Source organism: Cibotium barometz, chromosome 33 (assembly GCF_041138505.1).
Source record: "Cibotium barometz isolate CiBa-2024 chromosome 33, ASM4113850v1, whole genome shotgun sequence".
NCBI lineage: Eukaryota > Viridiplantae > Streptophyta > Polypodiopsida > Cyatheales > Cibotiaceae > Cibotium > Cibotium barometz.
Genome location: NC_141078.1, coordinates 11,435,795 through 11,507,883, shown reverse-complemented (window position 1 = coordinate 11,507,883; position 72,089 = coordinate 11,435,795). Strand labels below are relative to the sequence as shown.

Here is a 72,089-nt window from a genome sequence, read left to right as displayed (position 1 = left end):
TTGGAATTTTAAATTAAGGTTCCTATGGACCAATAAGATTCATCCAAATGTAGGGAGGAGATAAATAGAAAAATAAAAGAAAAATCCTCCAAAAATGAGTAAATACTCACATAAGATGAAGAGTTGACTAAGGACAAGGTTAATAGTTAAAAAAGAGAGATATTTAGGTGAAATGATGCATTTTTGACACCTCAGTATGGGGGAATTCCCCTCATGAAGGAGGTGCCTATTTCACATGCTTGAATGAGTTTTAAACTCCCAAATAATGGGATATTTTTATCTCTCCTCTCTCCTGTTTCAACTAGATCCAAAAAGTGAGCAAAACTGACCCAAAAATGGTCAAAAATTGACCAAATTGATCTGGAAAATTCTAGAATCAATTGGCTTGGTTAGAAGCTCACTTTTTCCTATAAATAGAAGCCTTCCCCTTTGTTGAAACCCAATAGTGTTTTGCACTGTTACCCTGCCTCTCCCAAGTGTGCCAAAAAACTATGAATTTACTCATAATTCATTAGTTTTTTGACCTTCCCTCTTCAAAAAGATTGGTGGCCACTCTTGTTTCAAACAAGAGTAGAACCCTCAAACCATCAAGCCAAAGGAAAGCTCTCAAATTCATTAGTAAGTTGGAGATTCTTCTCTTTTCCATTTATTTTATGGTTTTTTTAATGGTTTTTATGGTTTTTTATGATTTTTGCCTTCTCTAAATTAAAAATAATGTTATGCCTCATTACAAAAAGGCATTCCCCTCTCTTATCTAGTAAATCCAACCATTCTTTATCCTAGATGAATGATTAATGAATAAAATCAAGTTTTTCATAATGTTCCTCGTAAATAAGTAGAAAAATGTTACTTTAGAATGATTTAAAGACTCTTGGTGCATTTCTAATTAATTTTAGAGACTTAAAAATTAAAAAATGGTCAGCCATACAAAGGAGGTTATGGCAAATTTTTTCAAAAATTTGGAAATAAGTATTATCTTTTATTATTGCAAAAGAGTAATCCTTATGATTTCTATATTCTAAAAGTGTCATTTTCTTGCATAGAAGATGTATTTTGATTATTTGTATAAAAGAAATTTATTTTTATTTTAAAAGTGTTACTTTTATCATATTGATTTTTATGCATAAAATAATGCATAAAAGATTATTTTAAAAGAGTTACTTTCATCATATTGATTTTCATGCATAAAAGTATGCATAAATAATATTTTTTTTATTTTAAAAGTGTTACTTTTATCATATTGATTTTTATGCATAAAAGATTATTTTAAAAGAGTTACTTTCATCATATTGATTTTCATGCATAAAAGTATGCATAAAGCATATTTTATTATTATAAAAGTGTTACTTTTATCATATTGATTTTTATGCATAAAATAATGCATAAAAGATTATTTTAAAAGAGTTACTTTCATCATATTGATTTTCATGCATAAAAGTATGCACAAAAGAATATTTTCTTATTATAAAAGTGATACTTTTATCATTATTGATTTCTATGCATAAAGGTATGCATAAAAGAATATTTTTTTTAATATCAAAAGTGTGATTTTCATCATAAATGATTTTTATGCATAAACATATGCATAAAAGATTTTTTTTAATATCAAAAGTGTGATTTTCATCATAAATGATTTTTATGCATAAACATATGCATGAAGGATAATTTTTTATATATTAAAAGTGTGATTTTCATCATAAATGATTTTTATGCATAAATGGGTGCATAAAAGATATTTCTTTATATTAAAAGTGTGATTAAATGATTTTATGCATAAACATATGCATAAAAGAAATTCTTTTATGTTAAAAGAGTGATTTTCATCATAAATGATTTTTATGATGACAAAAGTGTGACTTTCATCAGAATTGGATTTCATGCATATTTAGATGCATATAGAATCTTTATAATTAAATAAGGGTTCTCCTTAATCCTCTGTTAATTTTTGTAAAAACTAGAAAAATGAATAAGCAGATAATATGGAGAGGAAATTCTACCGTTTCATATTCACTAAGATGGGAATGAGAAAATTCAATTAAACTATCGAAGTCAGAGATCGAGATAAATAATTATTTTATCTCATAAGAAATTCATGTTTTAGAAATCTGTAAACAAATATTCGTCGAACGGAATTCAGAAAAAGAGAAATTGAAATAGTATCTTTCGAGAAAGATAGTTTAGGAAGAACCTTTCCAGACCCAAACTCTCATTCAGACTATTGACCAAGACCTAATTCCTTCATCAATGACGATGTGCTCAGTTCAAGAAAAATGCACTCTAAACACCCTCCCAATCTGAAACTAAGTGAAGACTTTTGATTTTGATCTGAGGATCAAGTTAACAGAATTCGAGGAATTGTGTTTAGAATTCAGACCTGGATCTAGAAGTATTGAGATACGGATTTAAGATTATTCATGGTTTTCAAACAAAACCAAAACTGAAAACTTGCATAGAAACCCTGTTTTCTTAAAGAACTCTCTTACACCAGAATGCTGGAGGGAGCATTTGGCATATATGTTTATCTAAGGGAAGTTCGGTTGCAACAGCTGGCAGGGAGTGTTCGAGGGACAGCTCACGTGGCAAAGCCTGCCCCGAGGTCTTGACCAGCCTCAGTACGTTTAAAATGGTGCGCTTCCGGTACGATGGGTGAGGGTCGACGAAGCGGTCCCTGAGTGAAGTGCCTGGACACCTACTAAGGAGGATCTTGGAGGGTTTTGACCAGGCGATGCACGGGCTCGCGGTGCCGAGGACACCCATGCGTATGTCGAGAAAGATATTGTATGACACACCAATGTTATTGTAATCTATCACTGGATCTCGTTGTAGACTCGCTGGTCTCAACGGAGAGTCCAAAGTGATACTGTTTTGTGAGAAACAAAGACTCAATGGAAATTTTGAAGTATGACTTGTGTAACCAGTAAATTGTTGTCATGGATTGTTTTTTTTATATCAAAGTTTTTAAGAGGAGTGTGTGTGTATCTTTTTTCTAAAGCTAAAGTTAAGAAAGGCATTTCAATTATGGGTGGGTGAGTACTTGTTTGGATCTACCGATTCCAGTGGTAAGGTGGTGGCTAATCCATGGGCCGAATGGGGTTAGGCTGGAATCAGTGGAGTTTTAATAATCAAATTGAAAAATCTTAGGATTACACTAGGATTCGAGTAGCTAGCTAATTCCCTGATAAATTGCTCAATTGAGTGGATCGGCTATGCCTGACCTTGATCAAGAAAAAAGCGTTGAAATTATTCAGATGATCAAATTATATCAGTGATAGCTTCCTTCTATCTGGTTTATTCAGGTGAAGGATAGTTTAGAATTGATCTCGTTAGAAAAATTCGTTAAGAAAATTCAAAAAGGTGGAATTGTCCCCGCTTTCCGAGCATGGTAAATTTTCCCAGTTTTGGTTTTCGGAGTGACCACCCAGCCTAGTCTCCCGTACATTCTCGTGGGCGAGGCCCTGAGTGAGAAACCCTGCCCCGCACATGAGGGGACTACTTCTGCTGTCAGCTACCGGGAGTCCGGGGCGTGGAGGGAGCATAGGGATCTCACAATTGGTATCAGAGCAAAAATTGCCTAAATTTTTAATAGAAATCTAGGAAAGGAATGTTTTTCACTTGTTAATACTATGTGAATGAACTTCAAAAATTGAAAACTTATAAATTGAATTGGAAATTTATAGATGGACACCCCGAACCTATCTGGAATTCCTGGACTCTCTCAGAGTCAGGATATGATAGTTTTTACATTTGATCACCTCATCAACTCTGCTACGACCCGAATGAGCAGAGTGAGACTCACTCGCCATTTTGAGAGTCTTTACTTTCCTGATCCTCTTGAGCGACGTCGGTATATGTGGTTTTGTGGAGGACGGTGTATTAACATTAGTACCAGTCAGCGTCAGAGGCTCAGGCAAAATATTTCCTTGGCCATGATTCTGATAAGACTAGGGCTTGTTCAGCACGTTCTACTCTGTGATCATTCACCCAGGAACTTCAGAACTTCATGCCAATTTTTTAGACTTCTTAGCCGCTCTATCCCGAGAAATAGAATTAGAGCATCTCTTTGTGTAATGAATCGTGTGTACCATGGTATGTCTTCACAGTTTCGCTTCTTTATGCGATTATGACTGAGGCGGTGATTCTGGAGCCGACTTGCTCTATGTACATATTGCAACTTTTATATAAATATAGAAATGTTTTCTGGAAAAAAAATTCCTTGTTGTATAAGTGATTGTTTACGGACGATCTGATAAAGAAAAATCTGTTATCGGACATATGTCATAGATCTCCAATAAGATCATTGTCTTGTTTAAGAAATTATTTTCCGAACCTCTTAAGTCATAGGATCTCGTGGATGATATCAAAATAAAAATTTAATAATATATAAATTTTTGGCAGAATCATGAGACGAGGAAACCGTGGGGGCCGTCAGCCAGATCCTCTCTCTAAAGATGACGAACTTGATCCTGATGTTCGCAAGGCTCTTCATAGGACTCAGCCAGGACCCTTCAAAGGGGAAGGGGAGAACCTGGGCGAGGCTGTGGAGAAATGGGTGGAAGGCATGGAAGAGTATTTTGACGTCACAGGCTACAATGAGCGGAGCAAAATGGCTCTTGTCCAGCTGAAAATAGTGGAAACAACCAGGGTAGCATGGAGGAACCACTGTGACACCAACCGTCTCGACAGAAATACTCAGTCTTGGAATGACCTAAAAACCTATTTGAGAAAGAGATTTTGTCCCCCTGGATTCTTCTACTCAAATATTCACCATCTCTTGATGAAGAACAACTCATGGCCAGGTTTATTCGGGGAATGAACGAACCCTTGGACACACTGGTCAAAAATGCCAAGCCAGTGTCCATGGCTGAAGCAGTAAGAATGGCAAAGGATTTTGCCAAAGCCTTTGTAGTAAAGGTCCCGCGAAGTCCCACCTCTTTCAAGAAATCAGAGGGATGAGCTCAGAAGTGAAAACCGATGCTTTGGTGGATGCCAAGGTTTCAGTCAACTGAAAGACTGCCCGCGACTCCTGCCATGTCAAGGAGACAGGGAAGTCAAGGACCCCGAATTCAGAGAACAACCCCTTTATACCAGTCTAATCAGGGTCCATCTCGCCCAAGCCAGGGAAACCCCAGAAGAACTCCAGCTCAGCCATCTCCCTTTGTGTCCAGAGTAACCTCAGAACTCCTTCCCAGAACTGGGACAACCAAAGAGAACGAGTTCCACCTCAGACTACAGCAGCCAGACAGTCACAATTTCAGATGTAGTAGAAGAGAAAAGAGGGCAGATCTATGCTGCAATTGAAAACCAAGGGCCTAACCATCTATTCTCAATCATCCAAACTCCAGCAGTGTATCAGGGTAAGCCTTTTAAACTTTTGATTGATTCAGGCAGTTCTCATTCATTCATTTCCCCTGGATGCTTGCGTAAGCTAGTCTTAGAATAGAAATTAGGGAAACCTATGAAAGTTGAATTGGCCAGTGGGAAGATTCTTTTCACTCACCATGAGACAGATCTTATCCAGTTTAATCTAGATGGTAATGTGACTGACTGTCAGTTCAAAGTCTTACCTTTGGGAGTTTTTGACGGGATCCTTGGAATGGATTGGCTCCACAAAAATTAAGCTGGCATACACTGTCACAATGGAACCATTTCCTTCCACATGACCTTCACGGGAACAAAGTTCAAGGAACTGGAGTTTTCGGATCCCCAGACCTTCAGTTTTAGTAAAAGCTTCTAGGTTGCTGAAAGGACTTAGGAAGAAGCAGCAAATTTATGTTGTCAAAATGAACCCAGTAGACTTAAAGCTTAAAGCTAAAGAACCAGAATGGTTAAGTGAATTTGATGATCTATTCCCAGCAGAACTAACTGAAATGCCTCCAATTCGAGAAGTACATCATGTGATTGAATTGACCCCCGGAGCTCAGCCAGTAGCCCTACACACGTACAAAATGCCAGTTCCTGAAGCCATCAAACTCAAGAAACAGCTTAGACAGCTGTTAGAACAAGGGTTTGTAAGACCCAGTGTTTCACCTTGGGGTGCGCCAGTTCTCTTTCAGAAAAAGACAGATGGAACGCTTAGACTCTATGTACACTACAGAGGTCTGAATCAGCTGACAGTGAAGAATAAGTATCCTATCCCAAGAATTGATGAGCTTTTGGAGAGGCTAAATGGAGCCCAGATATTCACAAAGATAGATCTCAAATCCGGGTATTACCAGATCAGGATCAACGATCAAGATATACCGAAAACAGCCATCAATACTCGCTATGGGCATTATGAATTTACTATCATGCCGTTCAGATAAACTAATGCCCCAGCTACATTCAATTACCTAAATGCAGGACATCCTCAAAGAATACTTGGATGATTTTGTTCTAGTTTTCTTTGATGACATTCTGATTTACTCAAAGAATGCAGCTGACCATGAGACTCATGTCCGAAAAGTCCTTGAGATTCTAAGGAAGCACCAACTCTTTGCAAAAAAGAGCAAATGCACTTTCTCTGCCGATCATGTTGAATACTTGGGCTTTCTGGTATCCAAAGATGGAATTTCTCTCCAGATTCCGCAAAAGTCCAAACAGTCATAGATTGGCCTAAACCAAAGACAGTGAAAGAAGTCAGAGGATTCTTGGGATTGACTTGTTGGTATAGGATTTTTATACCAAAGTATGCTCTCATAGCTTCCCCCCTGACTAACCTTCTCAAAAAGAATACCCCATTTCAATGGTCTGCCAGGTGCCAGAGTGCTTTTGATAAGCTAAAGACCGCCTTGGTAACCAGTCCTGTTCTGAAGCTGCTAGATTTCTCTCTACCCTTTGAGGTAGTAATTGATGCAAGTGGTTTTGCCGTGGGAGGTGCACTCATGCAGGAATGTCATGCAGTGGCCTATGAATCCTGAAAAGCTCAGAACGCATGAGAGGAATTATGCTGTCCACCATGACCTGGAATTGCTTTCAGTAGTCTATGCCTTAAAGTTGTGGAGACATTTCCTACTGCAAAAAGATTCACTTTGATGACAGATCATCAGAGCTTAAAGTGGATCTTTACTCAGAAGGACCTCAACATGCGTCAAAGAAGGTGGATGCAGACCTTCTTGCAAGAATTTGATTTTGAAATCAAGTACCGCCCAGGCAAAGAGAATGTGGTAGCAGATGCCCTCAACAGAAAAGCCTCCTTGCTTGCAATTACGGTGATATCAAATCCTTTGATTATTGAAGCAAGAGAGAAAATCATGCAGGATAGATTCTTTGGCCCTATTGCTACCCTACTTATGCAGGAAAGCAAAACTCCTCAGGAGTTGAATAGAGTTCAAGGGTACAGCCTCGATGATGTCATTATGTATTATAATCGCAGGCTATGCATCCCCAATGATAAGGGAACCAAGGATCAAATTCTAAATGAATCCCATGACAGCCTTATAGCAGGACATCCAGGTTTCATCAAAACCTACATGTCTGTAAAGAAAAGCTTCTTTTGGCCTGGTCTGAAAAAGGATGTAATGAATCATGTACGTCAATGTCTGACATGCCAGAAAGTCAAAGCTGAAAGAGTAAAAATGCCTGGGAAGTTACATCCATTGGTGGACATCCCCTAGATGAAGTGGGAATGTATCAGTATGGACTTTATTACTGAGTTACCTGCAATCAGGCTAAAACTCCATTTTCGTGGTAGTTGACAGATTAACCAAAGTTGTCCATCTAATCCCAGTAAAAGAAACCTACACTGCAGTGGATGTGGCCAGAGTGTTCCTCAAAGAAATCTTCAGATTACATGGCCTACCCAGGAGAATAGTAAGTGATCGAGTTCCCAAGTTTACTTCAAGGTTCTGGACTGCATTTTTCGAAGCAGCGGGAACTTTCTTGGATCTCAGCACAGCTTATCACCTTGAGACCGATGGTCAAACTGAAAGGGTAAACCACGTAATCGAAGATATACTTCGGTCATGCTGTGGAGCAGGGAACCCAAGAAGTGGCTAAGCTATCTGCACCTAGTCGAGTTTGCCTACAATGCTTCTTATCACCGAAGTATCGGGATGAGCCCTTTTAAAGCTCTGTATGGACAAGAATGCTTAACTCCATTAACTTGGTCTGACCCATTGATTAGGGTCGAGATGTCCAAACAGATGCTTGACGACATGGAGCAGCAGATGCAAGCAATTCGTAAAGATATTAAAGCTGCCCAGGATCGATAGAAGCAATATGCAGATAAGAAGAGGACAGACAGAGAATTCAAAGAAGCAGATATGGTCTTCATTAGAGTACGGCCCAAAAGAAGTTCTCTATCTCTTGGGAAGTACAAGAAGTTATCCCCCAAATATTGTGGGCCATATTTGATTACAAAGAAAGTAGGTGACTTAGCCTACGAGTTTCTTCTGCCTCCTCATCTCAAAGTTCATAATGTATTTCATCCTAAAGAAATATGTGCCAAGCCCAAATCATGTACTTGATGATGATGAAATCCTTACTTCTTCAACCCAAGGGCAGATGGAACTCCAACCTGAAGAAATTCTTGATGTTCGAGAGAAGATTCTCAAGAATAAAATTCTCATTGGTAAAATGGAAGTTCTATCCTTTTGAAGATGCCACCTAGGAGAATGAAGCCGCGGGATTACCCCTAGTTTGTGAGATGAGGACATCTCGCGTTTTTCAAGTGGGAGAGAATGTAAGATTCCTCCCCAGCTCTCAAGATGTCCAGCATCTTCCCCTGTAATCAAATCCCTCTTCAGAAATATAAAAGATCTTGTTTCTGCGAGTTTTGGCCTAGAGAGAGAAAATCTTCTAGAGAGTGGTAATTCAGTTTTTAAATATTTTTGGATAGAAAAATATCTCATCTTATTAAAATAAGTTCCCCTGAAATAGAAGTTCAAAAAGATTTTCAGAATGTGCATTAGAAATTAAGTATCAAGAGGCATTATCCTGGGGGTGAAGATTTTTTTTGAAATTTTAAATTAAGGTTCCTATGGACCAATAAGATTCATCCAAATGTAGGGACGAGATAAATAGAAGAATAAAAGAAAAATCCCCCAAAAAATGAGTAAATACTCACATAAGATGAAGAGTTGACTAAGGACAAGGTTAATAGTTAAAAAAGATAGATATTTAGGTGAAATGATGCATTTTTGACACCTCAGTATGGGGGAATTCCCCTCATGAAGGAGGTGCCTATTTCACATTCTTGAATGAGTTTTAAACTCTCAAATAATATAATATTTTTATCTCTCCTCTCTCTTGTTTCAACTAGATCCAAAAAGTGAGCAAAACTGACCCAAAAATAGTCAAAAATTGACCAAACTGATCTGGAAAATTCTAGAATCAGTTGGCTTGGTTAGAAGCTCACTCTTTCCTATAAATAAAAGCCTTCCCCTTTGTTGAAACCCAATAGTGTTTTGCACTGTTACCCTGCCTCTCCCAAGTGCCAGAAAACTGTGAATTTACTCATAATTCATTAGTTTTTTGACCTTCCCTCTTCCAAAAGATTGGTGGCCACTCTTATTTCAAACAAGAGTAGAACCCTCAAACCATCAAGCCAAAGGAAAGCTCTCAAATTCATTAGTAAGTTGGAGATTCTTCTCTTTTCCATTCATTTTATGGTTTTTTTAATGGTTTTTATGGTTTTTTATGATTTTTGTCTTCTCTAAATTAAAAATAATGTTATGCCTCATTACAAAAATTCATTCCCCTCTCTAACCATTCTTTATCCTAGATGAATGATTAATGAATAAAATCAAGTTTTTCATAATGTTTCTCTTAAATAAGTTGAAAAATATTACTTTAGAATGATTTAAATACTCTTGGTGTATTTCTAATTAATTTTAGAGACTTAAAAATTGAAAAATGGTCACCCATACAAAGGAGGTTATGGCCAAATTTTTCAAAAATTTGGAAATAAGTATTATCTTTTATTATTCCAAAAGAGTAATCCTTATGATTTCTATATTCTAAAAGTGTCATTTTCTTGCATAGAAGATGTATTTTGATTATTTGTATAAAAGAAATTTATTTTTATTTTAAAAGTGTTACTTTTATCATATTTATTTTTATGCATAAAATAATGCATAAAAGATTATTTTAAAAGAGTTACTTTCATCATATTGATTTTCATGCATAAAGAATATTTTTTTATTTTAAAAGTGTTACTTTTATCATATTGATTTTTATGCATAAAAGATTATTTTAAAAGAGTTACTTTCATCATATTGATTTTCATGCATAAAAGTATGCATAAAGCATATTTTTTTATTATAAAAGTGTTACTTTTATCATATTGATTTTTATGCATAAAATAATGCATAAAAGATTATTTTAAAAGAGTTACTTTCATCATATTGATTTTCATGCATAAAAGTATGCATAAAAGAATATTTTTGTATAATAAAAGTGATACTTTTATCATTATTGATTTCTATGCATAAAGGTATACATAAAAGAATATATTTTTTTTATATCAAAAGTGTGATTTTCATCATAAATGATTTTTATGCATAAACATATGCACAAAAGATTTTTTTATATCAAAAGTGTGATTTTCATCATAAATGATTTTTATGCATAAACATATGCATGAAAGATAAATTTTTATATATTAAAAGTGTGATTTTTATCATAAATGGTTTTTATGCATAAATGGGTGCATAAAAGATATTTCTTTATATTAAAAGTGTGATTTATATCATAAATGATTTTATACATAAACATATGCATAAAAGAACTTCTTTTATGTTAAAAGAGTGATTTTCATCATAAATGATTTTTATGATGACAAAAGTGTGACTTTCATCAGAATTGGATTTCATGCATATTTAAATGCATATAGAATCTTTATAATTAAATAAGGGTTCTCCTTAATCCTCTGTTAATTTTCGTAAAAACTGAAAAAATGAATAAGCAGATAATATGTGAGGAAATTTTACCGTTTCATATTCACTAAGATGGGACAGAAAATTCAATTAAACTATCGAAGTCGAAGATCGAGATAAATGATTATTTTATTTCTCATAAGAAATTCATGTTTTAAAAATCTGTAAACAAATATTCGTCGAACGAAATTTAGAAAAAGAGAAATTGAAATAGTACCTTTCGAGAAAGATAGTTTAGGAAGAACCTTTCCAGACCCAAACTCTGATTCAGACTATTGACCAAGACCTAATTTCTTCATCAATGACGATGTGCTCAGTTCAGGAAAAATGCACTCAAAACACCCTCCCAATCTGAAGCTAAGTTAAGACTTTTGATTTTGATCTGAGGATCAAGTTAACAGAATTTGAGGAATTGTGTTTGGAATTCAGACCTGGATCTAGAAGTATTGAGATACGAATTTAAGATTATTCATGGTTTTCAAACAAAACCAAAACTGAAAACTTGCATAGAAACCCTGTTTTCTTAAAGGACTCGTTTATCTAAGGGAAGTTCGGCTTACAATAGTTGGCGGGGAGTGTTCGAGGGATAGCTCACCCGGCAAATCCTACCGAGGTCTTGACCAGCCTCGGTATGGTTAAAATGGTGCGCTTCCCATACGATGGGCGAGGGCCGACGAAGCGGTCCCTGAGTGAAGTGCCAGGACACCTAAGGAGGATCCTGGAGGGTTCTGACCAGGCGATGCACGGGCTTGCGGTGCCGAGGACACCCATGCGTATGTCGAGGAAGATATTGTATGACAGACCAATGTTATTGTAATCTATCACTGGATCTCGTTGTTGACTCGCTGGTCTCAATGGAGAGTCCAGAGTGATACTATTTTGTGAGAAACAAAGACTCAATGGAAATTTTGAAGTATGACTTGTGTAACCAGTAAATTGTCATGGATTGTTTTTTTTATATCAAAGAGGAGTGTGTGCGTATCTGTTTTCTAAAGCTAAAGTTAGGAAAGGCATTTCAATTATGGGTGGATGAGTACTTGTTTGGATCTACCGATTCCAGTGGTAGGGTGGTGGCTAACCCATGGGCCGGATGGGATTAGGCTGGAATCAGTGGAGTTTTAATAATCAAATTGAAAAATCTTAGGATTACGCTAGGATTCGAGTAGCTAGTTACTTCCCTGATAAATTGCTCATTTGAGTGGATCAACGGCGGGTGTGCCTGATCTTGATAAGGAAAAAAGCGTTGAAATTATTGAGATGATCAAATTATATCAGTGATAGCTTCCTTCTATCTAGTTTATTCGGGTGAAGGATAGTTTAGAATTGATCTCATTAGAAAAATTCGTTAGAAAATTCAAAAAGGTGGAATCGTCCCCGCTTTCCGGGCATGGGAAATTTTCCCGGTTTTGGTTTTCGGAGTGACCACCAGCCTAGTCTCGTGCCCGGACATTCGTGGGCGAGGCCCCGAGTGAGAAACCCTGCCCCGCGCATGAGGGGACTGCTTCCGCTCTGTCACCTATCGAGAGTCCGCCGGTGCACGGAGGAGGCAGAGGGATCTCACAGTGGTAAAGAAATCAGAGTGCAAATAGCATAGAGTGCTATTATTGTGCAAACCAGGGCACATGGCAAAGGACTGCTATAAAAATTAGAATGACATTAAAATTGGAAAGTTGTAGCAAGGCAACTATGCATCGTCTAGTAAAAAGGGAGGTGATGACAAAAGTGAGTAGTTGTTTATGACTCAACACATGCTTAGCTCCATAACAAGAGATGTGTTAGGATCTCAAGATACATGGTATGTGTATTTTGGCGCCTCTAACCATATAACCAGTCATGGTGAGTGGTTTAGAGACATGAAGAAAATGGAAAAACCAGGCAATGTAGAAACAGGTGATGATACTGCGCATCCCATTGTGCATGTTGGTAAAGTGCCATTGTATATGTAGGATGGCAAAATGAAGTACTTGGCAGATATACTTCATGTCCCAAATATTACAAAGAACCTGATTTCTGTTGGATAGATGGTTGAGCAGGGCTTGCAAGTGAGGTTTAATCCTCAAGGATGTTTTGTGCAAGACTTCAGAAATTGGTGTCGCTTGGTTGCAAAGGGTAACAGAAATGGTAGGATTTTTACTTTGGATGTGAACATGCATGAAGTAAAGGTAACCATGTTTGCGCTTGGAACATGTGTTATTGTGCAGATATTGACATATGGCATAAGCACATTGGTCATGTGAATGTACAACGATCAAAGTCTTTTTGCAGGCCCAAAATACTGTTGTAGGTTTGCCAAATTTTAAGGTTGATGGTATGCACAAAGTACGTGAAGCATGCTAGCTTGGTAAGAAGACCAAACATGATTTCCCACATGAAAAGCATGTCAGTGCAAGGCCATTATATGTCATACATTCAAATATATGGGGACTGGACCAAGACTGCAACAATTGAAGGTTGCAGATATTATGTTACATTCATTGATGACCACACTAGGAAAGCGTGGGTTTACTTCATGAAGGAGAAAAGTGAGGTGTTTGCTCACTTTGAGAGATTTAAAGCCTTGTTAGAGAAGGAAAAGGGCATGCAAATAAAATTCCTTAGATCAAATGGTGAGGGATAATATTTCTCTAATGACTTTAGTGATACAGTCCATCATTATGCTTACATGGTTAAAGAAATATACGAATTGGAGCCCACTTTTTTTGAGCAGGCACTTGGAAATAAGAAATGGGAAGAAGCCATGAATGAGGAGATGGCAGCATTGGATACAAATGCAACATGGGAGTTAGTGCCTTTGCCTAAGTAAAAGAAGGTAATTAGATGTAAGTGGGTGTATAAAGTTAAGCATAAGGCTTGGACATGTTATCCAAGTATGGTATGAAAGACTGTAAGCCTATTTCAGTGCCATTGGAGTAGAACGCAAAGCTTTCTGCACATACATGTGAGATTTTGGAAGACCCCACTACATATAGGCATAGCTTGATGTACATGACCATCACTAGACCAGACTTGAGCTATGCTATTAGACTTCTGAGTTAGTTTATGCAGACCCCTAGGAAGCCACACTTGGATGCATCTAGGTGGATTCTTAGGTACATAAAGTCCGTAGTTGATTATGGAATTTTCTATGAGGCTGGTATATAGAGATACAGCTACATGGGTACACAGATGTTGACTGGGTTGGTAGTGTTGTAGATAGGAGATCTACCAGTGGTTTTATGTTCTCATTTGGGAGTGCTGCTATGAGTTGGAGTAGTAAGAAGCAACCGACAATTGCCTTGTTGAGCACAGAGGCAGAGTGCAGGGGTGCTGTTTTGGTAGCTTGTGAGGTACCTTGGTTTCATAAGCTACCTGGTGGATATGGATGAGCTCGTGGATAGGGCAGCTATCATTTATTGTGATAACATGAGTAGCATACAGTTGGCCAGTAACCCAATATATGGATATGGATGAGCTTGTGGGATAGGGCAGTTGTCATTTATTGTGATAACATGAGTAGCATACAGTTGGCCAGTAACCCAGTATAGCATGCTAGAACAAAGCACATTGAGGTGCACTATGACTTTGTGAGGGAGAAGGTTATAGCAAGTGATGTGTGTAGATCTGGTATATGTGAGCGCATAGGATCAGGTGGCTAACATCTTCATGAAGGAATTGGGCAAAGAGAAGCTCCACATGTTTAGTAGCTTACTTGGAGTGCAATGTGTGGAGTTGAGCTCGAGGGGGAGTGGTAAGATATCGAGCTCAACTAGTGCTACGACGGACATTGAGTGATAGCTTCCACACTTATGTCACTGGCATGGTTGGTGAGATTATGGTTGATATGATGCCAGTGGATGACAGGTTGTGTGACAACCACTTTGGAGTACCAGAGTTATGGCATAGTTATAGCACCAACTCATATAGTTGGGTTCACACTATAGCCCCACTTTGTATGTTGTAAGATATTAATTTTCCTTTATGTATGTACTCTTATCTTTTAGTTATATGCTTGTAGATAAGAGAAGAAGATATAAAAAAATTCAATCATCCATATGTCTTATGTCTTGCACTCTTTTGTGTGTGTGCATACATGTGTGTGTGTGTGTGTGTGTATGTGTGTGTGTGTGTGTTTGCTTGCAAGGAACTCAAGCTCTCTTTCTCCCCCACATTCTCTTTAGGTGTGGCTATTGAAAGGGTGCATGAGAATACATCAAGAAGAACTATACCTGATGTGGATAGCATCAAATTAGTTAAGGTTGTCGATTAAAGAGACTACAATGCTAGACAACATCCCATTACAACGCTATGTAGCCATTGAGACCATACAGGTTGATGGAGAACATAACACTAATGAGTTTCCACCCAATGGTGGTTAATGATGCCCCAACATTTAAAAAAAGGATATAACTTTCATAAATATAATTCCAAAAGAGATAGCACCGCCAACTTGCAGTACAAAAGGTTTACACTATTGAATATTTTCAGCTTGCAAACTGTGACATGGTACTAAGAATATGCCAAGAGTTTTGGGGTTTCCACTAGTGATTGTTGTCAGAGTAAATGTTGTCATCTTGCAGATTGTGACATGGTACTGAGCATATGCCAAGAGTTTTGGGGTTAGTCTCAAAAAACCCATAAAAACTATGTATATAATGTGCTCTCCGTATCTTGGCTTCAAGACTCAAAAATTCACAAGATTAAATATTAATTTAATCTCAATGGGATGATTGTATGTTGTCGAGCATGGTATAAAGTGCATGGAATCCCAAAGACATCCTTCTACTGTGCTAAAGAGAAAAGTTTGAGGTTGGTGAACATGTGCATGGAAATAAAGGAATAATGAGAAGAAGCCTAGAGAATACTCGTGTGGCTAGAGGACTAGTTGAAGACTTTGTGGACATGAACTTAGAGCGAATGGCTAACAAGAGTAGAACTATGCTGGATGGTTCAAGAGAGACTCAGTTAAAGATACTAGAAACATATAAGCAAGTGGACATATTAGATGAGACTTTATTAATTGGGATATGACAAAAACCTATCCAAGTCTTCTTTTGGGAAAATTCAGAATAAAGAGTTCCCACACGTGGCCTTGATAAAGACAAGTGAGTTCTCCAAGTGCAGCCCGCGCGGTTCACTCAAGGCTAGAATGGGTGCTAAGACAAGTCTACAAGATAGAGCAAGGATCGGAGGAAAGGAACATTTACGTGCATCAACAACAAAGTTGTGGAAGCTTGTACTGTATACAGATGGTGTGCATTTTCAAAATCACAACAAATATTTGTGCATCATCACAACCAAACAAATATTTGTGCATCATCCATGAACAAGATGGATAAAAACAAGATAGCCATTCCTAGACTATGGATGGTACTAAAGGATACAGATTCGGCATGGCAGCTATAGATGGAACTGATTGGTATGATCACCCACCATGGGCATGGGGAGGGTCATTATGGGCCGTCAATCTCACAGTGGCTCCATTTCCTTTTGTTTACATAACTTTGAAAAGGATGGATAAGCACCCTCTTGGTGATCTAGCAACAAATGGGCTTCCAAGAAGCAATGTTTCACCTCTTGGTGCTTTGAACTCACAAGAGAAGTTTTAGACTACCACATATCAACGATGGTAAATTGCCTATTATTAAATAAGTGTCAAGTGATAATGTGTTGAAATATACAAGTGAATAGGGTGTGTGCGGGGAACAACCCTTAGCAAGAGGCTGTAAAAGAGAATCTGTAAATGAAAGAGAAGCTCTGAAAAGATGAGAAGTATCTACTGGGAGAGAATAAAGGGTAGCATGAGAAGATTTAGCATTTGTGGAGATATTCTGGGAGAGGTGGAGAGAATCAAGCAAAAGAGGTGGAGTGAATCAAGGAGAGATTAATGGGATTAGATGTTTGGATGGAAACTCTATAAATTGAGGCATTGGCCTAATGAGAATTTGCTGGTTTTTTATTATCCATGCCTACATTAAGCTATCAGTTAATTTCTCACTAATCTCATCTTAATCATTGTCTAATCTCTTTATTAATGGTGTTGATTCTAGCATTTGATCCACCATAGCTCATCACATTACTGTAAATTTAACATGGTATCAGAGCCTAGCTTAGAATCCATCAAATTTATGAGCCCATTATCTTGTTAATCACCTAGTTAATTAGGATTAGGAAAAAATCAAAATTTTAGCTCTTTTTCAATTAACCTCTATACCCCCAGCTGGTAGAGGAGCCCTCTCTCCCTTCACACATTACATTGGCCAAAACCCTTTTAGCCAAACATAGCTGCACTCCTTGTGCTTCAGCCCATCAAGACGAATCGCAAAACCACCAAGAGAAGCTGCAGATTTTTGCATTTTTTCAAGCGCCATTTTTCTCAAGCAAATTGAGATCCCCTCTCCACCAGATATAATTGGTCTAATTCCTCTTGGCCCCAAGGGTTTTTAAAAGTGCTCTATAAGCTCGTTGAAGACAGTTTTTGATTTCATCAAGTCTACGGTGAGATCCAAGCTCTACATCAAATCTGCAGGTGACTTTGGTAAAACTGAGATTAAGCATTCAATGTTTGGTCAAATCTTGTGTTTCTTGGCTTAATCCTCTACTAGACTAATAGCTATTGATGTATTTGAAAGGAGTTGATCTCATTTGAGCTCTAAGGCCCCAGATCTGGACTCCCTGCATACTCTATTTTTTGCACATAAAATAGAAGATTTTTTTGCTAATCAATGTGATTAATCAGTACTAATCACTATATTTTGGTACAATTGAGGGTTCAAATTAACCATTGGGTATCTGATACAAATCCCTATAACTTCAGATTGCAATTTGGAGATGGTTTGATACTCCAACCATTCAGTACAGATTTGTTACCCTTGGCTTTATGTAATTTCTGGTGAATTTATGTAATTTCTGGTGAATTTATGCTGATAAATCTCTTGTAATTATCACTTAAACACCAGATTGAGTTGTAAAAGGGTAGACTTCCCTTGAATCTTAAAATTAGATCAAGAGGTAAGACCCCCTTCACATCATCATGAGAACGGCACAAGAGATAGCCAAATTTAATGGGGAGCAGTTTTATACATGGCAACCAAAAACCATGTAATTGCTCACGAGGAAAAATCTGTGGGGGCTAGTTGAGGGGGAAGAGATGAATGCTGGTGGGTGGGGAAAATGAGTGGAAGAGCAGGAATGAGAAAGCATTAGGAATCATCGCACCCAGTTTAAATGATGAAATCATTCATCACATCATAGGGATACAATGGGCAAAAGATGCATGGGATGAACTCAATAAATTATTTGGCACTCAAGCAAAAAATTCAAAGATAAATCTGTTAATGAAATTCTACAAACTGGATATGAAGGAAAGTGAACCTTTAACCACACACTTGAACAAATACAAAAGCATTAAGCAACAACTGGCAGCCACCATTGGCAAAAAGGTAGAAGATGATGAGGCACTAGCAGTGCTTCTGAAGAGTGTGGACAAAGGTGAATATGAAAACATTGTAGCAACCTTAAAGAATGTACCTAAATTAAAGCTGCACGAGATAGAAGGAGCTCTCCTAGAGCAAGAGACCAAGGTAAAAGAGAAGAAATGGCTGGACTCAATAGCTAGAGAGGAAAAAGCATTCTTCACCCCTGAAGAGGATTCTCACAAGGACGAGGACGAGGAAGAAGAAGAGTAGGAGGAAGGACCTTCACTCGCCACAACTGTGGGAAGCCAGGACACATGGCAAGAGACTGCTATAGCAAACCCAGTGGAGAAGGAATGACATCGATAAACTTTATGGAGGCCCCTAAGGAAGTGGAGTCAGATCATCTTTTCTGAGAGAGAGAGAGAGAAACCCCACAACCCAATGTAACCTGCCCCAACAGAGTAAAACCACCTCTAAGCCACCGATGATGTAGGCCATGTGGTAGAGGAGGTATGTGTGAGAACTTTAGTCAAGGTCATGGGGGCACTTGTAGTAGCCTTGGACACATAGAGAGAGAGAGAGAGTGTCAAGGACTATGAGTTTAGGGACTTGAGGCACTGGTCTCGCGGACTACCAAGTAAGAGGGAAACTTGGTATAGGGTCCAGGTGTGCTAGGATTATTCACTTGAGGGGAGGTGTTGAAATATACAAGTGAATAGGGTGTGAGCGGGAACAAGCCCTTAGCAAGAGGCTGTAAAAGAGAATCTGTAAATGAGAGAGAAGATGTGAAATGGTGAGAAGTATCTACTGGGAGAGAATAAAGGGTAATGATGAGAAGATTTAGGATGTGTGGAGATATTCTGGGAAGAGGTGGAGAGAATCAAGCAAAAGAGGTGGAGTGAATCAAGGAGAGACCAGTGGGATTAGATGCTTGGATGTAAACTCTATAAATTGAGGCATTGGCCTAATGAGAAGTTGCTGGTTTTTGATTATCCATGCCTACATTAAGCTATCAGTTAATTGCTCACTAATCTTGTCTTAATCATCCTCTAATCTCTAAAGGTTAATGATGTTGATTCTAGCATTTGATCCACCATAGGTCATCACATTACTGTAAATTTAACATAATGCACATCACCTTTTGAAGCAGTTCATACACGTTGTTTTACTTCCAATGTAGGGCCCATAGTATCAAGAGAACTGACCACACCAATTTCCATTCTAGTGGACCAACCATCTGCAAATCAGGGTTCCAATGGGGCTTCCCATTTTGTATGTTTCTAGAGAACTTGCTTTTGTAGCTAGATAACTATGCAGGTGAAAAACAAAATCCATACTTGTTTGAATATATATTTTCAAGGTTATCCAATTGGGATTTTTAATGGTTGGGCAGACACGAGGACATAGATGCAATGTTTAGTAGGTTTTATAAGAAATTAAGAGTTGGCCAGAACTTCACTTTACCACATTTGATGGATACGTTAAGGACTAGTTCAACTTCCTCTCGAGTTACCTTCTTACTTATAGAAGTCCCCGACTTTAAGAGATATTGTGATCGCTACCTTTGTGATGGGGAAGAAGCACTTATAGGCCATTCAAAACCGCTTGAATTTTAGTTCCTCATGAAGGGGGACACACTGGTGATGCAATATAAAGTGCTGCTACCACGGGGGAATCCACCTCTATTGCCAATGGTAGAGTATGTAAAGGGGCATGAAGATGTGATATCAGAAATAAAATCTTACATAAAATTTTGGTAGAATCTTAGAAATGGTTTATGTGTGCCAAGATATTATAGGCCTATGATAGATTATTAGAATAATGTAATCCAAGAGCTTGACAAACCAACAGATAAGAGGCTAGATTGTACACAAATGTGTGGCCAAAATCTTCCCAATAGCTCGATGATGTGGATGCTCAAATGGATACTGAAATAGATGCTGAAAGATTCTTAGGATACGAAGAGCACAATCATCATTATTGTGGCCCTCAACGGGAAAAACCAAGGAAATAATTCAATCCAATGCACGATGTTTATAAGCAAGGGGAATTTATATTGTTGCATCTAAATAATCAAGACATCTATCCCATTTGGCTTGCTATGGCTGAATCAAAGAGATTGACATGGAGACAAGACGTCACCACAAACTACAAGAAGCGTTTGATACAGTATTGGGGACCTTGTGTAAGGAAGAATGGTATGATAGATGCAGAGGCCTACACTGATTCTTGGAAGGGGTTTTTGATGGAGAACAAGAAGGATCCATGAGTGTGGGAAATGACTAATGCAATTTTTTGTACATAAGACCCAAAAAACCATGGCCATATACTTGAATCAAGATACCAGCTAGGGAAGCCAAAAAAGAACAAGAAGGCTTCTGTCTCACTAGCATGCACAATCCAAATGGGGATGAACTTGGTGGTTCTCCCATTGAGCAGTAGTAGAATCGTGACTCAATTTTGTGGTGTTGTAGTTATGCTTTTTGTATCGTTTTCTGCACTTACGAACCATTGTTTGCGTCTATGATGTTCTTTTGTCTTGACAGTGTTGATATTTGGTTATTTTACATTTTTTGGATGTTAAATCTAATTGATGCAGATCTATGCAAGAGATAAACACCACATCTAATTGATGTAGGTCTATGCAAGAGATAAACACCACTTTCTTGTTATGGTGTTTTTCAATGCCATCTTCCTACATGATCTATCAATAAACTTACAAATATGGATCTCTATACCTATGTATGTTTTCCACATTAAGTGGGAAATTCCCAAATTATACAAAATCTATAGTGTTTGTTTTGCAAGCATACAAAAAGACCTAGACAAATACCCGAGTTTTTGAACAAAATTCATTATAAGCTCCTTGGTTGACTTTGGACTCTCCATTTGCAATAAGTTCTCTACTTTTACAGGATGTTGTGGGCCTATACCATTCTCACTCACGTCATGACCCAAGAGTACAACTTGAGCTCTTGCGAGCTTGCATTTAGCTGGATTGACTTGGGCTCCATCTTCATTAAGTCATTTAAACACTAAGTCAAGCCTCTCCATATGTATCCACTTGCCACTGTAAACACATCAATCATCCATAAAAATTCTAACAAAGGATCCAAGGTAAGGAGTAAGGACGTTGTCCACCCAGCTTTGAAAACTAGTGTATGCATTGAGAAGGCCAAAAGGCATAATCCTATAACAAAATGCCCCAAAGGATTGATAAAAATGGTCTTCTTTTGATATTTTGGGGCTATCCTAATCTAAAAATATCCACTAAACCCATCACAGATTGTATATCTCTCATGCCCTTCCACTTGGTCTAATATCTCATCCTGGAAAGGAAGGGGATAGTGATGCCTCTTCATAGCTACATTGAGGGGTTTGTAATCAATAGAAACCCTCCACTTTTTACCCTTTTTAGGCATAATAACTATAGGGGAAACCCATTCTATATCATCAATAGGGTACATGAAACTAGCTTGCAACTTAGTGACTTCTACCTCTAAAACCTGTTCATTAGGAATTTTTTGGACCCAAAGAGGGCCTCTTGGATTAACTTTTGATTATGAATGGACCAATAAGAGGAGGGTTGGGTGCACATTTTTGACTTCTTTGACCCTAGGGGGCCTAGGCTTTGGTTTGCTAATGGGGCCTAATTACTACTCTTGTTCCCCTACCTCCTGGGCCCAAACTTTTGATTATGAATGGACCAATAAGAGGAGGGTTGGGTGCACATTTTTGACTTCTTTGACCCTAGGGGGCCTAGGCTTTGGTTTGCTAATGGGGCCTAATTACTACTCTTGTCCCCCTACCTCCTGGGCCCAAACTTAGTGGTCCCCCCACCTAGAATCGCGTAGATTAAAAACCCTAAAAATTTAAATTTTTTTAATTTTTTTCCAAAAGTGTGTTTTCTCTCTCAAACTTCCCCCCAACATACTCTAGGTTTGGAAAGCTCATTTTGAACCTCTTTCTTCCTCTTCTAAGCTCTCCATTGCTGCAAAAACTCCATACCTCTCAAGCTCTCCCTCCTTGTCAAGCTCCCTCAGTCTCAAGCTCCCTCTCCCTCTTTCTTCCTTTTCTAAGCTCTCCATTGCTGCAGAAACTCCATCCCTCTCATTGACAAGCTCTCCCTCCTTCTTAAGCTCCCTCCCTCTCAATCTCCCTCTCTCTCTCTCAATCTCCCTCCCTCTCTCTCTCTCTCTCTCTCTCTCAAGCTTCCTCCCTCTCCATTGCTGCAGAAACTCTATCCCTCTTTAGTTTACTCTAGGTTCAGGAAGCCTTCTCTCAAACTCTTACCTTCTTTTAAGTTTTCCATTGCTGCATTGAAAACCCTGAACTTTCTCTCCTCTCCACTCCTCTGTTGTAAAACAAGCTTTTCTTTTCCCTTCTTCTCTTTTCTTACCACCATGGTCTCTTCGAGTAATGTGAGAAGACCTAGGGAGAAGGTGGAAGAGCTTGTGCTGCATAACACAAGAGATGAGAATGGAGTTTGGGCTCCAACAAGATTCAGGGTTGGGGTGGCTTGGGTCTACATGCAGCCAAGCTCTAAGGGACCATATCAAGTGCGTCAACTGGGGAATATGCTACATCATTGGAAGGGGCGGCTAAAGGCTTCAAGCATACCAAGAAGGAAGGACTAGTTGCCATAGTGCAACATGTGTATACCCTTGGAGACGTGTACATTCAAGGCCAACGACCAAGGTTTCCTTCAAATTGTCAGTGTAACATAAACACAGCTTTAACAACATGTTAATATTGGATTTTTTGTTTCAAATTTTCTTATGTCTCTGTGCAGATACTTTCCCCTCTAATTATGTTGAGGAACAACCACTCCAAAGCCTCACTGGACTTTTCTATGCTATGCATGCATCCATTGGAGAGGCAATGTTTGTATCTCAAAGCCCAAGTGATCTTGTACAGAACAATAGTGATCTTGTACAGAACAATATCTTTTTCTTTTCTCACTCATATTTTGTAGATAAAAAACCAGGTTTATTTGGCAAGCTAGAAGAGATCCCCAACCCCCCTCTTAACAATCTCGAATGGCCCAAACCAGATGCTTGGACCATCTTATGCTTAAAGTTTAAGATGGTAAGTGATATCAAGACATCACTCAAGTTTTCAAAGGCATCTAGGTCAGTAGGGCTAAATTGGTTTTGTCCTTTACATGTTTTTGTGCACATGTTCAATTCCATGCCAATGCACCAAACAAAAACAATGTATATTTGTAAGGAGTTACGGTCTGAGCAAATTCAAGGATTACTAGGAGAGGGTTGGGAGATTAATGAGGGGTCACATCAAGGTGATGTGTACAAGTGCAATGTAGTAGATTCTACAATGTCTTGCAGGTTCTTAAAGGCACGCTCTATTTTGTACATGCATCTGCACTACCAAAGATGGATGCAAATGCACGGGACATGGATCCCACTTCAAGCCTCAAAAGAAGAAATTATGCTTATTGAGGTAGCTCTGATGATGCAAAATGGATGGATTGAGCGAGTGGCAACAAGCAAGCATTGGAGCCTAACAGACCTGCGTCAACACTTTAGCATCATGGGCTTTCACAATGTGGAAGAGTCAAGTTTCAATTTGATGAGAAGAAAGGTATATCTGATTCCATAGTACATGTGTCTAGAATTAACCCTTACACTTTCTGGTTATTGTGCCACTTTCTATATTTTTATAGATTGGGAAGCGTAAGGAGGGGACAACCATGGGAATTATGTATAGGAAAATATTTTGATTTTTCCTTTGATTACAGAGGGTGGTTGAAATTGACGCATTTTGCAAGGAGAGGCGGTGGCAGCAGCAGAGACTAGGCCAAGGTCCATGGACATGATGCTGCGTTGGCGCACTATCTTGGTCGGCTTCTTGTGGATGGCATCACCATTATCCACAGGGACTACACCCCTCAATCTGCCTTCACTCTCTTCTTTTTGAAAGCCCTCTCTAAGGTGCTATATGTAGCCTCTATGGCATAGAGCACCAAATGTATAGTTCTAATTAAAAAAATCCCTTGCCTTTGATGTTTTTGGTTTTGGATTTAGGGGTAAGCTTCTTGCTCATATAGGTATAGCCAAAAGCATAGGCATAGAGGATCCTCAAGAAATAGCCCAATCACTCCCTGAGCACACTTTGCCCCCAATAAAAAGAGAAGGAAGCTCAATATTGCAAGAAAGCTTTTGTAAAGATGATGTATCACTTCTTATTATGAATACAATACAGTTTTTGCAAACTTATTTTCATCAAGTATATCATTGTTTTTTCTAGTTTGTACCATCAATGTTTTTATGAATGCATCAGAAATGACCCTGGGGAGAGTGCTAGAATAGTGCAAATTTTGAGCCTGCACCACTGCTATTGATCCCAAATTCGCACTATTTTGGCACAGCTTCCTCAGCCCTTCAAGAGCAATTCTGATGCATTGGATGATAAATAATGTATTTTTACACATGATTAAAGGTATTTTTATCTTGTAAATTACTGTTTTTTATAGTTAATGTACTCAACTTCATTATAAATGCATCAGAAATGATCCTGAGTGGCTGGGGGAGCAGTGCCAGAGAACAGTGCGAATTTTGAGCCTGTAGCGTCGCTACTATAGAGCCTAAATTCGCACTATTCTGGCATAGCTTCTCCAGGGCTCCAGGAGCAATTCTGATGCATTAGATGACAAATAATGTAATTAAATACACGATTAAAGCTGTTTTTATCTTATAAACTATTGTTTCTCACAATTAGTGTACTCAAACTTCATAAATGCATCAGAAATGATTCTGAGTGGCTGGGGGAGCAATGCTAGAACAGTGCAAATTTTGAGCCTGCACCACTGCTGTAGAGCCCAAATTCGCACTGTTCTCGCATAGCTTCCCCAACCCTCCAGGAGAAATTTTGATGCATTGGATGACAAATAATGTATTTTTACACATGAGTAAAGGTATTTTTATCTTATAAATTATTGTTTTTCATAATTAATGTACTCAACTTCATTATAAATGCATCAGAAATGATCCTGAGTGGCTTGGGGAGCAGTGCCAGAACAGTGCAAATTTTGAGCCTGCAGGCAGTGCTGTAGAGCCTAAATTTGCACTATTCTGGCATAGCTTCCCCAGTCCTCCAGGAGCAATTCTGATGCAATGGATGACAAATAATGTAATTTTACACATGATTAAAGCTGTTTTTATCTTATAAACTATTGTTTCTCATAATAGTGTACTCAACTTCATTATACATGCATTAGAAATGATCCTGAGTGGCTAGGGGAGCAGTGCCAGAATAGTGCGAATTTTGAGCCTGCATCACCGCTGTAGAGCCTAAATTTGCATTGTTCTGGCATAGCTTCCCCAGTCCTCGAGGAGAAATTGTGATGCATTGGATGATAAATACTATATTTTCACACATGATTAAAGGTGTATTTATCTTATAAACTATTGTTTCTCACAATGAGTGTGCTCAACTTCATTATAAATGCATCAGAAATGATCTTGAGTGGCTAGGAGAGAAGTGCCAGAATAGTGCAAATTTTGAGCCTACATCGTCGTGTTGTAGAGGTCAAATTCGCATTGTTCTGGCACAGCTTCCTCAGTCCTCCAGCAGGAGCATTTCTGATGCCTTGGGTGACAAATTGGCACATGATAGACACTCCATGTTAAACAAACATGATGACATCGAGACATTGTAAGAGAAACTTAAAATTTTAATTATGCAATTGAGATGGGAGAATATGGGTTTGCCAAGCTCCACTTGTAGTCAATCTTCTACAGTATCCTAACAAGCCTGGCTCTCCTTCACCAACAAATTGCATAAAAGATGATATATCGCGGAAAGGAGAGTTTGCTCTTAATGGAGGGTCAATTGGATAGAGATGCCCATCAACCCAAAGATCTACATTTTTCTCCTTAGCTATCCTACGAGCTTGGATTGTGCATCAGTAGGATGGGTTTTTTTAGAGCTGCCATACTCTTCAGGAATACGAATGTGTAAATCAATCTTCCATTTTCTAGCTTCACAAGGGGCTACACACACAGCTTGCAAAGGCTCCACAGCTAAGCAGAGGAAGAAGCTAAAGCAGAGAGATCCTCAGAGGGAGAGAGAGAGAGAGAGAGAGAGACTCTTAAAACTTTGCTGTTGGAAGTTTAACACAAATCCATTTTTCTAAGTAGAAAATGATATTTTTGATACATTTATGAGAAAATTTAAAAAATAATAATTTTTGGGGTCCCCACAATTTCGGGATCTCATGGATGTAGTGGTTCCTGACAGTTAGTTATGTTTATGGGGTTGTGGGGACCTCACAGTTAGTTATAGATGTACTAGCTCCTGACAGGCTTCTAACGTGACCCTTGAATTACAAGCTTTTTGGAGGGAAAAAATTATTTTCATCATACATATTGGTTGGGTGGTGTTTTTTCCACCTCAAAATATAAAAAATTTTACTTTTTGGGGCCCACCTAAATACGAGAATGTTTTGCTGATGTGGAAGGGAGATATGGTGGGAGTTAATGAGAAAGGAGATTTCAAACTGACAAGAAAGATTCAATTCATAGAGAGTGAAGATAAAAAATTCATATATATTGGTTGGGTGGTGTTTTTCCACCTCAAAATGTAAAAAAATAAAAAAATAAAAATTTTCACTTTTTGGGGCCCACCTAAATACGAGAATGTTTTGTTGATGTGGAAGGGAGATATGGTGGGAGTTAATGAGAAAGGAGATTTCAAACTGACAAGAAAGATTCAATTTGTAGAGAGTGAAGATAAAAATTTCAAAAAGTAAGAAAGTATGAGAAAAGTCAAAAAGTAAGAGAGAGAATGAGAATATTCCCTTTTAAACGTGAAACTAGGGGGGTATGGCTGATGTGGCAAGGCAAAAAATAGGGGTCATCATAGCCTTTGTCTCCCTTAAGCCCAACTTTTTAAGCTCTAATCCCTTAAAATTAGGAATCCTTAGGAGGCCCCTTGGTTGAGGAAATTGAGGAGCTATATGGCCCTCTCTCCACAATTGTAGCATTGGAAGTGCTCCATTCGATTCCTCTATGGCCTCTGTCCTTGTGGTCTTCTTACTTGATTTCAAATAACTTCCATAGCAAGATTAAGATTTCCAATTTGCTCGAAAAACCTTTGAATCTCTTGATGCAGACCATCATGTCCTCTATCTAGCTCTACAATCCTTGGAGCCTCTACACGAAGCTCCCTTTCTACATGCATGCCCATAGGTAAAGATTCCACTATGTGCCCACATGGTCCAATTTATAGGATTGTTACATGGAGTTATTAAAAAGAAAGTGGAGTTTAAGGATCCTAAAACCTGTGCAGAGGCAATAAGGATGGCTACAGAATAGTGGAGCAATAAGGTGAGGAAACAAGAGATGGCTCGGAAAGAAAGAGAGGCAAACATACAGGTTAGGTATGACCAAGTCTGGTGGCATCTAATTCTCTCCCAAAACCTTCAAAACCCTTCTCCAAACCCCTTCAAACCTACTCACAAATGTTGTAATCTCTTCTTCTTCCCCTTGATACAAGCTATTGAGTTCTCTCCAAAGTTCTTCTAGGTTATCAGCCCTCCCATATTTCCTTTTCCTTAGCTGCTCCCAATCACATTTTTCCTCTTCTACTACCATATCATCATACCATTCCCTAGCTGCTCCTTCCAAGAGTAACCCTACCATCCTTAGTTTGTAGGAATCATCATCTCTATTGTTGCTAACAGTTCCTAATTCTATTCTTCTTAGAAATCTACCCACATCCTCACCCTTCTCTCCTTTAAACAGCTCATACACTATACCATCCATAGGTCTTGAGTTGACCTACAAGTGGTCTCCAACCTGCTGATCAAAGCTCTAAAACTAGGCTTTTCTATCCTCAGTGGGGGCACAAAAACATGTCATACTTGGCCTTTAAACTGAAATGCCTCTATAGCTAGCCAAGATTCATTGTAATCCACTAGTGGAACAAAACTAGACAACTTACCAACATTAGTGCAATTCTCTCTCTCTCTCTCTCTCTCTCTCTCTCTCTCTCTCCTCAATTTGAAAATAACTCCCTCTGGCTTTCAATGATAACTGTATAATTAAAACTTTATGATGATGGATGCAAGTAAAATATTTTTCAATTGAATTTGGTACAACACTAAAAGCAAGCTAATTAAGCTAAAGTTGTCATTATTTATGCTTTGAAGCTACAATGGCTAACAAGCTACAATTTGCAATTACAATTGACTCTCAATTGAGATCTTCTTCTTCACACAACTCAACACGTAGGACCACCTCTATTAGGTGTTAAAGAGAATGTGGGGGAGAATGTGGGGGAGAGGGAGAGCTTCAAACCCTAGCAAGCAAGCACACACACACAAGAGAGAGCAAGACACAAGAGAGAGATGGATAGCTGAATTTTCTTCTATCTTCTTCTCTACTTAACCAACATAACATAAAGATAAGAGTACACACTATATGGGTTAGTCCTCAACTACTACAACATACAAGGGTCGGTCCATAATGTGAACCTGCCTAAATGAGCTAGCACTATAACTATGCTAGTCTCTAGTAATCTAAAATGGCTGTCACACAGCTTGTGATCCCACTGGCCGCATATCACCCATAATCTCACCAATCATGCCAGTGGTATAGATGTGGAAGCTATCACCCAGGCGGGTCATCAATGTCCACTATAGCACTAGTTGAGCTCGATATCGCAACACTCCCCCTCGAGCTCAACTCCACACACTACACTCCAAGTAAGCTCCTAAACCTGTGGAGCTTCTCTGTGCCCAATTCCTTCTTGAAGATGTTAGCCACCTGATCCTCTCTATGCTGACATATACCAGATCTACATCTCTTGCTAGAACCTTCTCCCTAATGCACCTCAATGCGCTTCATTCTAGAATGATATACTGGTTTCTGGCCAACTGCATGCTGCTCATGTTGACACAATATATGACAATTGCCCTATCCATGGACTCTCCCATGTCACCAAGTAGCTTCTGAAACCAAGCTACATCACAAGCTGCCATAGCACCACCCCTATACTTTGCCTCTGTTCTCGACAAGGCAACTATTGGCTGCTTCTTACTGCTCCAACTCACAGTAGCACTCCCAAATGAGAACATAAAACCACTGGTAGATCTTCTGTCTGCAATACTACCAGCCCAATTAGCATATGTGTATCCATGCAACTGTATCTCTGTATGAGCCTCATACAGGGATTTAATATTCACGTGATCACAAGATTTTTGGTGATAATAACACATGTGAACAAGTTATTCACATGTTCTCATGTTACCGTTCACAAAATAACAGGTCACTTGCCATTTGGGAACCCCTTAAAAGCTTGGCTACACATGGGAATAAGCTATTCACATGTTCTCATGTTACCATCTTCACATAATAGCAAGTCAGTGGCCACCTAAGAAGATTTTTTATGCCCGACAAAGATAATTTTTTTGGGCCCTTGTGAAAGCTTTGTGAATATAACATGTGATCACAAGATTTTTTGTGTTATTAACATATGTTATTAACATGTTCACATGTTCTCGTTTACGTCAGTGAAATCCCTGGCCTCATAGAAAATTCTATAATCAACTGTGGACTTTATGTACTTAAGGATCCATCTAGCCGCTCAAGTGTGGCTTCCTAGGGGCTTGCATAAACTGACTCACAAGTCCAACAGCAAAGCTCAAGTCGTCTGGCCTTGTGATGGTCATGTAGATCAAACTACCCAATATGCGCTTGTATGTAGTGGGGTCCTCCAAAAGCTCACATGTATTGCGGAGCTTTGTGTTCTGCTCCAATGGCACTGAGATAGGCTTAAAGCCTATCATACCATACTTGGAAAACATGTCCAAGCCATACTGCCTCTGTAATAGCAAAATGCCATGAGGTGATCTCACCACCTCTATGCCCAAGAAATACCGTAGCTCACCTAAATCCTTCATCTCAAACTTTTACTTCAAAAGCATCCTGACATCATGTATGTCTGCATCACTATCACCAGTGATAGTCAAGTCATCCACATAGATGACTAATAGCATGATCCCTCTATTTATCTTTTTCACATATAGTGAAATATTTACATTGGATATCTAAAATCCAATGGTAACAAGATACTCCCCGATCTTGTTTGACCATGCTTTGGGTGCCTGCTTCAAGCCATACAAGGCCTTGTGTAGCCTGCACACTCTCATAGCCTGGTGGTGGCTGCATCATGTACACTTCTTCTTGAAAATCACCATGCAATAAAGCATTCTTTTCAGGTGTCCTCAAAACAGCCTTGGTTCTCCTTACACTAGGAGTAACCACAAATAGAATGCCAATCTCCTCATCAAGGCTCTGCTTAGAGCCACTAGAGTCACCATCCACATATGAGTGACCTGCTCACATATCAGGCACAAAAGGTCGATCTACCTTTTCCTTTCCTTTCCGTGATACATGTGTACTTGTATCATTCCTCAACCTGCTTGACCATGGGCTAACATTGGATCCACTGCTCGAGGACTCCCCAAGTCTACTCAACACCACCTGTGATTACTGCTCTACATGTGGTGCAACATCAGCACTTCTTACATCTTCATCTTCTATTGCCTTCAGCACTGGTGCATACCAGCAACTCATCTCATTGAAGACAACATCTCTACTCTTGCATCTCACGGGTGGTAGGGATACAACATCTATAACCTTTTTTCTCCATAGAATAACCAATGAAGATGCATTTCTCTACCTTTGGATCCAACTTTGTTCTCACTTCATCACAGGAACATGTACATATGCAATACACCCAAACACTTTCAAGTGAGACACATCCGGTCTTATGCTTGTAAACTTCTGTTCATGAGTCATACCATGAACAGCTATTGTGAGTGTCCTGTTCATAATGTACATAGTAGTTACTACTACTTCTGCCCAAAAGTAATGTGGCATATTATTTTTAGCCATCAAGGCACGTGCCACTTCTCCAATGTGCCTGTTTTTCCTTTTCGCAAGACCATTTTGTTACGGAGTGTACCTGCATGAGCAAACACCTCACTTTTCTCCTTCATGAAATAAACCCACACTTTCCTAGTGTGGTTATCAATGAATGTAACACAGTACCTGCAACCTGCAATTGTTGCAGTCTTGGTTGGTCCCCATATGGTCCCCATACATTTGAATGTATGACATCCAATGCCCTTGCATTGACATGCTTTTCATGTGGGGAGGCATGTTTGGCCTGCTTACCAACTTGGCATGCCTCACATACCTTATGCATACCGTCAACCTTAAGCTAGCAAACCTGCAACAATATTTTGGGCCTGCATAGACTTCAGTCACACTGTACATTCACATGACCAATGCACTTGTACCATATGTCAATATCTGCAATGACACATGTTCCATGCGCAAACATTGTTATCTTTATCTTAGGCATGTTCACATCCAAAGTAAACATCCTGCCATTTCTGTTACCATTTGCAACCAAGTGACACTTATTTTTGAAGTCTTCCACAAAACATCCCTAAGGATTAAACCTCACTTGTAGACCCTGCTCAACCATCTGTCCAACAGAAACCAGGTTCTTTGTAATATTTGGAACATGAAGTACATCAGCCAAGTACTTCATTTTGCCATCCTGCATAAACAATGGCACTAAGTCTTTACCACCAACATGCGCAGTGGGATGCACAGTACCATCACTTGTTGTTTCTACATAACCTAGTTTTTCCATTTTTTGCATATCTCTAAATCACTCAGCATGATTGGTCATGTGGTTAGAGGCACCAAAATCCACATACCATATATCTTGAGATCCTGACACATCCCTTGTTACGGAACTAAGCATGTGCTGCATCACAAACAACTGCTCACTTTTGTCATCACCTCCATGTTTGCTAGATGATGCATAGTTGCCTTGCTGTAACTTCCTGCGTTTAATGTCATTCTGTTTTCTGTAGCAGTCCTTTGCCATGTGTCCTGGTTTGCCACAGTAATAGCACTCTATGCTATTTGCATTTTGATTTCTTTGCCAACCACCTCGGCCTCTTTGGCTCCCCCTGCCTCTAAACTGGCCTCTTCCACATGTGTATGATTATTGCTATGAATCATTGGACTGTTGTTGTCCAGAATTTCGATTTGCTTGTCAGCCACCACCTTGGCCTCGACCATGGCCTCTACCTCTGTCTCTACTTGAATTAGAGTAGAAGGCTTGTTTTGATTTGTTCATGCTTTGTGAAGAAGAATCCTCACACCTAAAGCCTTTTCTTCTATGAGATCAGCATAGATATCAAGTCCCAGAATATTCTCCCTAACTGCAATGGAGGTCTTGAATGGCTTGTACTCTTTGCCAAGCCCATTCAAACAAGACACTCACCAAATCATCATCCTCCACTGATACATTGATAGACCCAAGGGATTCAACAATGCCCTTGATATTTAAGGCATATTCATTGATGGACATGCTTTTCTTTTCCACATATGCAACTCTTGCTTTAACTGCAAATTCCTTGCCTTTGTGTTAGTCTAGAACATCTGAGCCAGATTGTGCCATGTAACTGCTGGAGTGTTTGCATCTTGTATGTGTCCTTTCATAGTGTCTGTGACACTAATTGAAAGCCATTACATGACTTTTCTTGCACCTTGATTCCAATCCTTGAATGCCTTTATATCTTCAGGAGTGGCATTCTCCTCAAATAACTCTGGAGGATCCTCATTGTCTCTTTCCACATAATCCCAAAATCCTTTACCCATTAGGAAATTGGTCATTCTTAACTTCCAAGCATGGAAGTTATTCTTATCTAGCTTCTCACTAACAATCTAATTAATTCCGTCAGACATGTTTTCCTGCAGCAATCAAATAACCTTCAAATAGACAACTTCTATATGTAACCTGTAATACAATTGTATCTCCTGTAACTGCTACAGCGATACTTCAGCACAACTTGTGTGTCACGAAATGTGACCAGAGTACATGTACATACACCCAGTATCAACAATACATGTGTAAACCCTATCTGCACACTGCACTGCTACATTGCAATAACCAGATTTTGAGCAGAAACAGTTCTTTGCCAAAACTTCCAGAAAACTGTCGATACCCTGTAGTGACAAAATGGGGCACATAATGCACCCGAAATGCGAATCTAGTTGAAAAAGCTCTATGCAATAAGAGGAAATACATGCCTTGTAGCTGTGCTCCCGCAAAGAAAGCTCCTCAATCGGAGATCTGTAGCTCCTAGAGCTACTGAGGGGGTGTTGTACCTAAACCAAGAAGGGGAAAGAGACGATGGTGCTCTTACCCGTGTAGTACCGCTTCGTTCCTTGCTTTTTCTTGCCTCTTTCTTGCCTCCTTAGCTCTCACATGAACCAAGCGCTGGTACCATAAAGAGTGTGGGAGAGAGGGAGAGCTTCAAATCCTAGCAAGAAAACACACACACACAAGAGAGAGCAAGACACAAGAGAGAGATGGATAGCTGAATTTTCTTCTATCTTCTTCTTCTCTACTCAACCAACATAACATAAAGATAAGAGTACACACTATATGGGTTAGTACTCAGCTATACTACAACATACAAGAGTCGGTCCATAATGTGAACCTGAATAAATGAGTTGGCGCTATAACTATGCTAGTCTCTAGTAATTCAAAATGGTTGTCACACAGCCTGTCATCCCACTGGCCACATATCACCCATAATCTCACCAACCATGCCAGTGGTGTAGATGCAGAAGCTATCACCTAGGCGGGTCATCAATGTGCGCTGTAGCACTAGTTGAGCTCGATATCTCAATAGGTGTGGGGATAGGTGAAGGTTATCCATCCATTCGAGGAGCTTTAGCAATACAAACCATTCATACTCAATCCTGCGAGTAGTCAGCACTAGGCTGGTTGATTTCAAGATCCCCTCACCTATGCTAGGACGTTAGTCCATTATTCTACCTTCTAATTAGATATTTTTAAGGCTTCTAATCCTTTTCACTTTAATTTGGCATAGACTATTGTTATCACCCTATGGGAGACCCCCTTGAACGACTTCCTTAGCTAATGTTCCCACATATTTCTTGGCTTCTCGCTTCAAGCTCCTACCTCCACCATCAAATATGATCACACTATACCCACATAAAAGAGTATTCCTATGCTATTATTCCATTAGCATTTGTCTACAATTTCTTCCAACTCTACTATTAGGGCATCGAGCAAGGCACTTACCAAGGCTTGAGCTCAGATATATCATCAAGGAATTCTAATGACTCAGTTGCTCTGGCCCCCACATCCGGACTAACACACCTTCCATATCTCCATTCCTAACAACATATTGCTACACTTCACAAACATACGCACCATAGACACATCCTATCCCACATAAAATTTCCCCCTTTAACAAGACCAAGAAGTTTGTGGTTAATGAAATTGTCCCCAAAAATCTCTAAAGAGGAGGAACCCCCCCCCCTCGAGTTAGCCATATCTTGGTTGTCTATGATTTACTTTTTTTTAAAAAGGGTTTTGAGAGGGTTATCAATTCTACTTTATGGGTTTTTTATTTTTCTTTTTGGGTTCAATCTTTTAGGGTTATCTGATTTTCTTTAAGGGTTTGCATAGGTCTTAAGGTTGTTATACGCATCACTTTTCCTATCTAAAGTCTTTGGCCTCTAGCTTCCTCATGTGCATGCCAAACTCTCTAATGAACTCAAAGAATCTTTGGTTAGATGGTTCTTTTGAAAAAAGATCATTCTAAGGAAAAATGGCTTTCCATTATCCCTTCTCTTATAATAGCTAGCGTGTAGGTGTGGTTGTGTAATATGATGGATATCTACATAGTTGAGAACTCATTATAAGAGAAAATGACTTTCCATTATCGCTTATCTTATAATAGCCTAGTGTGTAGGTGTGGATGTCTAATATGTTGGAAATCTATGTAAGATGGTTTTTGGTAGTGTTACTAGATTTAAGGTAACATCATTGGTTCTATGCTTGTGAATAACTAATATATTGGATATCTATGTGAGGTAATTTTGGGTAGTGTTTCTAGATCTAAGGTATATATAGCATTGGTTCTATGCTTGTGACAACTAATTATAAATGTATCCATGGTGGAGGGTTTATAGAGAACATAAAGGACCTTGGCATAGAATCTTAAGGAGACTTAGACCATGGGATGGTCCTTTATTAGAATAGACTTGACATAGAAAATGCACCTCTTCCTTGTAGCCCATGGCCTTGATAAATAAACTCACGTACCTCTCTCTTCTTGTAGCCCATTGTGAAGCCCATTGAGATGATAAAATTGGAGCTCAAGTGGTGTTTTTGTCATTAAGAAGAATAACATTTTCTAAAGTTTGATTATAAAATTACATTCTTATGAATGTGTGTGTGTGTTTGAGAGAGAGAGAGAGAGAGAGAGTTATAATTCCTTGCTTATATATGTAAGAGGATACAATGTGCAGTGTATATAAGAGAAAACTAACAAGATGTAGAGTCTTTGATATCATAAAGCTTTAAAACTTGAATTGCACAATAACAGATTTAAAGAAAACTAATGTATTACTAAAGTAATACAATAGATGGCAAAGCCCCACACCCATGTGCTCCTATGTGAAGATAACTTTGATGGTGGCTGATCTAGAACTGCTGATAGAGGTTGCATGCTACTAGAATCTACAATGATGAAGAAAGAATTATATGGAGAAGGGATTGGTAATGTATTTATCTAGGCCTATATATGTGAGGCAAGCATGAAATGAATGTGTAGGTCCATAATCATAGTTGGTGCCACCATCCTTAGTCAAGGCTTGGCCTAAAAAGTGAACTAGTGCTGCTATGTAGTTTTCCCACCACCAATGGTGGTCATCCGGGGTCATCTTCGGCCCCACAATGTCATAATAGTCTATCCACGACTAAAGTGTGCCTAGTCTATGTGTGGACCATTACAAGATAATGGTCAAGTGTAGCATGTAGTCTATTTGGTAGTGTACCAGGTCTAATCCAAGTTGTCTCTAAACTATTTGGCCTCGTAAGCCATCTTCTAGTGTGAATGTGAGGATGTCATGCTACCCAAGCATGGTTGCTACTCCTTGTAATGGGGGTTATGCAAACATGAGCTAGATGGTGCCTAGACAATACAATATAAGGGTAGAGCATAGATATCTAACAATATATGCATGCATGTATTAATTACAAAGATACCTTACACTAAAAATTAGGATATACTGTAGTAATTTAGACATTGATATTGTTGGGGCTTGAATTTGTGGTTTACACTTCATAATCCAAAAGTTCTCATCATGATAGCTTGATAATATATATTAAACAAGCAAGGTAAACTCTTAAAAAAAATATGTCCATCATGTAAGTCACATGCTTGTAACTTTGTAATATTCACTATCCTCTATTTGTATCACTGAAACTGTTTTACTTCAATGAGGGAATGTCACATTTCCCTAAAATTATAGTTTTAAGGGGATTCATGCGCCACCTCCCCAATGACTTATGTGTGGTGTTTTTCCTCTTTTTGTTTTCTCTACTCATTGACACATATACTTATTAAGAACAACTATAGTTTGAACAATTAACTCCAATGTTGGTTAACCTATTCATGTGTAATGAATTTGTGAGATGATTCTTGTTAACTCAATGATTGGAGCATCTACCTTGTTTTCCTAACAATTAACAATTACTCAAGGAAATGAACATGTATACTTTTGATATTATATTTATCATTTCTTGTTAATTGGTAATTGATATTATTTTTCTTATTGTAGTCTTCAATTTGCATACATAGAGGTGTAGATTTTAAACATACATACAACTACCCAAGAATTCTAATTTTTACTACCTAGTATTGATCTAACTTTACTGAATCCTTCAAATACATTATATATTTGCTTATTAATTTACTAAGAGATCCATCAAAATAAATATATATGAAGTGGCAGTTAAGCATACACCAAAAATCAATAAATTAAAGCTCTATTATAAGCAAAAAGGGCATTCAAACTACTAACTAACAACACGTGAACGTGAGGTAGGTGTTGTAATATGTGAAAATAGGTTAATATTCCTTAGATCTTAATGACAAGAACTTTGAATGGTTGATAGACAAAGGCCATAATAAATTTTGAGCACAATGAGATAAAAACTAGAAATGGTAACATGTCCAATATATTCATTGTATTTGAACATGCTCAAGTATTTTGAAGGTTCTTGATGAGAAGTTGCCTTATTGAAAAACACATATTTATGTGAAGAAGGTTTCCAACATCTGTCCGCGATCACAACAACCAATACAAAAAATTGCCGTTATTGAAGAGTAGACCACATGTTCATGTCGAGAAGTCTTTCTAACTTCATTCTGCAATCACAATAACCAAGGTTGAGATGAAAGATAAGTAGGTAGCACAAAGAGAATATTATTTGGATATTCCTAAAAATGTCTAATAACATAAAAAGGGAGAAGATCCTACAGGAATGTCCTTCCATAATGCAAACTTTATCCTAAGAGAGCCTTGTTTTTTGTCATCAAAAGAGTTGGGTTAATTTTCTTGTTGGTCATAGCTTGTATATATGAGGGGTTGCCTTTATTGCTAGTCATAGGTTGTACATTTGAGGGGTTGGCTTTATTACTAGTCATAGGTTGTACATTTGAGGGGTTGAAGTACTGGGAGTTGAGTTTGTACTATACTCAGTTTTATTTCTATATATATATATATCCCCCCCCCAAAAAAAGAAAGCATTGCTCTAACATGTTATAGTGATAGCCGAGTATGTTATTACCATGAGAAGCTAAGGAGCAACACATAAGTTAATTATAAGTGAAAAATGTTGTAATTGAGATGAGAGTCAAGTGTGGTAACCATAAAAACGCAGGGCCAAACCAGAGTTAGTTAATGAGTGTACTTGAATGAAATGGGATGCTTACGGTTGGTGCCAGTTGCCCAAATGGGCAAGCCACTGAGCATGTCGTAGATGACAACGTTTCCATCGTTTTGCATCATGAGGATGAAGACGGAGGGGCAAGAGATAGAAGACCCGGAAGCCCAAACACGCTTGTTATTCTCATTTGATATCACGAGATTGCCGTCCCTCAAGAGAGAGAGGCTGCACTTACTCCCCTTGCCCTTGCTTCGGGAGCTCCAAAGAGGGAAGCCGGCCGCAGTGTACACAACCAGATTGCAGTCCCCTTGCATCATCAGAAAGTATTCATTATTCTGAGAAATAATAGAATGAGGGGCAAGCAGAATGTCGAACCCGCTCTCTGCCCCGGCTTCATTATTATGGCTCACCAGCACATCACCTCTCGGCAAACAATCTATCACATCAGCCTCCGTGCTTGTTAACCCTAATGTCTCATTGCCCATATTAATCTTGGTGCTTTTTAATGCACCTAGGGTTTCGTTCCTGCTTTGATACTCCATCCAATAGTGGCCACTCATTATCACGGCCCACTTGTACCTTAGCTTCAACGTTAGCCTGAATTCTTCTAGCAGGGTGGCAAAGCTTTTGTGCAACACTATTCCATTCTCTTGCATGGTGGTGTTCAGTTCAGAGTCTAATAGCCTTAGGCGAAGAAGAATGGTGGTACCATTCGATCCACACAGTGCCTCTTTTTCTATTTGAGAGCCCACTTTATAGGAGGTTTGGGGTGGGATTGTGTGAATGAAAGACTGGAGAGCTGTGTAGATGCAAGTAGGGAAGTGTTGGGGTAGGGAAAATGGCTCATTAGCATGGGAAATGGTAGGGGAGAGGCCATAACCGCAGACCAGAAACAGACACACAACAGCAAAGATCAGGATGGTAACGGACAGCTTGAGGGTGGCCATAGAGGAAAGGAGCTTTTAGTTTTGCTACTATCGGACGTCTTTGTAATGTGCAATTTATAAACAACCACACAAACCTTTCCTCGGAGCAATGAAAAGCCGGAAGTTATAGAGTTACAACGTCTTTTCAACCACCAGTGAAGCCTAGTTTTGCAACGCTTACTCGTAATGTAAGTTGCTATGAAATTAGAGCTAATTTGAATTAGCCAAGACCCAAGACCTAAGACTCAAAGGGTGTTAAAAGGACCACACTACTCCAAGTTTTGCAATTTTATGAAACCTTTTAAATTTCATTGAAGCATATCCACTAGTTACTTGCTCATATGGTCTAGCATATGCTTGTTTACATGAAGCTAGACCTATTTACTTATTCTCCTATTTTGAGGATCTCTTCTCAATCATTCTTGTCAGCACTTGCAACCAATGGACATCCAATAATTTGAGAGAATCAAAAGTGATGCACCACGTTTGCCTACATTGTATGCCACATGGTAGTTTTGGCATAAGAGATCTTGAACTTCTATGTCGTCTAGGAAGTCTTGTCTTCCATGTAGTCTTGTCCTACTCTACGAGGGGCTCTTCGGAGTATTAAAGGTCCATGTATTACCTCAATGACCCTAGCATGATTTTTTTAATAGGAGTCCCCTTTTTTGGGGGAAGCAATGTAAGTACTACACCACTCATACACACCACATATGTCGATACCTTCGAACCCACGTTCATTCATTTGGGTAGGATAGAATGGTCCAAGGTAGACCACTTAAGCTAGAACGCACTGACACCTTTGCATGATTTTGAAGGGTGTATGATGAGGCATTGCATGTGTGAAGAGTCGTACTAAAAGAAGGCATGACTTGTACTATGTACAAGATAACAATACAAAAGTAGAATCATTTATATTGTAGAATTTAAAGGTAGAATTGCACAACAACAAAGATGGAAAACAATGGTATGTTACTCATGATGGACATAATAGATTGTGTTGCGTGACGAGTGAAGATCAATGCAAGGATGCAACAAAAAGATACTTAGGGCTCTTGTAAAAAGTTCCAAGTTGTAGATGAGTGTAGGAGTAGGCTTGACAATAATCCCACATGGAAACTTTTGGGAGTTTTAGAGTTTTTGTATAAAAAGTGGCTCATTTGAGAGCTTGTGGACACATTGGGCAAACTCATGTTTGAGCTCTCTTGAGACTAGCTCTCCCTCTTTTCCCATAGAGGTGCAAGCTCTTCTCTCTCCCTATCTACATTATTGTAAGTTCTATTTTTGTTAATTCAATGCAATGAGTTGATATTTGTCTCTCTTCTCATGTCAATTCTCTAGTGTGCATGTTTCTTATTGATAGCTTCAAGGGTTGTGTGCATGCTAGGGAAATAAGTATTTGAGAATGAAGAATGCTTTGATCTTGTGTATGCAATAGCTAAGCTTTCTTCTTGTTTGGATGCATGGATGAGTGGAATGTGGAGTTGAGTGAGCAATAGCAAGATTGAGCTTGTGTGTGTGTGTGTTAAGTCTATATCAATGGTAGTAGTATTCTTAGCATTCTCTCCATCAAATGGATAAGCTTTTGTGCATCGGTACAGGTTGAATCCCTAGCTCCGAAAGGGATGCAAATCCCATTGGATTGAGCTAAGTGTGGATCATACTACTCTTGCTACAAGTGAGAGAGTTTTCCGTCTCTCCATTGGCGCCGCTGCCGGGGAGAAGACTCAAATCCGGTTGAGAGTGTGTGGAAACCACCACTATTTCCTCTTTTGGTTGCAAAACCATTGAGTGATTAGGTTAAGTTCGGGTGTGCGATCTCGGTGTGAGTGGATAAGGTTAGGATAAGAAAAAAAACCATTGAACGGTTGAGGTTTCTCCCGCATTGTTTTTTATGTTTTATTGCTTTTCAAGTACCGTCAGTATGCTTACATTCATTGTTTTTTTGCCATTTCATGCTTTCATGCTCTTCGTTAACATGTAATTAGTAAAATAAAAATAAAAATAAAAGAGGTGCGTTGCTAAGCTCTTCCATAGCTTATGCAAGCTCCATAGGCGTCCAAGTGAGAAGCCCCCTTAAGGATGAGAGGAGAGAGGGAAAGAGAAGGGAGAAAGGAAGAGAGGAGAGGTTGAAATTTTGTTTTTTTATTTTTGTTATATATATATATATATATATATATATTAAAAAAAAAGCAAAACACACAAAAGTCGGCTGGCTGTAGGCGTTGCAGAAGGTCGGCGTGGAGGCTACGTGGAGGCTGCGTGGAGTTGAAAAGGTAGCAGCGTGGAGTTGTAGCTGCGTGGAGGTGGAAGGCACTGCGTGGAGTTGAGAGGCGGTCGACTGTGGAGGTGGCGTCGAAGCGGCTGGCAGCTGGTGGCGCAACAGTTGAGGGGCTACGTGGAGGCAAGAAGGCACCTGAGAGTGTGGACAGCAGCAGCACGTGGAGTTGAGAAGGAGAGGCTGAAGGCGTTGCAGAAGGCGGGCTGTGGGAGGCGTCTTCATCGGGCGCAAGCAAAACGGTAGGCCATCGAAGAGGCGGCCGACAGCAAAAGGCCGTCGAGGGTGGCGTGGCAGGTAGTGGCCAGCTGCCTGCAGGGAGGCAGTGTAGGCGGGCTGCAGCAGTGGTGGATGTAGACGAGGCGAAGGGTTGAAGTTGACCGACTGCAGAAGGAAGCAGTGGCTGCGGCTAAGGTGGCTGCGAAGGAAGCGGTGGCTGTTGGCCTCGACTGAAAGCTGAGAAGGAGGCTGCGTGGAGAGGGTCAGGCATGGAGACGGCCGACGTCGGTTGCAAGCTGAGTGTGAAGGTGACTGCAGTTGGCGAAGGAGGCGAGACATTGGAGGAGAAGGGGCTGTGAAGCAAGCAGACAAAGAGCTGCGAAAAAGAAGGGAGCGCTGAAGCCGAAGCATTGAAGGCGAGCGTGGAACTGGCGAAGAACCGGGGAAGGTGCACGTGAAGCCGGCGAGGAATTCGGATGCGACAGATAAGGTTAGTTCCTTTTTTTTATTTTTTTTAAAATTTATTTTTATTACTTTTTCATGTTTTTGTATTTTTTTTAAAAATATAGTAATAATAAAAAAACAACAAAACAATAAAAAATATATTTTTTTTTAAAAAAAAGAAAAGAAAGAAAGAAAGAAAAAAAAACAAAAACAAAAAAAAATAATTTTTGTGTTTGTATTTTGAGTCCACTTTTCATTTTTTTAAATTTTTGTAAAATTTTGCATAATTAGTGTAACTTGCATTTTTTTAGAATTTCTGAAATTTTGTGCATAGTTAGTATTTTTGTGTAATTAGTAAGAATAAAAATAAAAAAAATAAAAAAAAAGAAGAAAAATCAAATTTTAAAAAAAAAGGAGATAGAAGAAAAGAAAATAACAGAAATAGAAAATTAAAAAAAAATCTATAAATTATGCATTTTTTAGAAATCCAAATTTTTTGCATATTCTGTAACTTTTTATTTTCTTAAATTTCTATAATTTTTGCATAATTAGAGTAACTTGTATTATTTTAAAATTTTTGTAATTTTATGCATAATTAGTATTTTTTTAGCGTAATTCATATTTTTGTGTAATTAGGAAAAAAGAAAAAAAAAGTAAAGTAAAAAAAATAAAATCACTAAAAAATATAAAAAAATAGATAGTTACACACATACTCATTTTAGTTGCATTTAGTGGTTAGGTAGGGTAAAAAATAAATATATATATATATATATATATATACATATATATTTTAAAAAAAACCAAAAAAACAAAACAAAAAAAAACAAAAAAATTGACCTTATGCACTTGCGGTCGGGACGTCTTATAGACTCTGCCATAGGGCCTAGGGCACCTTCTAGAGTACCTATGCAAGAAAGCGGGACCCAATCAGTAGGAAATTTGGCAGATATTGCTGAAACCTTTTCCGAATCCCAATCCGATACCTTTTCCAGAACAACTAGCTCATTGTCCATGGACAATCTAGGGCCGTCAAATAGTCATCCCTTAGCCCCAAATAGGACACCCACACGATCTTTTAATCCATTTGAAGCCGACACCATGGGGTTAACACTCAATGTGAGACTCCAATATGTCTATACGAATGCTCAAGGAGCTGAGATCTTTAGGGATCCACAACAACGGTATCTTGTTAAGATCGCAGACATTTTCTCAGAACTTGATAGAGCACCTCTAGTCAATGACCAGGGTAACATGTACATGGGTGGAGATGGTGTTCGCTACTACGAAGTCACCTACCATCCTAAGAATGTAGACAAATTAGGGGAGCTCTCCAAAACCGAGTTCTTAGACTTATCAAAGCTTTCCAGAGCAAGGGAGTCTAGAGATGACTGGCTCATTGAGCCGGACATGCCAGGACCATCCAATACCCAGTCCTCAAAGCCATCCATAGATGATTTACTTCTTGTAGATCTAAATTTGGAAAGGGATAGGAAAGGCAAGAGCAAAATGGATCAGGGGGCTGAGAACCAATGGGAGTTTGTACGACAAAATCCAGTGACAAAGGTCTTACAGGATGACCCACTTCAAGAGGTCTATAAGGACTCTTTAGAGGGATATTATGCCACAACTAGATTGCCAGAGCTAGATCTTCCTCTAGCACTTGTGGTGGTAGTTGAAAAGCTTGCAGGACACATGAACCGAATAGTTGATAAATGGGCCAATGAATACCGAACCTTAGATTGGAAGGAGATTCGGGAGCTCATGTGGAAAGGACAACCATTATTCATGGAAGTGTTCTCAACAAATACAGCTAAACCAGGAGAGACAGCCTTTCTTGGAGAAACTGTTGCCCCTCCCCTACGAGAGTTCATTAGAGAGGGACCCTCAACATCAAAGTGGACCACTGCTAGTAGCCCAACTCTAGCACCAAGATATTGTCCTACACCAAAAGTGCGACCACCCACAGGTCACACCACAACAACATTTTTCTCACTATAACAATCGGAGGGTAGGGGAGCCAACTCGGCCTCCCATAAATGCACCTCCTGAAATGCGGGTGACAAGATCTTTGGAGGGGGTTGGTGAGGCTGGTAATAGGGGACCCACACCAATTTGGGATGCATGTGGACCATCTTACCAAAGAGAGGAACAATTCCCACTGAGAGTGAGAGGCCGTAGGCCCTATGATGAGTATTCAAGACAAGTAAGGCCATCAACTCTTCAGAAACTGGTAAAGAAGTATGAAGGGTCGGGAGATCCATATGACCATGTAGCAGCATTTAGGCAAGCAGTTCGAGCTGCTGACAAGCATACTCAAATTGAAGGATTTGGGCTCACTCTTGAGGGAAAGGCCCTTGCTTGGTTTCAAGCACTAGAGGCTTCACACAAATCTTCTTTACGAGTTTTGGAAGAGAGATTCATTGCTGCTTTTTCCTTGATGGGGATTCAACATGACACGGTAGCAAACATCTACTCTTTCAAGCAAGGCGAGACAGAGAGTGTTAGAGACTGTGTAAATAGAATGAAGCAGTACATTAATCGTTGCCCAGAAGATGAGAAGCCCGCCCAGAGTCGATTAATTTCTCTCTTCTTAAAAGGACTCAAAAATTCAACACTGCATACACATCTCTATGCAAAGAAGCATACAAATTTCAATGAGTGTTGCCATGATGCTATGGATTTCACAGATAACTTCAAATTCCAAGATGGTTCTAGCCCTGAGGTGAAACCTAGAGATCAGTGGGGTGATGACCAAAGTTCAGGGTCTAGCACGCTAGTAAATCCAGACCAGATAGCTAACCTAGTACTAAGGAGATTGGGACAGACCTATCGCCCACCCATGCAGCCACAACAACAACAGCAGCGAATGAGGAGTGTACTACCTACAGGTCCTCATCTTTGTGGAGCATGTGGCGGTAACCATAAAACCGAGGAATGTAATACCTTTTCTCCACAAACCAACCCACAAAGAAGTGGTGCCAGGCCTGTGCTTGGAACTTTACCCATACCACACAGGAATGTACTCGCATTGCAAAAATGAGACAAGGACGTGAGCAGCCAAGGGGTGGAGTGGCTCCACAAATGTATCAACAGTATACTAATTTTGAATGTAAGCCACCGATGGCACAAGAGCAAGCACGACCTGTTCTTGGTGCTCAACCTCCTGCTCCTGGGACTGCTCCTGTGAGGGTTGTGGACTACGACAATTCAAATATGTGTAGAGACTTGGTAAACCCAAGCTATGTGGAGGAGGAATATGCATCATATTCATCCAAGGAAAATCTCTTTGAAAGTCCCGCATACCCAAGCCAAGCACTGGTGGTGGAGGCTCAACCAGGGGAACAAAATTCTTTGATGTTGCTAGGCGGCTACCAACCTAGGACTCCAGGCCCCTCAGGTCAATGGCAGCAAAGGAAAGTAGAAGCCAAACTAATGGGCCCCTGTTATGAGTGTGGAGAACCCCATTGGGCTCGTGATTGTCCACATCGCTCAAGGCAAACAGCTCGATCCAATACAATAGTACCACAGTTTCCACCAATTGAAAGATTTTGTCTAGGGTGTTGTGTAGAACACTTCCCAAAGGATTGTTTGCTGAAACCACATGAGAAAGGCACCTCTCAACCAAAGGTCTCACTCAACCTTGTAGGGGCAGTTCCATCACCACCTTCATCTGAGAATGAGGATGTTGTGCCACTTAGAGTCATGACCAGATCACAGACACGAAATGCCGAAATGCAAACTGATGAGACACCTCGAACTAGGGATGCGAAGAAAAATCTAGTGGACAAGACCCTATATTCCAATAGAAAAAAGACCACTAGGAGGAAAAAGAACCGAAACAAGTGAACTAAAAGTGCATCCACTAGTTCTCAAGAAGCCTCTAAACAAAACATGAAGGATCAAACTTTTACATCCCAAGAAGTGCATGAGGAGCATCAACCTCAACCTGGGCCTAGTGCTAAACAAGATGAGGCTAGTACGACCGAGGATAGTTCTGGGGGTTCTGTTTTTGTGGATAAGGTGAATGAGACTTTAGATGCCATCATTGATGCTCATAGAAGTCGCATTGCAGCTTTATCTGAGCTACCCAAGAAGCTTCAAGAATACCCAAACCCTCGTGAGGAGAAGATCAATCTAGCTGTACATCAGCAACTCATTAGGGAAGCTCAGTCAATACTTGAGGGACCACCTCCACCTATTCCTCGGGGCCCAACCTCTCTTAAGCCAACATTAGAAACCATACCAGAAGTGTCATCAAGTCGGGAAATGAGAAGTGAGCTCATCTCACAAGCTCATAGCGAGAGGTCTGCACCAATTGACACCCCATTGAAAGAAGGAATTCTGCCACAACCTAGCCTTGCCTTCCCATGCAATGATGAAGTTATTGATGCTAACGAGGACATGGCAAATGAGATGTGGGCAGCAGTTCATGAGAAAGTTAATGAGAATATGTCCTCTATTAGTTCACCTCCATTCTCTGAGGTGGATTTTACCAGGGGCACGTGAGAACTGTTCTCAAACCTTGAGGATACCCTCCATGCATAAAAGGTTGACAAAGGAGATGGATATGGGTATCGTGCAAGCTATTTTGTCAGCACCAGTAGCTTGTACCTTACCTTTGCTTGATTCAACCTGAGTTGTGGAATGATATTGCCACATGTTTGTCAGAGCAGGTATTGCTACAACAGGGTCACCATGAGTGTACTATACATCCTGAGACAAAGCATGTTTTGCCAGTTCCTATCAACAAAGTAGGAAAATTTTGTGAGGACGATCAGGGAAATGCTACCCTCCCATTAGAAGTGCGAAAAGTAGCTTCAACTGCAATACTTGATAGTGGTGCAGGAGTGGGCATTGTGAGAAGGTCCATTTGGGAAAAGTGGGGCAAACCAGCTATTAGGAGTACCAGGATACGCTTGCAGCTAGCAGATGGAAGCTTAGAACATCCCCTTGGGCTGCTTGAGAACATATTGGTCACCACATGTGGGATTGAATATGAGCACACCTTTGCAGTAGTGGATTTTGAAAAACATCCAAACTATGAAGTGATATTGGGTAGACCATTCATGCGACAATTTCAAATGATTCAAGATTGGGGATACAATTATTTGTACCTCCGACATGATTCTATCATCACAAGGGTCAACCTAAAGAATCACTCCTATCGTGATGTAACAAGTTCTCCAATAGATAAGTTTGATTCTACTTCATCTGAGGGCTCAAGAGTTACATTGTCATATGGGCGAGAAGATCTGTGGATATGTGGAGCCTCATGTAGGGATTTCAACACTGAGAGACTTAAGGGTAATCGAAGTGTACCAGACGAGGCATACATTCCACAACCCTTCCCTGAGCACTTAATTGATCCACTAGAATGGAGTCATGTCCTTGCAACATTATCAACATGTGCTTTACCTAAGCCAATTCAATTTTGTGACTCAGATGGATATGACATTATTTTTATACGAATGGTACAACCACGTGACCTTCTAGATGATTTGTACTATAGGAATGCATCCACAACAGCACTGCATGTAGAGGAAGTCTCAGTGGAGGATTTAACACTCGAATCTGCTAATGATGCTGATAAGGAAGATGGATGGGACTCTGATTTTGATAATAATATGATAATCCCTAAGGAAGAGTTAGGAAAGGCACGCCTACTCTTGAGAGGAAGGGAGGTTCAAGTAGAGATCCTTGAAGCCGACCTAAACGTAAATGCTGTAAGAGCCATAAGAGAATCCGTAAACAAGATGAGAGGGAACGACGTGAGAGACTACAAAAAGAAAAGGAGGAGTCTAAGAGTGAACACTCTCGACCACCACCTCACTTCTCAGCAAAGAACGGATATCTATACTATGTCCAAGCACAAGATAGTATCAAAGACCAAGTAAAACGATCAGATGGATTCCAAGCAGGAGAAAAGCTAAAAACTGTTAGCAAAAATCGTAAAAAAAAACGAAGAAACAAAAACCAAAACTCAAGTCTAAAACCGATTCAAAAGAGAATGTCGGAAGTGCAAAGATAACGGTTGAACAAAAAAATCCGATGCAAGATGGCAAAGGAGAGCTCAAAACCACATGGTCTTCAATGAGTGATGACTCAAGTGGACAAGAACAAGGTCTCAATGTTCCCCCCAACTTCACACAGTACACTCTTCAAGATCGGAAGATTGTTCTTCAACAACCCATGCGACAAAAGCCAAGCGTGTCAGGGATTTCATATGATGGTCCAGAAGATGCAAAAAAAATTGATATCGCTAAGCCAGGAGAAGAGCCTCGCTATGTGTGGATTGCCACACACTTGTCCTTAGATGAGGAGAAGTTATTAATTCAAACAATAAAGGAGTATCGCGATGTTTTTACTTGGAGTTATAAAGACCTCAAAGGAGTTGATCTAAGCATATGTTAGCATACAATTCCATTGCGAGAGGATGCAAAGCCTTCCAAGCAACGTCCTTATACTTACAATGAGAATTTTGCACGGAAGATAAAGGAAGAAATAGACAAGCTCTTAGAGGCAGAATTTATCTATGAGATTGAACACACTGAATGGGTCTCCCCTATTGTAGTGGTGCCCAAGAAAAATGGAAAACTTCGAGTATGTGTAAACCTTAAGAAGGTAAATGCAGCTACTGTGCGTGATCATTACCCACTTCCAATCACACGGATCATGTTCTGGAACACACTGAATGGGTCTCCCCTATTGTAGTGGTGCCCAAGAAAAATGGAAAACTTCAAGTATGTGTAAACCTTAAGAAGGTAAATGCAGCTACTGTGCGTGATCATTACCCACTTCCAATCACACGGATCATGTTCTGGAACGAGTTGCAGGGAAAAAGGCATATAGTTTCTTGGATGGATTCTCCGATTATAATCAAGTGTCAATTGATCCAAAGGATCAACACAAGACAGCCTTTGCTACTGAAGATGGCATCTTTGCCTATCGTGTTATACCATTTGGTCTAACAAATGCACCAGCAACCTTTCAGCGGTTAATGAGTCATGTATTCAAGGAGTACCTTAGGCAATTTCTTGAGATCTTCATGGATGATTTATGTGTTCACTCACAAGAGCGTGATGATCATATAGAACACCTCAGACTTGTGTTTTAAAAGTGTCAGCTTTATCGTATATGCTTGAATCTTGACAAGTGCAAATTCATGGTAAGACAAGGGAAAATCTTGGGCCATATTGTTTCTCGCTCGCAATGGGATTTCAACAGATATGGATAAAATTGATGTCATTGTCTCATTACCTCGGCCTATCAATCCTAAAGGGGTACAAACATTCATGGGACATTGTGGCTATTATCGTCGATTCATCTACATGTACGCTGTCCTAGCCAGACTATTATATGCTCTTCTTGTAAAGTTTAATTGGACTGATGAGTGTGAGGAATCCTTTGAAAAGTTGAAGCAAGCATTAGTGACTGCACCCATCTTACGGGCACCAGATTGGAACCAAATCTTTCATGTCCATATTGATGCTTCAAACTTTGCAATTGGATGTATTTTGGCTCAATCAGGAGAACATAACAAGGATTTCCCAATCTCATATGCTAGTCGACAGTTGAACAATGCTGAGAAGAATTACACCACAACAGAAAGAGAAGGATTGTCCATGATATATGCAGTGAAAAAGTTTCGCCATTACAAATTCATATTTTTTGTGGACCATCAAGCATTGCTATATTTGGTGAATAAGCCTTGTGCAACTGGAAGGATTGTGAGGTGGTTTATCATCCTTCTTGAGTTTGATTTTGAAGTGGCAGTCCGAAAAGGAACAACTCATCTTAGGGCAGATCATTTTTCTCGAATCACCTCTGCGAAGCTCCTGTGGGTGTGGATGATGATATGTTAGATTCAACACTTTTCCTTGTAGAGACAGCTCCTAAATGGTCTGAACCCATCTTAGAAATTTTGACAAGTGGGCAGATACAACTAGCGGGTCCTAATGTGGACCTATGGCGACCATTCAAGTTAATCTCAGGGAGATTATATCGTCAGGGTAATGATGGAGTGTTGCGACTTATACCTAACCCTGATCAATATGAGGAGATCTTGGAATGGGCACATGCGGGTATCGGTGGAATCCATGCATCAGCTACTACTTGTGTGCGACGTATATCACAGGATGGGCAATGGTGGCCTACCATGCATGCGGATGCTGAAAAATTTGTTCGTAACTGTGCTTCATGTCAAATTCAACAGCCAATTCATAATGTCACATTATTCCATATTTCAACTACACCAAGTTGGAGTAAGTATATTGTAGACTATCTTCAGCATGGTCATACTGATCAAAAAATTCCTAAACATCGAAAGCGTGCTATTAAAGTTGAAGCGACAAACTATATGCGGATAGAGGGCCAACTCTACAAGAGGGGCAAGGATGGCAACTTACGCATGTGTGTATGTGAAGCTGACTACTTGAAAATCTTGACTCATGCACATGCAGGTGTCGGGGGTGGACACTTTTTGGGCAATACCACAGCTAAGTTGATTAGGTGGTCTGGGCTTTGGTGGCCAACCTTACAAATGGATGCCGAAGAATATGTGAAACGTTGTGACGATTGTCAAAGGACCAAACCTCCCATCACAAAGGACAATATGCCATTGCGGCCTATGTTAAGCACACGTGCTTTTGCAAAATGGGGTATTGATTTTGTCGGTCCCATTAAACCTCCAACTCGTCACACGCATGCCGAATACAACTGACTATTTGACCAAATGGGTAGAGACAAAGGATACAGTTAAAAATGATGCCAGAACCACAGCCAAGTTCTTGTATGAGTACGTGTTTACACGCTATGGCTTACCTATTGAGATCGTTAGTGATCAAGGTGTGCACTTTGTGAATGAGGTCATAGAGTTTTTGCTTCAAGAATTTATGGTAATTCACAAGCGTTCTGCACCCTATCATCCCCAGACCAATGGACAAGCTGAGAGTACTAACAAGATTCTCTGCATAGCACTCACCAAGATTGTTGAGGGACATAGGACTGATTGGGAGCAAAAGTTGCACTCACCAAGATTGTTGAGGGACATAGGACTGATTGGGAGCAAAAGTTGCACTCAATTCTTTGGGCATATAGGACAGCCTATAAAACATCTGTGGGCACAACCCCATTTGAGCTTGCTTTTGGGCTAGATGTAATTCTTCCCATTGAATTTCTTGTACCTACTCTACGAGTTGCTAAACAATTGGACTGGACTGGTCATGAGCTTTCACAACGCATTAATGAATTGGAAAAGCTTGATGAGACCCGCTTATTGGCGGCAATGGGGATGTATGCCAAGAAGAGGAGACAGAAGCAATGGTATGATAGAAATGTGACAACTGGCCGATTCAAAAAAGGGGACCTTGTGCTCTTGTACACACTTAAGAAGCATAAGAGAAAGCTCAAGAAACGTGGCCTAGGACCGTTTGTGATTAATGAGCTTACTCCAAGTGGTGCTGTGCGTTTAGAGACACTAAAAACTTCATTAATGGGAGTCGTCTCAAGAAATACAATGAACCATTAACTGAAGCCATGCTTCAACAAATGCATGCTGCACAAACACGGAAAGAAGCACTTGACCTACTTAAACATCAGGCTCAAGAAGAGGCTAAAGCTAGAGTTGCAAAAGCTAAGGAGCGTCGCAAAGCTTCTATGTTGGCCTTACAGTTGGCTACTGATGAACCATATGTCGATCCTTTCAATATTCAAGTGTGCCTTCATCTTCATGAGACTACCTACTTTGTCTCTGCCTTAATTGACTCTGGTGCAGATTATAATGTTCTCTCGTTTGACACATGGAAAGCCTTGGGACAACCAACACGTGCACATTCCTGCTGACTTACGAAGCTTCTCAGGTGAAGATAACCCTATAGAGGGAAAATGTGTCATTATGATGTCCATTCAGGATCACCAGATGTCAGTGCCCTTTTATGTGGCAAGTAAGTCCAAGGCAGTGGTAGAGGCTGTTCTCGGTCGATCATGGTTAAGTGCTACCAACTGTTCATTAGATTGGAAGAATAGACAATACAAGTTGCAAATTGATTCTGATTGCATCTTGGGATCTGCTACTCCACGAGCTTTATCATGTCAAAAGGGTGGTGTTTCTACCCTACACAACCCACTTTCAAAATCTGCTCTTGAAGCTCCAACACAAATGATGTGGATAATTGATGAGTACTCAAGTGAGGGCCATGGCTGGCATGTTTCAACTACTCTAGTTGCTGCTCAAAGAAGGCCAGGCAAGAAGGAATTATCAATTTGGCTACCCAAAGATGCGTACAAACTTGTACCATCTAGCAAAGTTGCTAAGCCTCCTAAAAAGCACATCTTTCCCAAGCCTAAACCTCAGATTGTTACTCGTTGGGTCCCAAAGCATGTTCTTAGAGTACAAGGCTATTATGAGGGTGCAACAGCAATTTGGCTTCCTAAATGCCATGGTTTGCTAGGGGTAAAAGAGTGTATCAATAAGATTCCAAAAGCCACCCTAGGTTTTCTATATCAGTGGGTGTAAAAGAAATCAACACAACCTCTTCAAGATAGGATAGGTGGCTGTGATAGCACCTACAAATCTACTTGTGTTGATCTTCCTAAAACATGTATGAAACACCAGTTGTCCCAATTTCTCCTTGTTACACAATTCCACCATGAACTTGTGTACCTAAGACAAGTCCAAATGAGTCTCATTTGAGCATAGATTCTAGCACTTCAATGCCTAAATCCTCTTATCTTGCTCAAATTCCTCGACAATTGCTAAAATTCCCACCTCTTAAGAAGGACATACCCAAAATCAAAGATAAGGCATTAACACTACAATTGAAGCTCTTTGGTAGATCAATGTTTGAATAGTGTGGTTCCTTATGCCTTTAGAGGATTGTGTTCTTTTTGAGATAATCTTATCCAAAATGTTTTTGATTGGGATTGTAATGATGGATATGAGTGTTCTAAATTTCATTGTTCTACGTCCAGATAAATCGTGATGGGATATTTGGCGAGATACATGTCCACCATGCATTGACCCTGATAGTACTCGACCTGATCATCGCGGGGGTTATAGTGCTCCTCCTTTTCAAACTCATTCTAGGTACTTCTATGCTCTCTTAGGTGAAAATTACTGTGGGCATCACTTTGTCACGTTATTCTATCAACAGCATCACCCATTTCCACATTGTCAAGAGTGTACACGACTCGTATTAGGAGAAGCTTCACACATTTGTTGGATATGCCGCTCTTACTTTAGACAATATGGCACGGGCTTAATGAAACAAATTGTGGGAATTACACCCCAATGCCATAATCTTCTTAATGTGAGAATACCAGAGAGAGGACCAAATCAACGTAGATTACTTGAGGAGGTTCAAGCACAACAATGGAGGGATACAAGCTTAAATGACTTGCAACCACCTATCTTGCAAGCCCTCCTTCCCCAAGCAACAACATGTCAATTTTGGATCAATATGAGTACCTATATTGCACAGTTCCAAAATCGAAATTGTCTGCTTAACCTTCCCATAGAACCAATGCCATATTTTAGCGAGGAAGCACTCCTTCCTCTACCACCTTCTCCAGAGGCCGGTTTTTGTGAAGGATTGTCTCTACATCCTAAAGAAATTGATACCATCTTTCCAGCAGAAGTGGACACGGATCCACCACCAGCGCAAGGGTAAGCTCAGTGACTCCACAATAAGATCAACAAGCCAGGGCACTTTTCTCCCACTGGGTTTTTTCCCTCGGCTATATTCGGTGATTGGCACCAATAATAAATTTTATTCCTTTCTTTTCTTTTCTTGTTTATTAACACTAGTTTGGTACCAAAACAGGACACTTGAGTGTCCTTTTTTGGGGGTTGCGAAAAAAAAATCAAACTCCTAATGTAGGCTTTAAAAACCAAAATGCTTCATTGGGCATGTAGAACATAATCCTATGCTTATGTAAAAAATGCTAAACATATAAAATGCCTTTTTATTTGGAAGTACATAAGCAACAAAGTAGCATATGTCTTGAAAATGAACATTTTTCAGGATTTTTCAGGATTTTTCCAAATATGCAAGCATCATTCTCTCAAAAAAAAAATCCAATGATATCAATAGCATTTTTCCCAAGATATTTTGATAGCATACATCAGTCCAAGGAGGTAGAAGTTCACCAAAAAAATCATTTTCCTTTCCTATAATTTTTTCCAAAAAAGTTATATAAAATCAGCAAAAGTAACTCGTATTATCAAAACTCAATCACGCCACTAAAAAAAATTGTAGCCCTATCAATGAGAATGTTGATTATTGGTTTTCATGCTTGTGAGATAAATAAGCCATAATTTGATGTGTATGACACTAACTTAGCCTCCACTTAAGTAGGTTCTTATCGCCTAGTTCTAAAAAAACTGTAAAAAACAAAAATACAAAATTTGATCATCTTTTTTCAAAAACTAATCATAACTATGCTTGCACAAGTAGTCTACACCTATAGTTACAACAAATAATGCACTTACACAGCTTTTCCCTTTGATGAAAATCAAAATTAGGCTCATAATTAGACATTTTACGTATTAAAAACAGGTTGCGCAAAAGGCCATGTATGAGAAGAGGCCCAAAAAGTGGCTCTAAAGTTTTGGAAAATTCAAAACAAAGTAGTATTTACCCTATATAACATGGGTGCACCTCAAGTTTTACATTATTAGCTTGCATATGGAAGGAGAAAAATTCATGCTCCACCTATATAAAAAACATCATTTCAATATTAGCGAGTCAAAAATTTATCCAATAATTATCATTTGATGATTCCAAGATTTAGTTTACATCATGGGCTTTCCATCAAGCCAAGTTTCATGATCAAACTATGTCCCTTCTAAAAGTTATGTACAAATTACTACTATTTTGAAAACAGCAAAAAATCATGCGTTTTATCAGCATGTGTCTAAGAAAATTAAAATATTGCCTTGCAAAAGCTAAGAAAAGTGCAATTTAAAAAATCTCAAATTTTTTTTGGGTCTTGAGGAACATCTGTGGATGTTAAGCATTTCAAAACTCTTAATAGATTGCCCACAAAAATTCAAGAAAAATGCTAACTTTCAGGACACTTTAGTGTCCTCAGGACACTTTAGTGTCCAATTACAGAACTAGTGTTAATAAACATTTTGCAGAGATATCAGCTAAACAAGAGCATCAACCACGCCCCAATAGTCCACCTACCGTGCACACAAATTAGGAAGGGGGGAGACATGCAATGCCTACAAGAAGCAAAAAGAAGCAATCACCATCAGCAATGAATCAATGCAAACACACAACATCAACGAGCACTACAACAGGTGTATTCAAATCATAATCTTTTGTTCTTTATGTGCTTTTAACTTTTGGATACATTGTTTGCATGTTCACACACAGTTGGCTGGTTTAAGTTTTAGATTAGTTGTTAAAATGTGGTGAGTAATTTCTAGATTCTTAGAGGACTTAGTAGAAGGTAATTCTATTTGAAGACAGTGTAGGATATATACCAACAGAGTATGCCAATTTCTTATGCTCTCAAGGTATATTAGTTATCCCTAGTGGTAGCTACCTCTTAGGTATGAGCTAGGTGCTAGGATTAATAAAAAATTTACGAAAATATACCCTAAAAATATATATACAAGTGAATCGAGACATGACGTGTCTACAGTCATGTGGAATGCTTGGTACGACCTGGGGTTGTCTTAGCACCTTGGGGCCGATGCCTTGGTTTCCATGGGGTGAACACTGACGTCTAAAAACTTCAAAAAAAGACCTTCAAGGAATCTATCACCTTGATAGATGTTGGTAGGACTCTGGGGTACACTATGGGCCGTCGAGACCGATGCCCTCATCCTCATGGGGTACTCCTTTATCATAAAAGAAAGAAAAGGGTCTGTTGCCCTTGAGATACTTAGTGGCCTTTAGATTCTCTTGGCGGAGGTCTCTTGGCCATTGCTTGGGTCTCATTGGGATGGAACCTTAATCTTTATCATCCTCTACACACACATCAAAAAAAAAAAGAGGTCCAATCACCATTGCTCATATTTAGGAGTAGGTTTGCCACTTAGGAATAACTTAAATACTTGTAGGACATTGAGACTACGATCATAACCTGTGGTGTGCAAGCACACTTGCCTTTGCTTAGCACTATCTACCACTTAGCCTCACTTTGACTAGTCTTTACTCACCTATTTTAGTACTCTTTAAAACTCTAATCAGCCTTTCACTTGTATGCTCACGTGTGAAATTGTCATTGCTGGTCTTTTTTTTCCTTTTCTTTTTTTTTTCAATAAAAGGCTTTATTTGTATCCATTGTTTTTTTGCAGCTACCGCGCTCGAGGACGTGCGCAAAATAGGAAGGGGGGAGTGTTGCGTGACGAGTGAAGATCAATGCAAGGATGCAACAAAAAGATACTTAGGGCTCTTGTAAAGAGTTCCAAGTTGTAGATGAGTGTGGGAGTGGACTTGACAATAATCCCACATGGGAACTTTTGGGAGTTTTAGAGTTTTTGTATAAAAAGTGGCTCATTTGAGAGCTTATGGACACATTGGGCAAACTCATGTTTGAGCTCTCTTGAGACTAGCTCTCCCTCTTTTCCCATAGAGGTGCAAGCTCTTCTCTCTCCCTATCTACATTATTGTAAGTTCTATTTTTGTTAATTCAATGCAATGAGTTGATATTTGTCTCTCTTCTCATGTCAATTCTCTAGTGTGCATGTTTCTTATTGATAGCTTCAAGGGTTGTGTGCATGCTAGGGAAATGAGTATTTGAGAATGAAGAATGCTTTGATCTTGTGTATGCAATAGCTAAGCTTTCTTCTTGTTTGGATGCATGGATGAGTGGAATGTGGAGTTGAGTGAGCAATAGCAAGATTGAGCTTGTGTGTGTGTTAAGTCTATGTCAATGGTAGTAGTATTCTTAGCATTCTCTCCATCAAATGGATAAGCTTTTGTGCATCGGTACGGGTTGAATCCCTAGCTCCAAAAGGGATGCAAATCCCATTGGATTGAGCTTAGTGTGGATCATACTACTCTTGCTACAAGTGAGAGAGTTTTCCGTCTCTCCAGATTATTATAAGCTCCACACTTGTGTGCACAAATAAAGGTAGCTTCAACATGAAAGTTGATGAGATTGAAATTGTAGGCATACACTAGAGGTAGATAATTGAGTACAATGTTGAAGAACTACCACCAAGTTTTTAAAAAGCTTTAGTAGACCACCATAGGTCTTGGTTAGTCCTTTTGTGGTGGGTTGAGTATTATGGTTCCACATCCACATAACAATTAAAAAACTCATAGGTTTTGGTTAGTCCCACACTATCCAAGACCTAGGTGATCATTTAAGATTTTGGTCTCACAACTTAAAGAAATGGTCTCTGAAAAATATCTCCTCCTACAATATGAATGGAATTATATGAGAACATCAGTCCATCTAAGCCGTACTTGGTTGTTTTGATCCCATAACTCAACCATGTCCTATAAATATCTCCTCCTACCTCATATTGAATTGTAGCATCATTTAAGAACATTTCTCCCCCTCCCCCCTCCCCCTTAGTCCATACAAGCACCTCATATTGAATTGTAGCATCATTTAAGAACATTTCTCCCCCTCCCCCCCCCCCTTAGTCCATACAAGCACCTAATGTATTTGGCAATGTGCCATACCTTGCAAAGACAAACCACTATTCTTGGTTTCCAAACAAGGGTGTTAGGCATCAACTATTCCTTATATTAGAAGACCATCATATGAAGGATAGCTAGATCCTAGAAATGTTCACCCAACCATTCAATTAATGTCTGGAGAATCGAGTTTAACAATCCCTTTAAATGCTCACTTAATGATTCAATCAATTTTGAGCCGATGAAGATTACCCTCTATCCAATTTTGTCTCCAATATTTATGTTAGCTCACACACAGTGATAATGCATCTTAACTTCTTTTATGCAAGAATTCAACAAGAGGTTCTTAACGATTATGGGCATGAAACACTAGTTGTTGGAATACAACACAGGTGGCTACTCTTGCACTTCTTTTCGGTCCTATAGAATCTATCTCAAACATATTACCTCATATGCAATATAAAATTCTATACATGAAGTGTAACAATATGGTAATCCAAGGTACATAACTTGAATCCAATGTGATTAAATATCTTTTTACTAAGGATTTGATGGTTCTCATTACCAAATTTTGAGTTATATCTTTGACATGTTTCAATAACCATGTGTGAATGTTCATGTGGTGCTTGTTGTAGTTCCTACTCAAAAAACCAACTACAAATCTCAAATGTTGCCTAGTGTAAGATAAATAATTAAAATACTCTCTTTAAATTTAAGCATTTCTATTCAAGGTGCCTTCACACGAGTTTCCAATTTTCCTCTCTCTCTCTCTCTCTCTCTCTCCTTCCTATAGGTAGTCTTAAAAACTTAAGAGAATAACGCAACGGATAGAGGATTGTAGAGGAACTATCCCTGACGCAACCCATCAAATAATATAGATTTGGCCAAAGTTTGAGTAGCCCGCACACACAAAGACAATGGGTATCCTTTTTGTGAGGAAAGGGCCATCATTGATTAGTTCGGAAACCAAATCCAAAAATGCCTTTGTTTATAAGGGGGTTATCCTTTATAACTATAATTTTTAGAGCTCACTAAGAGTTGTCTTTATAATTTTTCTCATTTGAAGTGCAAACTTGGCATTGAAGCTTTAGCTTATAATAAGAAGCCTGATAACACTGCATATGCAGATGCAGAGAGAGAGAGAGAGAGAGAGAGAGAGAGAGAGAGAGAGAGAGGGCGATGTTCACTATGGTCGTGTTCACTGCAAATAGCTTATAATAAGAAGCCTGATAACACTGCATATGCAGATGCAGATGCACAGAGAGAGAGAGAGAGAGAGAGAGAGAGAGAGGGCGATGTTCACTATGGTCGTGTTCACTGCAAATAGAGCAGAGAGAGAGAGATATGGCTTCCAATAAGAAGCCTTTGCATTAAACAGCGAATGGTGGGGATGAGAAGGGGACGATGAGCCAAATTATGAATTCAATAGGCAGTGCAACAAAAATTCCTTCTCATTGGCCTAGCTAGTTGAGAAGTTTTTGGTTCCCGTAAACATTGATATGTGATGTTATAAATTCTATTAAAATATGAGTAATATTGAGTGTGGTTATCATGCATGTTATGTTCTATGTTGTGAATAAAAATTAATTATTATGATTTAAGATTAACTTGAGCATCATTATGGAGATCATATTACCTACATTGAAACTCTTTAATCTTAAATGTGTGTATCATTATGGAGATCATATTACCTACATTGAAATTCTTTAATCTTAAATGTGTGTATCATGTTTGCTTTTTGAGTTACAACTACAAGACTGGTATTATGATTTATGGTGGTTGACTTGAGCATGAGTATGTTGATATAAAGTTGGACAATCAAATAATAAGCTGAAATGCATTAACCATTTATTGTCTGTTGAGAAACAGAGTCTCCTCGTGATGGTATAATGTATGCCTTTTAATCTTCATTAGATTTGGTTATCTCAAATGTTACTTCGCTTGTATATTCTTTTGAATATAATGGACTAGGTGCGATGAGCTTAATAAGTACATAAAAGATAAGAAATATCCAAAAGCGTGCCATTTTCAATAGCTCGTGAACCAAGAAATCTCCCCAAGTATTTCAGCTCTGTTTTAGTAGAGTGTTTTAGTAGAGAAGATCTCTTCAAACAAATGCTAGACAAGTTATATCTAGAGGTCATGAAAAAAGATAACCCATGGTTGACATCTAAGTTATTCTTTAATGTGCTCATGTAGATTACCACTTTTGATCCCACTACAATGTATGATCCAATGGGAAGATGATGAGGTACCAATTCAAGAAGATGTTAGCAAACATGCCAACCCTTTGCTTTGTAATCATCGGTGGAACCCACAGGTGCTATTGTAGCATTTGAGCTCAGAGCCTGTTTAGTAGTAGAGAAGATCTCTTCAAACAAATGCTAGACAAGTTATATACCTAGAGGTAATGAAAGAAGGTAACCCATGGTTAACACCCAAGCTATTCCTTAATGCTCTCATGTAGATTACCACTTTTGATTTCACTAAAACACATGATCATAGGATAAGAGTCTGAACACCTTTGCAAAAATGATAGTCCATCTATGCTATACTTAGTTTATCTTCCTACTGATATGAAAGAATATCCGAGATTACATAAATGGAAGGGGGTATGTATCTTAGGAACACTCACCTAGATGACTTATTAAATGTGTAGTCCGTTGCCTCATGTAGACTACCACTTTTTATGCCACTATAACATATGATCCTAGGATAGGATTCCCAACACTACACAAATGATAGCCCATAGGCCATACTTAGTTTTTCCCCTATTCATATGAAAGGATACATGAGAACCATTCGCTAAGGGTACATCCCTTAGGAACCCTCACCTAGCTGACTTAGTAAATGTATAGTCTATTACCTTCCTCATAGAATTCACATTTGAAAAGTGGACAAAAGAGCAAGCTAGAAAAAACCAAGGGGGGAGGATACACAATGCCACAATGGTACAATCAAAGTTCCAAAGGATGGGAAGTAGAGCAACCGGAGTGGAGGAAGCCTTACTTAAAAGTTTAACACCGTGCCTATGCTTTTATTACAATTCCTCTAGGAGCTTAAGAATTAACCCATGCTACATGCCCTTTCCAAGAATGTGGACTTGAAAGTTGTTGACAAAAGAGAGAAGAACCCTCATTTCATTTTTAATTATCCCTTGTTCAACCCTTTTATCTTTACCACTATTCACAACCAACATCTGAGGCTCATATATCTTGAATGGAGATATATTTCTGACCCTTTACTTATGGCCAAGCACCACCAGGTTTCGTCAATTGATAATTACCCTTATTGATCTTTGGATCAAAGGAACCAAATGGATGAAGGAGGAACTCTTGTATGACTTGAGTAAAGGGTCAAATGAAGATCGAGTGGCTTTCTACTTCTATCATCATCTAAGATTTCTACCAGGCCACATGCTTTGTGATTTGAGACCATGCTGGTGGATATTGAATTTTGGCCTCCCTATAGGGCCCTATAGGGCTTTCAAAAGAACACAATATTCTTTGGAGCTTCAACACATGCATTGGTAACATTCAAAAGAACACAATACTCTTTGGAGCTTCAACACTTACATTGGCAACATTTCGCCAATAAATGTTTTCTCAAAGTCACTAGTTGGTTTTCTAACCACTACCATAGTCTTGCCAATTGCATTTCATTCTTTAAATATTTTTTGCATTCTAGATAAGTCACCAAACTAGGTGTTGGCATAAGAGTATAAATTTTACCATTCGTGTCATGCATTAAATTCTTGTACATAATTACATTTGCATATAAAAATAAAAATCATAAAAACAAAAAATCCAAAAAGATTATCCACTCATGCACACTATGCACTACAATTCTAATATAGAAACAAATGCACTCTTTACTTTTTTTACAATTCTATAGAAAAGAGTGCATTGGTATAACAACCTATACTAGAAGGGAGAGAGATAGAGGGGGAGAGAGAGAGAGAGAGAGAGGAAGGTGGGGGGACAACAATTGTCGATATGAAAGATAACAAGTGATTTTTTTAATATTATAAGTTTTTGTTGTTGATGAAGCTTTGATCTAGGTGCATATGCATGTGCATGGGTAAAAAAAAGGAAAGGGGGCATTGGTATAACCCATTGCCTGGATTACCAATCAAATGTTCTTTTTGCATAGAATATTGTTCTTATATTTTGTGGAGGCTTTAGGCACTTTCATCTTTCAAGTGCATGCATTAGGCACTCTTTCCTTTTTTTTACCCATGCACGTGCATATGCACCTAGATCAAAGCTTCATCAACAACAAATACTTATAATTAAAAAAAAATCACTTGGTATCTTTCATATCAACAATTGTTGTCCCCCCACCATCTTCCTCTCTCTCCCCCTCTATCTCTCTCCCTTATCTCTTTCTCTCTCCCCTCTTCTCTCTCTCCCTTCTCTTTCTCTCTCTCCCTTACACCTCACCCCACCAATCAACCCCCATCTCTCTCTCTCTCTCTCTCTCTCTCTCTCTCTCTCTCTCTCTCTCTCTCTCTAACTCTCACCTAACTCTGCCACCTCTCTCCCTCTTCCCACCCCCATCATTACTCTCTCTCTCTCTCTCTCTCTCTCTCTCTCTCTCTCTCTCTCTCTCTCTCTATATATATATATATATATATATATATATATATACAGATATATATATATATATATATATAGATATATATAGATATATATATATATATACAGATATATATATATATATATATATATATATATATATATATATACAGATATATATATATATATATATATATATATATATATGCACACCTTCTTGTGAGCCCCACACCTCACCTCTCTCTCTCTCTCTCTCTCTCTCTCTCTCTCTCTCCTTCTCTCTTTCTCTCTCTCCATTCTCTCTTCCCCTCTCCCCTCACTTCTCTCTCCCTCCCTCTCTCTTTATATATATATATATATATATATATATATATATATATCTACGCAGCTCTAATGGCCTTCTATTGGATCCTTCAATGGGCCTTATAATCTTGAGAATAGGTTGTCATTAGTTTGTTATCGAGCACTCACTAGTACGGTCACATATCATACATAAGAATACATCCTACTCTGGCAGAGTGCCAAGTCTACATATGCCATCTCCTAGCCATCTGACCACACGTGGAAACCATCCAGTGCCTACCATATTGACTACTTCTTATAAAGGTGGTCTATAAAAAAGATCACCCCACAGTAACAACACAAGGATGGTGGCATTGAGCAAATGCTTTTGCAGCATCCCCCCTTAATGTCTAGGTGAACCATGGCTTTGACCCAGCATGGAGTGGATAAAGATGGAACTCCAACATATCTCTCCCTAGAGCATTTATAAAAATATATGCAAAATTATCTATCTTGGTGGTGGGCAATAGACAAGGTCCACCTCTTCATTCATGATAAGATCATGCATGTAATGCTAGTATATCTCAATGTGCTTCATGTGAGCATGAAACATTGGGTTCTTGGGCAATCTCTTTGCTACTCTAATTATTACATATTAGTGCCATTGTCCCTCCCTTTTGAGAAAAACCCATGTCTTTTAATATATCCTTCTCAAGTAGACTACTTTACATGAAGCAAATCATGTTACCTCTTATCCTTAGCTCTCTATAGAATAAAGTGCAAATATAGGCTGCTTCTTGTTGATCTAGGATGTAATTCAGACCCAATATAAGAAAATAGTAACCCGAAGTAGATTTTTAGCTATCACAATCTCCTACCCAATTTGAGTTACAAAATAGAGCCAAGGAATTTCCCGATTTGTAAGTGATGCCATACTCACCTAATGGAACATGTTTGCGAGTAAAATAGGTAATTGACCTAGACTACCTGGGAATATTCCCTTCCAAATATTGGAAATATATATCTTTTTTGAGTATTGGAAAGAAATTTATCATTTGATTCTCACAAAAAACTAAAATTTTCTTAAATTTTAAATAACTAAAAGTAAATCAAAGCACTACCATCAAAATATATTAATTCTTTTTGTACTTGAATCATCTATAAAATAGCTATGTTTATGTACAATGCTTAAGTTTTTTATTATTACACAAATAACAGCTTCTAAAGAGGCTAATATATATAAGAGGAAAATTTCTTATGCTAAGACCAAGAGCATTTGATTCTCGTTATCATAATAATTGTTAAATTTGATCTTTGTTGTCTACGAGGATGCCAAAAAGGATCATCACCATAAAGCTATCCCTTATAACTTAAAAAGTTAGGCAACATCACCTTGCAGATGCTTGATAGTTTTTTTACATCATATTGGAGCACGATGTAGTAGCAGCTTGGTAGCTCTCGCGTTGTGTAGGCTTTGTGTTGACCGGCTTGCTATAGGCACACTTGCATTGTAGGCACCCTTGGACCCTTGTGTAGGCGTCAAGGGAAGATAGGTTGTAGACAAACAATGATGGTCGAGAGTCAGCAAGACACATTTTTGTAGACAAGAAAGACACACTTGACAGTAGTGTGGAGAAAAAACCTTGCGTAGATGAGCAACGATGTGTCTTGTGTAGGCAGCATATCTTGCATAGGTGGGCGAACTGTTTGTTAAATGAGATATAATAAAAGCTCTCCAAACTAAGTAATGCATGAATAAAGCAGCAAGCTTTCTTCACCCCATTTTTGATTGCATTGGAAAGCAATCTCCCTCAGCGATCCAACAATAAGTTTGATCCCCCCATCGCTATAGAAACCCTCCTTGTTTTTTTTTATGATAACTTTGACCACTAGGAGCTGGCGTATCTTATGAAGTAGAGAGTCAAGAGGGTGGACAAAAGGCAATTGCGTAGGTGGAAGTCGACAACAAGATGGAGCTTTAGTATTGCTATGCTGTGAATTTATTCCTAGTCAAGCTACGCATAGTGAGTAAATAAGGAACATGATTAATTCTAACCAATCAAAAGTGTTATTGGGAGGTAACAATGCATTACAAACTTGGGGGTTAGTGCTTAAACAAATCCATAAGAAAGCTAGAAAGCATCTTTTTTGTCCACATGATTTCATGGCCGGCCGATGATTCTTTAGTATGTAATGTCCTTGAGTGGTGTTTGCCATCAAAGTGCTTTCTCACATTGTGCTGAAATATGTAGCTTCCACTCCATCACACCATGGAACTCCTCCCCCATATGTGATCTGGCCCTCACATCAGATGGCAAGTGATGATAAAGTATAGAATCCTCAAGCTTCATGCCCAAAGCTTGAAAGCGAGGCATGCTCTCCTGGCGAAATGAAGATGCAACCATCCCACGCCTCCGTGCAACAAACATCATGGACGTACACAATACTACAAAGGACACAAGAAGACATTATAAAAATTTTCCAATCATGCAAAGTTAACCATGAAAAAAAGTGTCCTATGGCCAAGCAATTACCTCAATGTGTAGTCTCGAGGTCTTGTAATAGCCATATGGGGAGGGATGCATTACAAGAACTCTCCTTGATATCTCCAAGTCAGAGACATGACAGTAGCACTCCACCCAACCAATAGTGTCTCCTATTCAATGCAAGAAACATGAAGAAATAAAGCAATAAAAGGAACACATTTGTAAAGAGGCTCGGATTTTTACCTCCTATGGAGGCCATCACAAGCAGCGCTCCATAATCTGATAGAGTAGAAGCTTCTAATGAAATGCCATAGTGAACATGATCCTCTGAATGTGCATCCCACTGTGGACATGGAATCTATCCATAGAGGACTCCACAAAATAGGAGATCCAAGAACACCAAATCTGTAACCCATGACACTAATGTGCCCTTGCTTAAATATTGTTTGCCCTTACTTGCACACCTAAGCATATGCTCATGGAGTTGAGTGTAGGTGTTTTTCTTCAATCCCACAATGAAATCATGCCTTATTTCTACATAATCACCAACAACTGTAATATAGTTGGGTTCTCTAAGTAGCACAACAAGGCCCATGGTATCTTCCTAACAATAAAAATAGGACATGGATTTTTTGACATATGGTCTATCATGCCCACCTACACAAAAAAAGGTAGACACATAACACAAAGGAACATAAAGATTGTTACAACACAATGCATAGATTGAAAGGCAATCGAGACATGCATACCAAATGATTGTGATGACTCTTCTTCCAACACATCTTACGTGTCATCCACATCATATGGCTCATGTAAATTTGGCAGATTTACTGGACACTTGCCTTAAATCAAAAATAAGAAAGGAAGGTTTATAAATCAAGTCTCAATTCCCCGAAAAAAATGGACAGAGTATCCTTTGTAAACTTAATAAATTTTCAAAACCAAGACAACAACCATAAGCCTCTCAAGGCCTCACGCTCTGCGTGGCATACAATAGTATTATATGAAAACCTTACTGACCTTGTAAAATTAAGCATGGTCATGTGAAGAAGATAACAAGCATAAACGCAACATAATCTAATCGATAATATATTATCCATACTCACCTCTTTGCTCCTTGTCCTCAAACAAGTTGTTTTCCTTTGCTAAAACATGTCCCTTTGCCATGTCAAGCCACCAAGGAAAATTTGCTATTTCCCACTATGTGAGATTTTCCATCTCTTGAGTGTACATACAAGTAGCCTCCTCTGCAACATATGTCCACTTCCTAGCCACCATCATTGGGATCGATGCAATATATCCTCTCTCCTTCAAAGTTGAAAAACACCTAAAGGAAAGAGCACACATATAACATCGCATGCAAAATAGTTCAGTATTGATTCATTGAAGGACTAGTCTCTAAAAAGCCAAGAATTGAAGTTACCTAAATACCAATCTCTGAGAGGTCATCTACACTAATTGCTTGTTCTTCTTGGCCTTTTCGGTTACTCCCTTCTCCTTTTTCTCCTTGCATGTTTCTAGAGGAAACATGGCCTTTCTTCTCTCCAATTTGATTTCCTCATAGTATTCCAACAAGGACAAATCTGCAGGTAACACCAAGCCCCCTGAAATATGAACGAAATCCCTCAAGATGTCTCTTGCCAAACGTAAGATATTCTTGAGTAAGTCTTCCCTACGTATCCAACTACAAGAGAACAAAAGATCAGCACATTATCCACAATGATCATTTCATAACGAGAAACAAGTTGAGGACAAAAGCACTCATTGTCTATACAAATGATCACCATGGGCAAGGTGATACATGGCTTTAGTAGCCCTACTTGCCTCCAATAGAGACAACCATAACATCTTTGCTTCCACACAGGGGCTTCACATATTGCAAGGAGATTCAATTTCTCTAATGTTGAAAATCTATCGCAATCCCATTTTAATGATAATACTTTGTTGCACCATGCATACGAGGGTCAATGATATTGAGAATATTTTGGATGGTTTGACGAAAATGAGAGTTAGTTTTGACAAACCTAAAAAAATACCTTGCTAACCAAAGAATAGCCTTACCTTGCCTATCCCGTCACCATAACGTGCTGCAAGGGACTCTACCTCCTTCTTCTCCTCCTTTTGCAACTCTTCTTTGCTTAATGTCTCCCTTTTTAGATCAAGCTTCTTGTTCAAAGAAGTTGTCATTTGAACCTATGCGACCATGACCATTGATTAGGTATAAAAAGATCACATGAAGGAGAAGCATGGACAGTCAAATAGTGATTCCAAAGTACATTGTAAATAAGCTTTTCTAAATATCTTCTTATCAATGGATACCAAAGCTCAGCACCCTTGGTATACTTCTTCCTAATATCCATGATGAGCCTCTGATTCCTTTCTGTCAAGTCATGCATGTATGATGACTTATCAGCCCGCACATATATTTATACAATTCACAATCTCATCCCGCAAGGTAGTGGGAACCAAGGCATGTGTATTGAGATGGAGACAACACAACATGTCAGTTCCCATAAATTATTTATATTTAATTGATGTTAATTATAGGGGAAAAGATACAAGTTCATGCATTGCAAGCTTGAGAGAAATACAATCTCGTTGACCTTGCACGGATCAATGATCATGCAAAGAACTCTGCAGTGTTTCTCCTTTGTCATTGAGAACCTCTCATTGATTGCCACAATCCATGCCACCGATCGGTGATTTCCTTCCCATACATAAAACGTGTGACTAGAGAGAACTGAGAGGGCCAAAAATTGAGTGAGCTTATCTTTGAGCTCCTTGTTTATCTCTTGCCAAAGGGGATCCCAAGAAGACATTAGCACATCTATGACCAAAGGGACAAAGTCCATAAGGACATAATGAATGCTCATTTTTAAGGGACATATCGCTCCTTCCCAAATGCCACTTTTAAACCCAAAAATTTTCCCCTGAAGAAGGCCCCTCACTTTGGCATGTGATAATAGCCTGCATAACGGAATTGGAGGACATTCATGGCAACTGAATAACTTGCTTTTTTTCATGATGTCCTCCCCTTGGGAAAGGCACAAGTTTGCATCATGTCCCTTATCAATAGGAATATCTCGACAAACAACGTAAGGCACTAATGCAAGATTTACCTTGTGTGGCATGAGCTCATTGTCTACTTCATGTTGACATTGTGTATAATTTGCATCAAGCACCTGACTCTCCACCTCACCCCCAACAACTTCTCCAGCTTGACTTTCCACCACATGATTGACTTGGTCCATGTCACTGGGTAGAGGCACAGGTACACTTTTCTCTTGTGTCGGCCTTATTTTGCTTTTATTTGTAGGATTGTAACAACAAAAAATAGATAAAACATTAAACCAAATATACAAAATCAACACCCAAATCAATTGTGCCCAAACTTCCAATAACAGCAATCTTAGCCCCAAGCTTTACATTACCAAGCTCTCTTAGCCTCACAAAAAAAAATCCTCCTATGCTTATGAAGCAAAATAATTGGAACCCCTATGCTTATGAAGCAAAGGGGCTCCCATTGCAGCCCCTATGCTTCATTGCCATTGTGAGAATTTAAAATTTTGAAAAATGCTCTGTGGGGAGGCCGCAACGGTGCGGCCTCACCACAGAGCATTTTTTAAAAACGTTTTAAGACCCATAATGGCAATGAAGCATAGGGGCTTCAATGGAAGCCCCTTTGCTTTATTACCATTACTTCATAACCTATGTGAGAGGGTGTAATTAGGTTTTTTAAAAATAAAAAAATGCCTAATTACACCCTAATTAAAAATAAAAAAGTGCCTTGTGGGTAGCCTATGCTGGGCACGGCCTCCCCACAGGGCATTTAAAACAAAATTAAAAACCCTAATTACACCCTCTCACCATTGCATTAGGGTTTTAAAAAAATATAAAAAATTCCCCTTGGGTAGGCCACGCGCGCGTAGCGCACGGCTTCCCACAAGGCATTTTTTTATTTTTTCAAAACCCTAATTACACTCTTTCTAACCATACCACCATAGCAAAGAAAAAAACGCACTAAAAACCCTAATTACACCATATCTATCACTCTTATTCACCATAGCAAAGAAAAACAAAATGCCTTGTGAGTAGGCCTGCCCAGATGGCTTTTTTTGTTGTTTTGTAAAAACCCTAATGCTTTACCTAAGCGCCTCTCTACCATAGCCTACATCATCTTCTTTCACCATAGCAAAGAAAAAAAACGCAAAGAGAGAGGGTGAGAGAGCAAAGCGTGGACATGAGCCATGGTGAGAGAGGGTGAGAGGGTGAGATTGAAGGAAGGTCTTTACAAGAGCAAAGAAGGAAGAGCTTAAGGACAAACGTGGACATGAGCTTCTTCAATGCCATCTTCACTTGCAAGAGAAATTGAGGAAAAGAGCTTGAAAAATCTCAGGCCAAGAAGAAAGAGGATATTTGTGTAAAGCCCTAGTTAAAAAGAAAAGAGACAATAGGTTAAAATCAAATTGATATCTGAGTTAAAAATGAAAAACCCAAAAAGTTGAGAAATTCGTACTTGTTAGTTGAGATGCATAAAATTTTTAAACATTTCTTTTATGATTGTTATGTGCAAATCTGACATTATGATAGAGAATATTAAGGACTGTTAATACATTTAATGATATTTACAACTTTAAAACTATTTAAATTTTTTAGAGTCATGCTTTAAAATTTTCTTTTAAAAAAATCTAATTTTGGGATTGATTTAAATATCTTACCATTTATAAAAATTACTATAATTTAATTAATATTATTTTTAAAAAATATAATAATATTTGTATACTGTGAAACTCTTATACATATCTTATATTTACATTTAAAAATAATTAATTTAAGTTTAACTCTTGAGAATTGAATTTTGTTAGTTGTTATAGAATATTATTTGCATTATTACCATCACAATGACAAGTTCATTAAAATTGAGTTTTAGTAATATAAATATTAAATTAAGGACTCGCTATCTTAATGGTTCTCTCTCCTGCCTCAAAAATACTTTTTTGGTTGCTATAGGGTCTTCTTCTTCTTTTTCTTCATTGTTGTTTGGATATTACATTGGAGCATTCTTGGATTGTAGATGAGAATCAAGTTATAAGGATGCCGATACCTACTCTAGGAGTTTGGCTAGTGGAGGAGGGTACATCTCTTCAACCCCAAGAGATAGAAATGCTCACTTTGAATGGATTTGTGTTGTAGGGTATTACTCCCCGTGCGTCTCCTTTGTAGGGTACCACCAATAGTACCGGGAAAGTTCATCATTTAGATCCAAATTTAGGGATGGAAAGATTGTCAAGTGGAGGAACAAATTGAGCAAGGACTTTCATGACAATATTCAAAAAGGGAGAACAACGGATGCACAGGTCATTAGAGAAGCACCTGTAGTTTTGTAATGAGTCTCATGTGTTTTATGTCAACACAGAAGGGTCAAGGGCCTTGGGATTGAACTATTTAGTGACAAATGTTGAGTTCCCTAGTAGGTGCTCATGCGAAGGATTCCAGAAAAAAGAGAAGAAAAAAACTGACATATGTCCCATGCAAGCATATTTACTTGATTTACATCCAAGTGCTTGGCTTGGAGCCTACAGCACATGAGTTCATGCACCAAGCTGCGCTCACTAAGGTGGAGTTGTATCAAGCACTAGGTGGGAGACACCATAACATTGCTCCTTGATATTGTTTGATATTGTTATCCCGATCCATCTTGGTATTTATGTGCCACATTTCGGGGCTCTATTGAGATAGCCATTTCATCTACGTTATTTAAAGGGGCTATGCCTTCCCATCTACATTATATTTTTTGTAATCCACTAGAGTTAATGTATTTTGGAAAGTTTCCACTTGCGATCCACTAGCCTTCGGTGTTATTGTCATTTTTCTTGTGCTTGTGTTTTTTTCATTTTGTGGTGGATTTATGTTGCACACCTTTGGTCTTCACTAAAATATTGTTGCAAATGGATCATCATCAAAATCTTGATCATCATGCTGCTGCCGTAACGCACCACTTGAAATGTGTCGCTTGATTTTTTCCTCGCTCGAAAAGTTTCGCTTGGAGAATGTGAGGACCCCTATCCATGTGACATTGGGGATAAGGGCATATGGTCCACAGGCACCTTAACCTTAGTAGACTATGGTTTAGAGTATCTAGTAGAATCTTATGTGCAGCATGTGGTAGGCACCTAGAGCAAGTAGGAAGAGATCTCTCTTGCACACCAATCTAGGATTTTGGGTGCTCCCTTCAAGATATTATTAGGGTTTTTCTTAGGGTTTAATTACACCCTAATCCATTATACTCCAGCCTATATAAGATGCTCGCATCTAATGCAAGATTACACAACCTCCATTATCCCATTTCTTGTGTCATTATGCTTCCCATTTAGTTAATTATGTAATTAGCATTAATCTTCATCTTATCTAGTTTGTCTTATGCAATTATCATGAGTATAATCATGGTATATTTCCATCCACCCTAATTCCAACATGGTATCAAGAGCTAGGTTATCTTCTTTTTTTATAATAGCTACTTCTAATCACCTTCTTCCAAAGTAGGATTAGTCATCGTTCGCTAATTTAGCCATGGCAACATTGTTGTGAAATCACCTCCACACCCACTTACTAGTGGAGGGTATAATCCACTCCACACACTCAACCAAAGTCCACATTACCTCTTCTCGCTTCTTCCCAACTCATAGGTGAAGAGGTGGATGTCTTCAATGGCTACAATGGAGCTTGCGACTCTTGGCAAATTGCAGTGAAACTGGCACCAAAAACTTTACGGCGAGAAAGGAGAAATTGGACATTTGCAAAAGCTAGCATTGTGTAAATCCTTTCATCCCCGGGGGTTTTGAACCGTTGTGAAGCAAGTGGTGGTCTCATAGTTTCAAAAGAACAAGTGTAGAAGGCAACTTGACTCTATGCACCTTCCAAAAGCTTCTTCACTTAAGTAGAGATTAATCTCTATTTATTATGGCTAATCTAAAAAAATTATGGTTAAAATTTTTCTTAATGCATTGCTAATGCATGTGATTTAACCCCTTGGCCTCATGGTAGAAAATTGAAACAAAAAGAACTGGAAACGAGAAACCTTGTCCTCATGTATGGTGTAGGAAGCACTAGGAAAAAGAAACTCAAATGCAGAGGCCTAGGACCCACCTTCTAGGTGTTTGAGATCACACCTCAGGGGTCCGTTAGAATTAAGACAATTGACGGC

At 39.0% G+C, this 72,089-nt stretch overlaps 1 protein-coding gene across 1 annotated transcript; it reads right to left on the bottom strand.

The window, feature by feature from the left end:
- Nucleotides 1-37,344: 37,344 nt before the first annotated feature.
- Nucleotides 37,345-39,034, bottom strand: LOC147619300 (uncharacterized). Its single transcript, XM_086773503.1, has 2 exons — nucleotides 38,118-39,034; nucleotides 37,345-37,550 (listed from the first exon to the last, which is right to left on the bottom strand). Exons 1-2 carry the CDS (start codon nucleotides 39,016-39,018, stop codon nucleotides 37,546-37,548), a joined length of 906 nt encoding a protein of 301 aa, XP_086629629.1. The 5' UTR covers nucleotides 39,019-39,034; the 3' UTR covers nucleotides 37,345-37,545.
- Between the last annotated feature and the right edge of the window lie 33,055 nt (nucleotides 39,035-72,089).

Excerpts from the sequence above, each read along its gene's own strand:
- LOC147619300 (XM_086773503.1), bottom strand. The coding sequence starts at position 39,018 with ATGGCCACCCTCAAGCTGTCCGTTACCATCCTGATCTTTGCTGTTGTG.